The sequence below is a fragment of the Telopea speciosissima genome, chromosome 10 (genome assembly GCF_018873765.1).
Source record: "Telopea speciosissima isolate NSW1024214 ecotype Mountain lineage chromosome 10, Tspe_v1, whole genome shotgun sequence".
NCBI lineage: Eukaryota > Viridiplantae > Streptophyta > Magnoliopsida > Proteales > Proteaceae > Telopea > Telopea speciosissima.
In genome coordinates, this window is record NC_057925.1 from 20,124,482 (window position 1) to 20,196,570 (window position 72,089).

Sequence of the window (72,089 nt, forward strand, 5' to 3'; positions counted from 1 at the left end):
AGTTTTTTGTTTCCCAGCGCAGTTTTTTTCATTTCCTTTGCTGAGAAACCGTTTTTTACCCACTTGGTAAACCTGTTCTAGAAACATTTCCAGAAGACAATTGGAACACCATTGGTGCTTGATAAAATCTGTTTTTGGGAACATGTAATGTGACCAATTTTAATAATATTTGTCTTGAATAATGTACTTTAGATAAAAATGAAAGAAAAAATTGTTCTCGAGTCCTGGTGGAATCGAACCACCATCCCATGGGTGTAATCCCACCTGCTCTTCCGTTTGTGCTAAAGACTCACCTATTTTAATGACTGAAACAACAACCATTTTGGCAAATCCATTTCTTCATAGAAAATTGTGTTCAAGCTATTGTTTTTCCTTTTTCTTCATTCAAATCAGTACTAATTGTGGTGTTCAGATTGGCAAAAGGGTTCAAGCTATTGATTTCTCTTTTTCTAGTGTAGGTGTGTATTAAGTAATTACAAGGAAGTGGGTACCCTTGACTCCTATTTAGGTTTGTCTCTCACTTTCAACTATCAAAGGTTCACTTTATCTGACTCTTCTGTAGGTTTGTTTCTCACTAACATTGTGACCATGACTCTCCAGCTGCAGGCTATATTGGAGATTCCCTAACTGACTCAATTACTAAAGAAAATAATGAAAATAAAACCCCCAAGGGTGAATGCTGCCTCCTCCATTGCCCAGGTAAGGAGGCCAATAAAGAAAGAAAACTCTGTTTCAAGAATTTCCAATATTTTCTGTTTCTTATAGATTTCTAACTAAAAAATACAGCAAGAAGAAAATGAGGTCGGTGAGTGATAAAGTGATACTAATCAAACAAGTAATTTTCATACGAACCAAAAATCACTCACTACAACAATGGAAGCCCTAGGCAGGATTAAACCTTGTCCAAGTTGTAAACCTTGTGAGCTTAACTCCATTGTGTGAATATTGATAAGTACACCCAAGATTCCATATTCAAGTTCACCAATCAAATTATTCACTCCCCCCACCCCATGAGGCATGGTTAAAAAGGGCAGCAACAAAAGCAAAATTCATGACAGAATTAACAAAACCTTGTGATCACTGCATCAAGCATTTACAGAGAATTCATGCACCCCTAAACATAAAAATAAACATCATGTATATGAAGATGTCCACAAAACCATTATACAGAGAAGCAAGTGACAGAAACTGAACCAATTCCTAAAGAAGTATTCAAGAATGAATTGAAGCAAAAAACATAAAGAACTCCAAAAGGGATCAACTTTCAATCAAGTTGACATACTGAACTATGTCATATTAGGATATCATTCCTGTAACACAGAGCATTGGGCATACTACCCCTTGTTTTGCTACATCAGCCACCTCAATGTCACTTCTTGGGTTCCACTGAAATAATTTATGCATTTAGAAATAAGGTGTCTATGTAGTCTTACACATTTCTCCACAAAGAAAAGGTAAATTTTGAAGGTTTTGAGAAGATAAAGTAGCTCTAAAGTTATACCCAAGAAACCTTAGAAACAAAGACCCAACAAAATCTGTGAACTGTAGACAGAATTTCAATCATATCCTTGAAGTTAAGGAGGCTGATGGGTCCACTATTGATAACCCAAGCTTAATTAAAGAGGAGGCTGTGTCGTTCTTCAAGTGATCATTTGGTCATGGTCAGCAAGATGAGGTGCAATGTTCGGTGGATCTCCCTATCAGACCTTCCCTTTCTATAGATCAGCAGCAGAATTTGGTGGCTGAAATAATGGCTGATAAATCAAGGCTTTGGTCCTCTACTTCCAAGACAACAAAGCCTCAGGACTGGTGTTGCCTATTACTATTATAAAGCCACTACCTGCTAAGCTCAAGAAGATCAAAAGCACAGTAATACTGAATATCTTAATGATAGCAAAATGAACACTACTCAACCAAAAGAAAATCTAAATGCAGGGCATGCTTTTCAAGCAACATTAGTAGCATTAAGTCATGGAAAACCAAAGCTATTGACATGTAAACTATAACAGTGACCGTCAAACTCGTAGTTCAGCAATTGGAACACCACAGGTGCTTGATACATCCTATAGTAATGGCTGGGTTATTCTTTTACACACTGGGCTGGGTATCTGTGCTGGCAATGGCGCCGTGTAAGGACGATCCAGAACAAGATCAATGAGCTCAAGAAGCAGGTTAAGCCTATGGAGGCCAAAATTCAAGAGCTCTGTCAAGTGTAGTAACCAATCATATACAGCTTTTTAGGTTAGAGCTCAGCCCTCTTCTAATTTTTAAGTCTGGAGATGGAAAGATGGGCTTGGCTATTCAGAAGGGAGAAAGAGGGGAGAAATTCCTAACTGGTTAGTTAATTTAAAATTCTTTAGTGATACAGCCATGAACGATTAAACTGCATAACCACCGTGAAGAAATGATTACTTTTTCCTAAATTCAGGAGAGGAAGGAGTTGTTAATGGGGTTCTACGGGGATCGACACTTGAATGCAGGTTCTATACTTTTGGGGTTTGGGGTGTTTGAGTCAGTCGGTGGTTGCATCAATAACTGGTTTCGAAGCGGAAAGTTGTTTCCAGGACCTCATTTATTTTCAAAATCCTAGGGTTCAACCGATTCCTCTGCTGCTACTCTTTCGTTGCAACAAGATGCAACCATTCTCAGCTTGCTCATCGCCTCCCTCTCTGAGGAGGTCCTACCTCTGATTATTGGAAAGACGACAAGTAAAGACCTGTGGGATGCCCTATTTTCTTATTTTGGATTCACCAACAGTACGCATCTTCACTGGAAATGGGGGATTTTGTAAGATTTTCGAGCCAATAATGGCTTACACAGATCATTGAACCCTACAATGGGGTTTTGTAAGATTTTCAAGCTTCACACACACACACACACACACAGAGCACAAATCAGAGAGAGAGAGAGAGAGAGAGAGAGAGAGAGAGAGAGCGAGCGAGCGAAGGTACCTGGTGAGGCGTTGTCACTTTTTCTGCAGTAACCTTGAGGGTTTTCAGAGCTTTGAGAGGACGAAGAAGGCTTCAGATTTCAGCGGAGGTCACTTGAAATCCACCCAGATTTTGGAGAGTTGCAGAGAGATTTCAGCGGAGGTCGAGCTTGAGAAGAGGGTTTGAGAGAGAGAGCGTGGGTTTAAGGCCGAGGATGTGTTATATCGTTATGGATTTCAATTTTATCGGGAACAACTTTGTAAATTTGTGCTGAGAAACGACAGAACATGTTGAACATATTCTTTCAAGTCTTTTAAGGATCATAAATTTTGATTTATCCACCCAAGAACAATTTCTATGGAATACTGTTTATCAAGCACTTTTTAGATGTTTTTTTGTTTCTCAGAATGGAAAAACACCAGAAACTGTTTCTGGTAAGATTATCAAGCGGGCACTTCATTTTTTACCCTAAAATGATGAATCTTTAGATTTTGTAAATCTTTGAAAAGTAATTCACTTTTTCAACCAAACGGTTTTTTTAAATCAGATTCATGTATCTGGAAAATTACATCCCAAACAATTTCGATGGTGAATTCCACCAGAACTTTCTGATATCTCATCGCTTCAAATCCTTGACCTTGCTCATAACAACCTTTTAGGAACCATACCTCAATGCTTCAACAATTTCAGTGCTATGGCCATAGAACCAAATTCAGATGGACCTATGAGTATCTCTCAGCTCTCATATGGTGAATTTCTTGAACCTATCTCTTTGTTTCCACATGTAGAAGTACTTGAGCCTATCTTTTGGCTCTCAGATTCTATAGGTCAAGTAGAGGAAGTATGGGTGATTATCAAAGAAAATGAGCATGAGTATAGCAACACTCTAAGGCTGTGTTTGGTAACGGTCTGAACAAAGAACGTCCGTTCTTGACTAGAAACATTCTTTTGCGTTCTTGGTCTTGAACGGCGTTCTGAGACCAAAAATGACCGTTTGGTAACGGTCTCAAGAACACCGTTCAGAACAAAAATGGTGTTTGGTAAAGCATGTTCTTTCCTATTTGATATTAATTACAATAATGCCATTTCTTTGTCAATTATACAAAAAAAAAAGACTTGTAAAATCCTTTTCACTTACCAACCTTAGCATAAAATTAAAATTTCTCATTAACATAACCAAAGTAAGTATAAAAATATGTCAAATTTCAAAGATGCCATTAAAATTGGGTTCTTTTATGGATTAGTAGCATGACTGACTATGCTATGAACAGTTGAATAAAGAGGGCCTTGGTGGACTCGAACCACCATCCTCTTGGAACATGCTCATGTTCCAAGTGCTCTACCAATTTGAGCTAAAGACCCATCAAGTTGTCAATGAATTAACACAATAGATTAAACCAGATTATATTCTCCATTCTTTTTTTGAATTAATTTGCAATGAATGAATTTTAGTGGCCCAAGAAGCACCAAAAGAAATCACTCAACGAAGCTGTGGAAAGGGAAAGCGTTTTTACCCCCATCAAGTTGATGAGAGAACCACCAGATAAGGCGATGGCAAAGAACCCCCTCTCCTTCATTGATATCTCACATAATTCAACTATATAGTCTGCCAAATCAGTGGCAAGCTCCTCCACATCTTCATGAACTCTCAACTCCCTTCCCTCCTTGGGACCCCAGACATTGCCATTGTTCTTCAGGAGTCTATGAATCAAAAGCTGATCCTACAGTGTGGAAAACAAAAATGTTTACCTGACAAAAATCTAGTTAAGAAAATTTTATAGTCTGAAATCAAAGGCAAATAAGAATCAAAACCAGTCTTCGAACAAATGTAGCAGAAAAGTTGATGATTGTTAGATAGTTAAAGAAATGCTAGAAAGGCTAAAACTTCAAAACCACCACTGGATTTATTGAAATAGAGAAAGAGACAGCCATAGTCTTTCGACCCACAAAATGAAACCAAATTGAAAAGGCTTATTCCACAAACTCAAAATAAGATAAACCCCTAAGAAACACCAATATCTCTTCTAACTTTTCTCTTTTACCCTACCTTCCCTTCCATGTCCTTACTCCAAAGTGTTAGACATGCATGCAACTTGAGAGACATTGTCCACAAGAATGTGAGAGAGAGATAGAGAGAGAGATTGGCTTTTAGTATCAATTTGGTAATGGAGAAGGAACTAAAAATATAACTTGAACAGTATTCACTTTTTGTATCAATTTGGTAATGGAGAAGAAATTAAAATGTAAGTTGAACAATATTCAAATAAGTAAGTTGAATTTGGAGTATAAAGGGTGCCCACTAGTAGCAGAGTCTAATAGGTCTACTTCCCAGTTTTTTCTGGGTACAACCTTGTCATGAAGTGGTGCATACTCCTGCAAATAGCAATCAAAAACAGCAACAAATCATTCCCTGCCACTTCTTGCAACTTTTCTTCTTTACAGAATCCAATAATTTAACAACCAACTCTAACGTAAATTTATATATATATTGTTTGCCACACTATGAAATAATGATATTTACTTTTGAAAGAAGAGAAAGAATGTATATGCTGAGACTACAATCTGTCTTGTTGAATCCTCTGTAAAACCTTCCTCCACTCCTTTGAAAGTCAAGTAAGTTGTCATAATATTTTATCAACCTTCAACAAGCCCACTTGTCTCAAATTTTAGAGGAAGAGAGAATGAGAACCCAGTTGCCAAATTCAGTGCAAGAAACATAAGAGGAAAGTAACTTGGATTAAGGGCACCCCATCTTACTGGTTTCTCATGAATTCCTAGTTGAGACCATGGTATCATCTCCAACAGTTCTTCCATAGTACCATAACCACCTAAACAGGTTTAAAAATCAAGACATGAATATGGAACCAAGACATGAAAAGCAAACTAGCAAAGTGAAAACTAATACCCAAGAACATGACAATCACCATTAGGAATAGAAGTGTAGTACAAACCAATAACTTGAAAGAGGGTTAAAACCAACTTACTACGAATTAAGACTGTGCAAAGAAATCAGAAACAAAGCCCAAGAAAAATAGGTCAGGATTACAAATTAAATCTCAGGAAAAAAGATTGGAGCTTTTAGCAACTAATAAAACCACCTGATGGATAAGAGAAACACCAACTACCATGATACAATCCAAAAAAAGAAGAAAAAACCATTTCCCTATAGAACACAACAGAGTATCAAAATTGATCTATATCATAAAGAGAAGAAAAAACAGAGCAGTTGCCTGAACAAATACATAATCTAAAAAAGAAAACCCAATTAATTCGTTCATTCTATAGAATAACCTTATAGCAATTGAAAGCTCTGTGAAACCAATCAGATCAAGAAAATGAAAACGGAAGATCAACATAATATGAAGCAAAATCCTAATTATAAGCTTAAACAAAGAGCGAACGCGGGATGTAAATAGAGAGAAAACTGACCGTGAAAATTTTGAAGATGAGAACGGCCAAATCTGGCAACTGGAGTGAGATCAGATATTTCGCAGCTTTCACCCTCAACACCTCAATGGGCAACACCTCCCACGGATTCAAATATACCTTCCGAAGCCCTCTATTTATACATTGGAAACTCAGCCAAAAATCCCAATTAATCTAGTACAATCAATGACGCAGAATCGGTAGGGAGAGGGAGAGGGCAAGCGAAATAGATGCTGGGAGAAAGACCTCAACTAGGGTTTAAGTAGGTTCGCACACAGAGAGAAGGAGAGAGTGAGACAGAGAAAGGGAAAGAGCGAGAGAGAGATGCAGAGCGTGCGAGAGATAGCGAGGGAGAGAGAGAAACAGAGAGAGGGAAACAACGTTACCAGAGCATGCGAGAGATAGAGAGGGAGAGAGAGCGAGAGAGAGTGAGAGATCTCACCTAGGGTTGCAGAGCGAGCCCTTCGTCGTCTCCCAAATTCGTGGTAGCAGAGCGAGAGAGATGTGAGTTTCGTGATTTCTCTAAAAAAATCACAGGTTTGTGACTTTAGTCCGTCGCGCGTTCGTTCTTTGTTCTTTGCAGACCGTCTCAGAGACGGTCTACAAAGAACGTTCTTTTGGTGCTCAAGACCACCGGTTCGTTCTAAAAGAACGAAAAAATGAACCGCAAAACCAAACACTTTTTCATGTTTTTTTGTTCTTTTTAAACAAAAGAACTGAACAGAGCTGTTCTGAACGTTACCAAACGCACTCTAAAGCTTCTAATGCTCATAGACCTTTTAGACAATCATTTGTCAGGAGAGATTCCCGAAGAATTGACAAGTCTTCTTGGGTTGCAATCGTTGAACTTATCAAGAAATCATTTGATTCGAAGCATCCCTAAGAAGATTGGGGACATGAAATTACTAGAATCTCTGGATTTATCATTTAACACTCTCCGGTGGCATTCCTCAAAGTATGTCTGAGCTAACATTTTTGAGTATCTTGAACTTGTCATATAACAATTTATTAAGGTAGTATTCCATTAAGTACCCAGCTCCAAAGCTTTGATGCATCCAGTTTTTTGGGCAATCGAGGACTCTATGGACCTCCACTCACACCGAATTGCACAGAAGAATGTCAAAAGAGGAGATGAAGGCAATGTCTTTCAAATTGAAGGGTTTTATGTCAGCATGGCCTTGGGATTTGTGGTGGGCCTTTCAGGTCTTTGGGGTCCCTTATTGTACATAAAATCTTGGAGATTTTAAAAGTTGCTCAAACCCTGATTCAAAGTTTTAATAAATTTACAAAATAGTAATCAAATGAAGATGAATATAAAATACAAAATGGCATTTTTGGTGGAGACTATGGGAATGGTGGAGCAGTCCTCTCCTCCCCTCCCCTCCTTCCCATTAACCATATACCTAGGTTTTGGTCCCATTTTTACCATATGACCCTACCAATGGTAGGATTTTTATGTTTGTGTTTTCAATGCTTAAATCAAATTTGTCCCAAAACCGCAAAAGTTGAATTGTCAACCAAATGTAAACATTCAAGCTTAAACTACCATTCTCATATATATAATATGGGTGCAAGGGCTCTATGAACACTGGGTGTACCTTACAGCCCTCACATTATTTTTTTTTCTCTTCCCCAAAAGAAATAGGAAAAAAAAATCTTTTAAGGGGATGTAAGGTACCCTGGCGGGTCAGAGACACCTTTCCTATATGACCAACATGTCTAAAAATTTAAGGAAAACAAAAAGTTGTCAGGCTACGTGGTACTTATGCCCAGACACTGGAAGTGTGAAATGAGCACCCTACCTTTTGGGAATTGAAAACCCTATCCCTATTGGATGCTCCCGTGCTGGTACAAGAGTCACGCAGCGATCCTCCTCTCAAAATTTCAATTTCATAAAAAAAATATCTATAAAATTTGAATACCAATGGAGCTAACTATCATATATTTGATCTTTTTCTTTTTTCGGGTATAGCACAATGTTTATAAACCTCTCTACAAAGAACTAGAACGTTGCCTGGCAATTATGTGAAATAGGAATCCCCAATTTTGCTACTTTGATCTTTGGTCATAGATTCCAAAATGTCAATAATCACAACTATATTCTTACCATTCACTAAAAGTCAAATGAGTCAAAAAGAATAAAGGAAAATTACATGATTAGCTATTTTTGGGTTTTCATTTACAAAACTATCCACTGTATGTTTGAGTTAACAAAAATAGACAAAAACAAGTTAAGGTTTACAAAACTGGACAAAATAGTGTCTCTCCCTCCCTCACTTACTTTTTTAGACATTTTTACCCCTGCCATTGCCTTCTCGCCCAGGCATTCTGGGTAATCACAGGGAAGGGAAGGGAAGGGAGGGGCGGGTTTGGGTAGTAGAGAATGGCGGTGGCGGGGACAGGGGTGGGTTGCAGGGAACGGAGGATGCCTAGGCGAGAAGACAATGGCAGGGGTAAAAATGTCTAAAAAAGTAATTTTGGTAGGGAGAGGCACTATTTTTTCCAGTTAATTTTGTAAACCTTAACCTGTTTTTGTCTATATATTTGTGTTAACTCAAACATAGAGTGGACAGTTTTGTAAATGAAAACCCAAAAGTCATGTAATTTTCCCAAGAGTAAATATAAGTTTCACTATGCATGAATGCCTCATTTGCAATTCAACCTGAAAGTACAAGAAGTCATGGTACTCTGAAAAGCACACAAGTATTTACATACCTCCATTACAATAATTAATGGGAAAATTAGATCGATTAATTTGTAACCTACGTCTCGATTACTCTATCCTAGTAGGCCTAATGTCAAAGAAATGGAATCATCTAAAAAATATGGACAAAATTTTTCTCCACCCATAGAGGATGGTTCACCCACCATCCTAGGGTTCATAAACCCCTCCTAAGGTTTTAGTATGTTTCAAAATACTCTCCTGATATTCATTCCCGTCCTCTCCCACTCCTCAGTGAATGGGACCCATTCACTGTGGGTGGAGGGAAACTCGGTCCAAAAAATATAGTGGTGATTTCATATCTTCATGTCAATGGCCGAAAAGGATGCATGTGCCACTTTAAAACGATGGTTCCAATACATGTTATTGTGGCTAGAATCATCAAATCAAATCAAATGAGGAATGATTGTTGCGTTAACCATTTCTCTTTCCTTGAGCAATGTTGAATCCCCTTTATCCAAATCCTAGCCATCTAAGTGGTCTATCTCATCAAACTTAGTGAAACTTAGCTATTTCTATGGAGCAAGAATCATTACAATCCGGTCAATATAAAGGGAAGCTTTGAATTGCTTTGCATGAAGAGTCTGATATTCCCAGATTGACATTGAGAGGAGGGGTGACACTTTTTCAAACACTACCTTTGTATATTGATGTGTCCCTACATATAGGTATATATACGGGTGTTTCTCTACATATGGGTCAATATGCTGTATTTATATATTTTGACCTGGTCTTGGCCACGGCCTCGGCTTGGTGCACACGCATGCGTGTGTGAAAATGCACCCATGACTCATCCCGGACATCCCCAAGAAGGGATACTTTCCTTTTGAAGCCACATCCCTTTAAACTCTCATTGCTACTTATAAACTTGTCCTCACTTTTGTTTGCGAGCAATGTGAGACTAAAGCAATTCCCTTACAAATGCTCCATAGTTTATAACAACTCTATAAGTGCACCAAGAGAAGAGAAAACAAAACAAGAAGGAATATTTTGAAACTTTGAGGCTACAAAAACCATATAATCCAACAAAATATAAAAACCTTCTAATTTTAGGATTGCGCCTTATGTGATTAGAGAGTTACTTTATCTTGGAGGTATAAACATATGGTCTGCACGAAATGAGGCATTTTAAAACCTTAAGGACAATATCTTTAGATACTGTTATACCCAAATATAGCCATCCAATTAAACCATGCCACGTCATTGGAGCATTGCAACCTATCAACAACCGAAAATCCAACAAACCATTCCCATATCCTTCTAAATAAGGAATCTACTAAAAATGGCACAGCATGACACGTAAGCATGGATCAATCCTTTCTTATACCAATTCACTCCTACAAGGAAACTATTAGAGTAGCGCCCATGATTCCTATGAAGGAGGGATCACACTACCATAAATAAAAACTACCATATTGGGACTCTCTCCTCTATCGCCTCTACGGGCCACAACACTATATATACACAGGTATAACCACATACAATCCATCTTGCTCATTGTTAATTGTTGCTCAAAGAGTTCTGACTTAAGCATCGATCGGAGAGTCCCCTGCTGGTGCAAACTAGCTCTCTGATGTTTACTCTATTCCTCCGTGCAGGTCATAGTATAGGAAGATAGCTCATGGAGATTTCTTGACGTAACAGATACAACTCAACTCTATTACAAATCATTTGATACAACACAAATCAGGAGGACTTGGAGGATTTTTTCGGGTGTTGTGAAGTTCTATGCCAACTAGTACAAGAACAATTCAGTGACATCCAAACTACAACAAAAATGAGATAAGTCTTATGCATACTACCTCTCATACCATATTCCAACATATTCCCCTTGACATTAACAATATTCTTAATAGTTGTAATTGTGTAATTAAATTTCAGTCTAAGGATATTGTAAGGGTAGTTCATTATCTTCGCGTCGAGCCAGATTTGACAAGGTGAGGGTGATCACCTCAAAGAACTCAGATATTATCCTTTCTTTATTTGGTTTTTAATTTAATTTCTCTTTTTTTTTCTCATTAAAAAAGAAAAAAGAAAAAGGAAGAAGATGATCCATGCAAGCTAGGTGTTACGAAGGAAGAGAATGACCACAGATCCCCACGTGATCCTCCTAATGTGTGTTGCATTTTACTCTTTTGACCTTGAGATTGGGACAAAGACTTGCTTGTCAGGATTTAAAATGTTATACTAAATGGGGGTAGGGATGTAAACGGATCGGATTCGGCTCAGATAGTGCTATATCCACATTTGCATCCGATTAGCTTTCGGACGGATTGGGATAGTGCTAAATGGATACGAACACGGATACGGATCGAATATTTTATCCATTTACATGTAAATATAGCTTTTTGGATAGCTATAGTCTATCCGTATTCGTATCCGTTTAGCTTTCGGACGGATTCGGATAGTGCTAAACGGATATGTACACGAATTTGGAAACAGATTTTGGCAATTCATTTACATCCCTAAATGGGGGTGGATCTGCACGCCGCCCACATGTATTGGCATCTCCCACGCCAAGCCAATGGGCATATGGGAAGGAGTGCCTCACGATTCAATTATAGGAGAAACTCACATGGGCAAGGAGGAGAGAGAGTGTCAGAGAGTAGAGAGATTATGAGACAACAGATATTAGAGGTACAATCAGGTGGGTGTAGACCTGCATTTTTGCCACCCCCGGCGATGATGATAATAGGACACAAATGATTGTCAACTCCTCTCAAGAAACCTCCCAAGACCTAGAAAACCTTTTAAAACCCAAAAATACCCTTAACAAGGGAGATTGAGCTTACGGGACCCATTCTGGGCTTCCACGGTGCCTCTCGGGAAATGCGCTCTCAAACCTCTATTTCACAAGTTATAGTGTCCAGAGCTCCTTTTCACTAGTCTCAGGGTTCTCCCCATCTTCAATCTTGAAACCCGCGATCCTGTCACCATGTCCGTGGTCCGGATCATCCAGATCCACCTACCCAACCTATTCCTACTACCCTAAACCCATATTTAACTTCCATAAATCCCATGAGTCCCATGTGACGACGTTATTCTGTCCGAAGATCAAACATTTGGCTTCCAAAATCTCTACTTGAAGTCTGAGTAACAAAACCCCATTTACAGCTGTTACTCTACCCAAAATCGGAGTGACTTGAAGATTATCCCAACCGTTACTCTATCCGATCAAAAGAGGCAAGACAGTCATCCATCTCCACCTGAGTCGAGGAGATCACTCGCATCTCATATTTTGGGGTTTCCGTGTAAGTATACTCACTCATTTTTCCATTTCTTCAAAGCACAATGTAGACCTTCAAGGTAATTGTTTTGTTTCTTTTCTTAGTGTAAATAGTAATTTTCAATTGTTAAAATATCCCATTTCATATACTTGATGCATCATATAGCCTTACGTATTGATGTAGGACACATCATTATGGGAGAATATTCGAAACTGAACATATAGTAGAAAGACCGGTATAACCAGTCAAGGTGGCGAGCTAATACCTTCCCATCCTCGTAATCTAACCGTTTACTCAGACTCTCTAACCAGACCATATGGAATCATGTAGCCCTTTCTGTTCTTAAGGTATTGGGCTACCACTCATTGGGTCCTAGGCCCAAACCCTAGGTGGTGACTCCTATTTCTTTAATGTATGTGAAGCATGACCCCATCCCCCTCATTCTCAATAATGGAATATGAATAATGAACCCCAATATCCCACCACTTATAAAAAAGGTCGCAAAAAAGACCACCCCTCTCAGGAACGAAGAAAGGAACCCTATTTCATTTCCTCCCGAGGTGACCATAGGCCATGGTACCAATATTGGTAGCTCCACTGGGGATTGAACAGTCAAGCTTTCAATACTAGATGCTACCATTGAATGTAAGAATTTTCTCCCTTATACATTGCTTGTATGATAACATGTTTGGCTAACCCAATTGTTTGTATCATGATTGTACTAACTACATCATGCATTGTGTTCGAAGTGAAATCAAACAACGAAGGTATTTCCTATTGTGCCTCTACCCTCGGGGAGGTGAGGCACATTTTTTAAGTACTCTGAGAGCGAATGATAGCCATTATCTGGACCACTTTTATGCACACACACATGGGGCATAGGAACACTTAACTTCGTGGTTAGTCGTTGGACCTCATGTGTAGTCATGGGTAATTCACGGCGAAGCCACAGCCCTTGATATTTACTTCACGGGTTTAGAATCACTAACGAAGGTAGTCACTAGTATGCTGTGTCAGTACCCAAAAACGTCTCTAGATTGACAGCTCTCTAAGATCATGTGACTTATTCCCCCGGTATATCAAAGGAGCCACGTACCCACAACTCGCGCAAGTGATAAGTATATCGATTCTGTCAAGGGTGACCTTTTTTGTCCTATTAGCCTACCTATTGCATGCATCATGTAGGAAATTAAACCGCATATATATGATTATGATACATCACAAACTAACTCTGTAGAGGCTTAAAGAAAGATTCTCAATGGTATACTCTTCCTAATGTAATGTGTCTATTAAACGAAGAGCTTTGTTTGTCCCTTTGTGAAATGATGTGTCTATCGAATACAGTTTACCAACAAAAGTGAAGCTCAATTTATCCCTCAGAAAGGGTACAATGTCATGCCTAAATTCCTATACCACCAGAATCCGTGATCGGAGCATACAAATATGCTCCACACTCCCACCAGGATCACTAATGTAGTATTTAAGCTAACTCATCCACACCACACGTAATAATTCAAAGGACAAGATGAAATATAAATAACCATAATCTGAATAGCGAAAACTATATGATATCATAATTATATTAGCTATGGCAGTTTATCCAAAGTTATCAATTCATCACAACAAGATATCAATAGTTCTCGATCATTCCCATCAGGACTTATGTATTACATAATATTTAAATAATACAACTCTCATGATGGGAATCAAAATAATAAAGTAGTAAGGTATCAATGTAGCAAAATATAAAAGTATCAAAATGGGACCACCGGCCCAGTATCCAATAATGCTACTCTCCTTGGTAGCACATCTAGAATTAGGAGTCTGGTTCATGCTCCCCTTCCTTAGGGGTCCACCAGTAATCACCACTGCAGCCCTCAGAGGCCACGTACTCTGAGCCACCCGGCTCCACTATATCTGCATCAACATCTAAAAAAGGGTTTCCTAGAGGAATGAGCTCCATTGAGCCCAATGAGCAAATCGAATCATGCAAGCAGGTACAACATGCATGGATGACAACCCAGATGGCCTATCCGGCGATGTCAAACCCGAGTTGTGCAGGGAGCCTGCTGGTCCCGGTCCTTGATCGGACTCGCTAGTCCCAGTACCTAAATCGGAATCGCTAGTTTACCCAACAAACCCCCAAGTTAATCCCACTGCCATGGTTCCAGTCTTTCATCAGAATCGTTGTTCCCAGTCCCTTTATTGGAAACGCTGGTGTCCCCATGGGGTATTATGTATAACATAAACCCCTTTTGGCAAGGGTCGTAGCACTGGGTACGGTACCAACCTAACCAGTAACATCTAATGCAAAATAGGGAATGTACACGCGTAAGCCAGAGGTCGAGTCCATAGTCTCACCACTGGGCTCGCTATCCTCTCGTTCCTCCTCTAGCTTACACATACACATTCAAGTGTATTTTAATTATCGATCCTAAGTCCGGTACACACTACGACACTTGGATCCCATCATTCTTACACATCTCACAACTGTCATCCATTGGCATTTTTCCTACACATATACATATTCGTTCTCAACACGCAATTATATTCTAATTCATAATCTCATTCTCAACACACAACCATATTCTCATTCATAATCTCATTTTCAACACACAACCATGTTCTCATTCATAATCTCATTCTCAACAGTAGTTCGAATGTAAAAATACATCCTAGCATCTACACTCAACATGAAAGAAATTCTACCAAATTATCTCCAACTAAATAGGCATTATTATCCATACTATCTTGACAATTAAACAAACATGTACAAGCATATCATTCACATAACAAGATGTAAAATTTTCTTAAATTAAGGTTGAGTATCCGATTTCCTCACCTTGAGTTCTAGGTTGATTATGCGATAAGTAATCTGATGTCCTAAAAGTTGATACAACCCCTGTGTCTGGGTGCCCTAGATACACTCCAAAAACACATAAGTGATCGATACATAGGCCCCCAAAAAGGAAGGGAAGCATCAAAGGTTCATAGGCACAAAAACAGAACAGTGACACATGGGGCTTACACAAACTAACGAATGTGCCCCAATTTGCAGTGTGCCTGTGTCTTCCCGAGGACATAGGCACATGTTTTCCACCCTGACCAGCGGATGTGTCCCTAATCTGCAGGTGCACGTGTGCATCTGCCTGTGTCTTCCCAAGGGCACAGGCACATGGAAGCCTGCCAGATCGACAGATGCACTTCTGGGTTGTATCTGCCGGTTTGCCTAATGGCATCAGTTGGTCGAGTTCCATATCCCATTTTGGTTTTGGATTCCTTGGTTCTTAGCTCAAAGGGTCATACCTAATGGCTTCTTATGGTCTCCTAGCCATGAGGAACACCTCTACTTAGGGTTTAATGGGTCCCAATCACTTGATTGTATGAACTCTAGGGTTTTTTATGGATTCTTTAACACATCAAGGGGAGATGAGTATGTGGAGATGAACATAGAGGCATAAGGACTCATTCAAGTCCACAAATGAGGCTTATTACCTCACCACAAGAGAACCATTTGTGAATCTTCAAGGAAGACCTTTAATCTCTTGTTCTAAATGTAGGGTTTCACCATAAATGGGTTTGGTTGTGATTGAAAAGGGGATGAAGATTTCATGAGTTCACTTAGCCTTACATTAATGGCATCAATGCATCCCATTAATGGCTCCCTCTATTACGTTGGTGAGCTCGATTAATGGTCAAGCATTCTAAGTCCAAAACATAAATAAGCAAGGAGGGAGAAAGAGAGGTAGGGGAATGAGAGTGCTCACCAAGATGGGATGAGCTCAGGCAAGTCCCTCCTCCTCCTCCTCCTCCTTCTTCTTTTCTTCTTCCCCTTCCTTCATTCTCTTCCCTTCTCCTTTCCTCTTCTCAAATCGATTTAGGGTCTTTGGAATGAGAAGTGAATAGTGATTAGCTTTATTCCCTATTTACCTTACCCATTTGCCTACTAGGGTGTGTTTGGGTAAGAATAGACCCTTAGGTCCAATTGGATTGGGCTTGTTTGGTTAGGCATTACCCTAGGTCTTTAACTTAAGTCATTGGACCTTTTAACGCACTTAAGCCCATAGCCCAAATACTAGCTCTAAAGAGGAAGGTTTTAAGGTCCTAAGCCCAACTTAATGTTTATATGCTATTAATCATTTAGTGTGATCATTACAAATTTACAATGCATGGTTGAGTTGGCAATCATGGTTAGTGGCTTACCCCCAGTCGTCGTAAAGAGGTAGAGGGTTGGCCTTGTCGGTCCGCCTGCAGAGGGAATGCCCAGAATACTCCTTTGTCGATAAACTTCCCCTTGTCTCTATCAATGAATCTATCCTCGACGACTTCCCCTAAGATACGGTCGATGACCTTGTGAGATGGCTTGAGTATCATTGCCCACAATTCCCTAGAGAAAGCTGCCGCCAATTCTACACAAGTTCAAACCAGACCGGTCAGACTGGGCTTTAAATTGGGTTTTGGGCACGGGATTAACATACACTGTCTAGTATAGCATATAAAAAAAAAGAACTTGGATTGTCCTGCGAGAAATGACACTTTACATCAGAGTAGGGTTGACCACTGAGCAATTCTTGGTTAAGTTATTATGTCAGTCTTCGTATTATGACTCAAGTTTAACACACAAGAATCATTGAACGACGAAGGATTCAAGATATGATTACATCAACTATTTTGGGAATAATGATCTCTTGAATTAGGACATTTCCTAACTAATTATGTGTGCTGATGATTCCATGTTACAGAACAGCGGAATCATACCATCAATGATCTGAGTAAGATGGAATCGAAAAGTTACCGACGAATCGTTATATGAACTAACCTTGTTTGTATGTAGAAGAAAAAAAAGAAGGTAGTGTATATAATAGATCCCTTTTGAGTCTTGAAATGAATTTTCTTGCTTATGCAAGACACAATTCCACATAAAAAAGACTTCATGTTAGCTGCGTGGACTCGTCGTGGCAACTGATTTGCTCGGATTAGTCCCTTTCGATCTCCATCTTTTCCGCATATCAGGGGTTCCAAAATTTCTCCTTCTCCACTCTACCAATCAAGCCCGAGTCCCGTAAGGTTATCCTCTGACATAGATACCATGGATCCATCAGATATCGATCCACCAGAAGAAGTGTGGGGCCAGTGGATGGACCCGTTACAACATGAGATGATTGCAATGAAGCAGTTGGTGATGCAGATGTTACAAGTAGTACAAGGTCAGTCTTGAGTGGACATAGCACCTACTCTTGGAGAACTTAGGGCAGCCCCAACAACATCAAGGACGCCACCTAGAATTGTGATGGAATTAAGAAAAGGAAGATCTTGCAGTCAATGCACCTCAATTTTTATTACATATGTACCCTTCCAGTGGATTGGTATCGGATTAGGATCGATCTTGGCCGATGATCTAATCCGGGTGCATTCATTGATCCGAGACCGATACCTCAAACCATGCATAGGATTAGTATCAAATCTTGCTTTAAATAGGCTAATTGGAAAATAAAAGAATCCCACACAAGAGATTACAATATCATTTGACACAGACGTCTCATACAAGACTCACCCAAACCTATATAAATAAAGGCCAAGATAAATAGAGAACCCAAATTCTCCCATAAATAAATCTGAACAAAAGCGAAGAAACTTCTAGTGAGGTTTTTTTCCCTCTTGTTCTGCTGCTGCTTCTTCACGTTCTCCCGGCACCAATGGACGCTAAGATCGGGAAGTTCTTTGATTCTGTTGGTTCCTTCTTCAGTGGCGGAGACCAAATCCCTTGGTGTGATCGGGACATCATCGCTGTAAGTTTTGGCTTATTGGATTGGATTTGTTTTCTTGTTAGGTTTATTTCTGTTTTTAAATCTTCTTGATTTTCTTGTGCTCGAGGTTGAGTTAGATCTTCACATCTGACTAGGGTTTTTGTAATGTTATGTCTTTGCCTTCTTTTTATTTATTCCCTTCTGTGTATTTATCGCGGGGATGAGAAATGTACTGATTGCATTGATGTTGATTATCCTTTTGCTTCTAGGGCCGTTTACATCCACACTAACACCTACACGGAGTCTTATAACTATGCTTTGGGAGTTAGGATGAATTCATTGGTCGTCTGGATTTTGGACCATTACACTTCTTACATGTTGGATTGGATTAGTTTTCTGCTGAATAACTAAACGACAGATAGGGCAAATTATCTACACTTCAGTGGTTGGATGTAATTAATATCTGAACGATGGTGAATTTGTTTACCTTGTAATGTCTTGTATCAATGAAAGAAGGAAAACTGCATCTTTCTTGTAATTATGATATGTATGAGCTAAAGCATCATTTGATTGAGTTTGATTAATTTTATGGACTGAGGATTGTCTTCATTTATGTGACCTATTTTGGATCCAACTAAATGTGTTTATAGGAAAATGCTATAATCGATCTTCTGATTCATTACAAATAAGAAAAGATGGGCCATTGATGTTTTCACTAAGATGGATGGACTTTGGGTGAGAATGGTAATTTCCTTTTGCTGCTTCCAGTGCAAGGAAAATGGGATGTCAGAAATGGAAAATGAATCCTAGATGTTTGTCTGGTCCACCATTGTGGGAGACAATCATTAATGAGAGGAGTGGAATGACCCATGATATAACTTCTCTTTTCCTAGTTGCTCTTCAATGAGCTTTGGTCTAGGTATTGATAAATTTTTATTCCAGAGATTATTAGCTCAGTTTCATTAGTAGTATGTCTCTGGATCCATATTGAATGAGAATGGTAGAAATGTTAATTTGTTGGTACTTAGTACAACATACCCGTTTCATAATGTCGACACTTCTTGATTGGAGTTGCCATACTGGCATCTCTACGGCCATTTAACCCAGTGCACGAGGCTCCCGCTACTGTAGGGTCTGGGAAGGGGCATATGTAAGCAGCCTTACCCCTACTTCGCAGAGAGGTTGTTTCCTGATTCGAACCCGTGACTACTAGGTTGCAATAGAGCAACCTTACTGTTGCACCGAGGCCTGCCCTCTCTCTACGGCCATTCAACATCTAAGTGAATTAGTAGATCAAAGCAAGCATTCATCACCATCCAAATAGCCTTGCTATAAAAATTAATTTAGGATGTGTAATCTGTGATTGCCAATTGAATAATGCATTTGGTTCCAGGGGTTCTTTGTTTGCCAATTTTTTTTTCTTTAAAGCCATTTATTATATCAACCTATTCTTTACTTTGCTCTCATGGATATATTTTTTTTGGTCCCTACTAAAATTGAAGCTTTTGGATTTGAAAGTGGCTCATCAACTCTTCAACATGCCTCAAAGAGTGGCAACAAATTTAGTTTCTCCAATGTTGTCCTATATGCAAGGCAGAAGCTAAATCCATAAATCACCTCTTCGTTCATTGTAGATTTTCCAGGGTGAACTTGGTGCCACACTTCCTGGAACTTCTTGGTTCATTTTGAGTTTTCTGTTAAGGACATGTTGGACCTCTAATGATGCAATCAATATGCCTCCCCTTAAACAGGGGGCAAACGTGTTTGAATAGGCAAATTATTTTCAGATCTATCATCTATGGTAGATATATAGGAAGAAAGAATCCACAAATCTTTTATAGCGAAAGCTTGGACTCTTAACAGGACATGGTGATGCAGATTCATCATCAAATAGGGCTTGTTTCATTGGGAATAAGTGTAGGGTTGGGATATATATATGTTTGGCCTTTGTTCCCAAGGGTTTTCTATGTATTAGACCACTTTAGTGGGCCTGAAATGGGGGTATATAGGTTGCATACGGGATTAGCCCAATACTTGATTTTTATTTTGTGTTTTTAATTGAACCGGTTTAAATTGGTTGCATCCAATTGGTTCAATTGGTCTAATTTAAGTGAAGTGATCCTATTGGCTAAGAGGTTCTTATATCCTATTGGCTACTAGGGAATCTTCTTTATTTTAAGTAGTTTAAGTTGTTTTAAGTCATTAGGACTCTATTTTGAGTCTATTTGAGTTTCTTAGTCAGTTTAGTTGCCTAATAGGTTAGGGATAAGGTTAGGCCATTCCTTTTTAGTGTCTAAGTCTATTTTTGAGTCTTTTATATAAGTTTGTAAGGGAGGCCAGCATTGGCCACGGATTTGATTAATGAAAAAGCTTTTGTTTGCTGCCATAGCTGCTGCTCTGCTCTGTTGAGTGAACCTTGTGAGTAATATCAAGGCTACCTTGTGGGTAATATCAAGGTGAAGGGATTGGTGGACTCCGATCGACTCCTTGCATCTTGTAGATCGGGAGGTCCTTCTTCTAGTTCTTCAAAGCTGCTACCATTGAAGATTTAATCTTTCAAGTAAGTAGTTTATTAATTCAGCATTTAACCTTCTTCTTCTAATCCTCTAACCTAAGCTCCATCTACTCCTATTATCACCTTTTCCATTAATCCATAGATCCATTAGAACCCTAAAACCCTAAATCCAATTCTGTCCTAAATTGCAGAATTTTGTAACTCATCCAAACCCTAACTTCTTTATACCAAAATAACCCCCTAGACTTGCCCATTAATACCCTATAAACCTCTTTCCTAAAATCCACCCTTAAACCCTAGATCTCACAAACAGTCCATTTTCATAAGGCCTCTAACCCGAAACCCTAGATTTCCAACTTCATCCAAATCAATCCAAACCTACACCAATAGACTCCTAAAAACCTGCCCATCATTACCAAATAAAACCCTAGCTCAACACCCTAACCCTAACCCTAATTCTGCCCTAATTAGCCTAAGTTGCCCCAAACCAGCAGCCTTGTTAAGTGATCCTAGTACCTTGGCTCCTAGTGGGACTTGTCCTACCTAGGACTACATTACATGGTACCCACAAGGGGGTAGCTCAGTTGGCAAGGACCAACACCTCATAATTAAGAGGTCATGAGTTTAACTCTCCTTGGGGCCTACCTATCCAAAAAAAAAAAAAAAAACAAGGACATGGTTGATAGAATTCCCATTAAAGTGGCTAATTGGGTTCCTACATTACTTGCACTCTTGAGGTGGGTGTAACACCTTTGCAAACACGTCTTGACATTGATGGTGACCCCAACACTACATCGAATTGGGTGTCTAGGTTATACCTGATAAGAGAGAGAGAGTCTTATAAATGTAGGACATTCGTGCACTAGTCTCCTTTTCTTTTCATTTTTTGGATGTGCCATTTTCCTCCTCCCCTTTCAAATATAACATCAATTTGCCCACAAATCGAGCTTGTTCATTTTCCTTTAACCAAGAAATGCTTCTAAAACCTTTTTTTTTTGCAATTTGTATGTTCTCACCCAAGTTCTCATAGAAAAACTTATAGTAATATTCAATGGTGAACATGTCAAGGGATGACTCATGACCCGTGACTCGGTCCTAGATACACTAGAGTGCCTAGGTTCATTATGCACATGTTGATTATGTTAGGATTTATTTTCAGATTTGTAATGATCTATGGTTATAAATAAAGCGGTGGCCTCTGTCTATTCAATAAGCCAAATCATTCTATTGTTTTTGTTACTCAACTTGGTATCAGAGTGCCCAATCCTTTTAGGGAATTTGTTTTACCACTGCCACCGCCACCGCCACCGCAGTCGCAGTCGCCGCCGCTACTGTTGCACCATCACCACCGCCGCCGAGGCTTTGACCTCTTGGTTCAACATGGTTGACTGAACATGTGTTTAACATGTTGGATCATGTAACCATTGTTGACCTCTAACCACCCAACCATTATGACTCCGTATTTGTCCAGGGCTATCGCCGCCACCCTGCTTCTCACAGCTGCCGCCCCAACTGCTCTTTTTGCTTCCACCTAGGGCTCCCTAAGCCTTGTCGCCATCTATCGCCAGCCTCCGCCTGGCCTTGCCGCCTTCTGCTCAAAGCACCTCACCACCTTGAGCAGTTCCTCCGACATCTCTGCCGAGTTGTGTAGGCTTCGTTGCTGCCTCGCCTGGCCTCACAGGAAACTTGTACAGCACCGCTGGCTCCCTGCCGCCTCGCCTGGGCTCGACAGCCCTTCTTCCACCTCTGCTTGGATTTGCCCAGGCTTACCGGTCTCTTCAGGCCCTTCTGCCGACTTGCCCAAGTGCCGCCAGCCCTTTGTTGCCTTGTGCCGATTTTCATAGCTTTCTTTTTTTGATCCGGCTTGCTAGCAGTAGCTAGATCATCTTATGTGTGACCTTTTTTGAGGTATTTCCCATCCAACTTACTGTGCTTATTTTTCTTGGCGCTATGACAGAAGATTCTGTTATTTCCATTGGTACTAGGAGTGGCTCCATAACTTTCCTTGGCACACCACACCATTCTCTTTTGCCAGGACCCACCAAGTTTATTAGACTTAGTTATCTCGCGTGGTCACGCACTTGTCGTCTTACCATTCATGGTAATCATTTCTCGGGGTACATAACTGGTGACACTCCTATGCCTACAGAGGCTGCTGCCAAGGAAAATTGGTTAGCAAATGATGCCTTGATTATGTCTTTCTTGGTAAATTCTATGGAACCAGCCATCAGTCAGGGCTTTGTTCTGTTAAATTCTGCGAAAGAACTATGGAAGTCGTTAAACGCACTTATGGATAGACCAATAATTATGCTCAGATCTATGAAATTCGTCGCCAGGTTCGAGACACCACACAGAAAGAATTGTCTGTGCCTGCATATTATTCTGCCCTCACTACATTTTGGCAGCAACTGGACTTCTATTACCCGTTGCCATGACGAGCCCTACTGATGCAGCCACGTTTGCTAAAGAACATGAAGCGGAATGGGTGTATGATTTCCTTATCGGTCTCAACCAAGAATATGATCTGAGTCGGCTTCAAATCTTGAGCAGAAGCAAATTTCCTACTCTTCTTGAGGCTTATAATATGATTCAGCGTGAGGATCGTCACCGTTTTGTTATGATGCCTCCTGCTGTACCCACTCGATCTGCCCTAGTCACTACTCCACAGCCCTCTGTGGATATTGCTGGTACAATTAGCAATTCTGGTGCTACTCATGACCCTGTGAAATGTGACTATTGTGGCCGTCCTCATCACACTCTGGAGACTTGTTGGAAACTCCATGGCCGTCCTAAAGGGGGTTGGGAAAGGAGGAAAATCTGGTTCAACTCTTTCCCAGGCTCACTTGACCGAGGCTACTGAGGCTTCTGCTGGCGCCTCCTTTATGTCTGCCAAACAGCTTGTGACCCAACTCCAACGTATGATGGTTCAGCTTGGTCCTGCATCTTCTACTACAACACCCTCTACCCCGTTTGCCTCTCAATTAGCCCAATCAGGTGTTTTTCTTGTTTCATCTGAGTCTAGCCCATCTTGGCTTCTTGATTCTAGGGCATCGGACCACATGACCAGCACTTAGGATCTTTTTCATACCTATTTTTCTTGTTCTGGTAAGGACAAGGTCTGGGTTGCTGATAGCTCCCTTTCCTCTATTTCTGGTAAAGGCACAATTACTTGTACTCCTATCATTTCTTTGTCCTTTGTCCTCCAACAACAACAACAGTAGTCTCGGCCTTATCCCAACTTAATGGGGTTGGCTACATGGATCCAAACAAATAAAGTAGGTAAAACTAAGGATAACAAAATAAGGGAATGAAGAGAGAGAAAAAGAGGGAAGGGAAATGAGATGAGAAGTGAAAATTGGGAAATGACAAATGAATGGTGTAAAAACAAAAGAAAGTGAAAGATAAAAGTAAGAGGAAAGAGGCACAGCCGTGCAAGACAGGAGTATTTCAGCTAAATAGGGTCTGCTACATGGATCCTTGCCCTCCAATAGGCTCTATCCGAGGTTATACCTGGTATAAGACTTAGATTATGCATGTCCTTCCTCACAACTTCTCCTATGGTCAATTTAGGCCTGCCCCTTGCTCGTTTAACTGGAACGTCCATAGGCCTCCGTTGAACATGGCCATACCACCTCAAACGACTCTCTTGGAGCTTGTCATTGATTGGAGCAACTCCCAAGTCAGCTCTAATACGATCATTCCTTACTTTATCCTTGTTTTGCCACACATCCATCTTAGCATTCTCATCTTTGTCACACATAGCTTCGCAATATGAAACTTCTTAACTGTCCAACATTCTGCCCCGTACATCATAGCTGGTTGTACGGCAGTCTTATAGAGCTTTCCTTTAAGCTTTAAAGGAATACGTCGGTCACATAGTACTCTAGATGCATCTCTCCACTTCATCCATCCTACTTTAATTCTATGTGAAACATCATCTTCTATGTCCCCTATGATTGACCCCAAATATCTAAAATAGTCACTTTGCGGTATCTCTCTTTCCTCAATTTGCACCATGTCAGTATCCATCATATTGTGACTAAAATTACACATCATATACTCTATCTTCGTTCTACTAATCTTAAAACCTTTGGTTTCCAAGGTTGATCTCCAAACCTCTAATTTAGCGTTAATCCCTGCTTTTGTCTCATCCACCAAAACGATATCATCAGCAAAGAGCATGCACCATGGGACCTCATCTTGAATGCTCTTGGTTAGGTCGTCCATGATAAGGGCTTAAGGCTGATCCTTGGTGTAGCCCAATCGTATTTGGGAATTCCTTGCCCTGACCTCCCACAGTTCTCACACTAGTCACCACATCCTCGTACATATCCTTTATTACATCCACATATTTACGCGAAACCCCTCTCTTCACTAGAACATGCTGGATTAAATCTCTAGGGACTCAGTCATAGGATTTTTCCAAGTCAATAAAGACCATATGGAGATCCTTCTTGCTATTTTTATATCTTTCCAGAGCCTCCTTAATAAGTAGATAGCTTCTGTCGTGGATCTACCTGCCATAAAGCTAAATTGGTTCACCGAGATATGGGTCTTCCTTCTGAAACGGGCTTCAATAACCTTCTCCCAAAGTTTCATAGTGCGACTCATAAGCTTTATGCTTTTACAATTATTGCGGCTTTGGATATCACCTTTATTTTTGTAGATCGGGACTTCGATGCTTCTCCTCCACTCATTTAGCATCTTTGTAGTGTTCATAATCCTATTAAACAAATTGGTTAACCAATACACCTCACAACCTCCAAGGGTTTTTAATACTTCTATTGGAATCTCATCAGGGCCTGGAGTCTTGCTTGCTTTCATCTTTCTTAAAGCATCTTTAGCATCCGCCGTACTAACCTTTTTTACAAATATATGACATGTGGTGTCTGGATGAAAGATGTAATCGTCTGGTTCATTTCTAGTCGACCTATCTCCTTTTGGTAGGTCACAAATATCCTCATCCAATCTCGTCTCGATGTCCTCATCTCTTACCAACACTCTTCCATCTTCACTTTTGATGCACCTCACCTGGTCAAGATCTCTACTCTTCCTGTCTCTCATCTTAGCTATCTTATAAATAGTTTTATCTTTTGTTCTCCATGTCCCTAATTTATGTGCCACTTTGCTTTCCATTTCTTGTCTCACTACTGAGCTGAATTGCAATGTTCACTTCTATTCTACTCACTGTGATTTTCAGGATCTAATGACGGGGGCAATGATTGGATATGGTAAAGTACGGGATGGTCTCTACTACTTGGATCAAGGCTTTCTGCCCTCCTCTCCGCCGGTCTCTGTTGATACACTTACCCGAGCAGAGAGTGCTCTTACTTAGCTTCAGCAGTGGCATTGTCGTCTTGGACATCCCTCTTATCATGTTTTATGTCATTTATTTCCCTCCTTAGTTAAATATTGTTCTTTGGATGATTGACATTGTGATGTCTGTGAGTTTGCCAAACATTCCAAGTCTTCTTATTTTCCTAGTGACAATAGAAGTTTCATTCCCTTTTCTGTCATACATTTGGACTTATGGGGTCCTTATAAGGTTGTTTCTGGGGGTGGATTTAAATGATTTATTACCTTTATTGATAATTGTACTTGCTTGACCTGGGTTTATCTTCTTCGGATTAAATCCGAGGCTTTTTCTTGTTTTCAATCCTTTCAGAATATGGTTTGCAATGTGTTTAATGCCAAAGTCCAAGTCTTACGTAGTGACAATGGCACTGAATACATTGATGGATCCTTCCTACAATACCTTGTTTTTCATGGCATTATTTCTCAAACTTCTTGTGTTTGAACCCCTCAACAGAATGACATCCTAGAGCCGAACAATCGCCACCTTCTCGATGTTACTAGGGCACTGATATTTACAAATCATGTCCCTAAATTGTATTGGGGAGATGCGGTTCTTACTGCTGCCTTTCTTATAAATCGGGTTCCTTCTAGTGTATTCCACTTTAAAACTTTGGTTAGCCAGCTTCCAGATCCTTCCCTTACTTCTCACCTTCCCCCCAAGGTATTCAGTTGTGTTTGTTTTTTGTACAACTCTTCCCCTTCTCATTCCAAGTTGGAACCTTTGGCAATTCGGTAAATCTTCATAGGGTACTCTACCTCCCAAAAGGGGTACCGATGCTATCATCCTCCTACTCGAAAGCTGTTTGGTACCATGGATGTCACTTTTCATGAGATCGAACCCTATTATCAGTCATGTCTTCAGGGGGAGCATCAACTGGAGAAAGAGATTCCTTCTACTACCCGTCTTGTGATTGATACTGTTCGTCTTCAGGGGGAGAGGCCTATTCCAAGTAGCAAGGAAAACATCACTTATACTTGAAAGAAAGAAAAGCAGCTACCTTGCCTAGCCCTATTTTACCATCTCCATCTACGCCTTCTAAGCTAGATCCGCCACAAGATGATAGTCCCTCTCCAGGTAACATTTCCTCTCCTTCTGGTGCTGACCTTCCCATTGTTGTTAGGAAAGGTGTCAGATAATGTCATAGTTGTCACAGCGTCTAGGCAATCCAAGGCGTTGGAGAGGGTAAAATATCAAGGCGACCAAAGCGGCCAAGGCACCTGGACGCCTAGGCATCACCTTGGCAACTATGGATCATGTACCTTGCAGCCTATTTCTAATTTTGTGTCCTACAAGTCATTATCACCTTCCTATTGTAGCTTTGTTTCCTCGTTATCCTCTGTATCTATTCTACAAGTCTAGAACGAAGCTATCTTAGGCCCGAAATGGAAAGATGCTATGCTATGGTAGAAGAAATGCATGCCTTGAAGAAGAATGATACTTGGGAGCTGGTTCCTTGTCCTGACGAGAAAAAACTAGTAGGATGCAAATGGGTTTTTACCATCAAACAAAAGGTAGATGGTACTATTGAAAGGTACAAGGTCAAATTGATGGCCAAGGGATTTACATAGACTTACAATATTGATTACCAAGATACCTTTGCTCTTGTTGCCAAAATGAACTCCGTTGAAGCAATATTATCTTGTGCTACAAACCTTGGATGGAACCTTCAGAAACTGGATGTCAAGAATGCCTTTCTAAATGGGGGATTAAGAAGTAGTCTACATGGACATCCCACCTGGTTTCAGTTCAGACTCCATAGCTGGTAAAGTATGTAGACTCCAAAAATCTCTTTATGGCCTCAAGCAGTCCCCTTGGGTTTGGTTTGGCCGTTTCCAAAAGGATATACTGAACATACCTTGTTTGTCAAACATAAGGAAAAGAAAATCACTGCCCTATTGTTTATGTAGATGATATAGTCATAACGGGCAATGATGATGCAGAGATCTCCTTATTGAAAACTCATTTGGCAACAAAATTTGAAATTAATGATCGTGGACAACTCAAATACTTCTTAGGGATTGAAATTGTCTGCTCTACAAAAGGCATTTTCATCTCTTAAAGGAAGTATGTCCTATACCTTCTCAAAGAAACAAGTATGCTAGGACACAAGCCTGCTGATTCTCCTATTGAGGTAAATCATCATCTTAGTTGTACAGGAGGTGACCCGGTCGATAAGGAAAGATATCAACATCTTGTAGGAAGACTGACATACCTATCTCACACTAGACTAGATATTGCCTATGCTGTGGGAATTGTTAACCAACTTCTTCATGACCTAAAGGCTCTTCATCTTGAAGTTGTACACCAGATTCTTCAGTATTTAAAGTCCTCTCTTGGAAAAGTTCTTCTATTCTCTAATAACAGCTGCTTGAAGTTAGAATCATTCACTAATGCTGACTGGGTATGATCCATAGATGATCGACGTTCCATCTTTGAATACTTTACCTTCTTAGGAGGAAATTTGGCCACATGGCGAAGCAAGAAACTGTCAGTTGTATCCAGGTCAAGTGCAGAAGCTGAATACCGAGCCATGGCACAAGGAGTTTGTGAACTACTTTGGTTAAAGATCCTTCTGAAAGATCTGGGTGTTACAGTAGATCCAGGACATATTTAGCATCACCCATAATCGAGTTCAACATGATCAAACTAAACATATCGAGCTGGATTGCTATTTCATTAAGGAAAAGCTTTAAGAAGGCCTGATATGCATACCTTTTGTCACTACTGAAAATCAATAGGTTGATATTTTCACTAAGGGTTTGACTTCTAAGTCATTTCATCCTGTTGTATTCAAGTTGGGCATGCGACATATCTATGCACCAACTTGAGGGGGAGTGTTAACGGATGACCCGTGACCCGGACCTAGGTACACTAGAGTGTCTAGGTTCATTATGCAGATGTTGCACATGTTGCACATGTTGATTATGTTAGGATTTATTTCCAGATTTTTAATGATCTTTGATCATAAATAAAGCGGTTGCCTCTGTCCATTCTATAAGCCAAATCATCCTCTTCTTCTTGTTACTCAACTGAACATCCATCTATTCTATGATTCCTAACTGTTCCACATGGACTTGAAGGACTGATGGCATGATTGTATGGCTCCATTGGAAGGATTGTCCATTCCTCCACTTCCAAAAGATTCCGTTTGGAAAGAGATGTTGATGCCTTGTTTCTATTCGTAATATCCTCGTTTAGTTATTATGTTTTCGTTTTCAACTACTAACTGATATGACAAAGCTTCCACTCCATCTATCCATCCTCTCATAACCTCATCCATTTCTGATTGGGGAATATCTATTGTTCATGAAATATTATGTTGCCTCATTAAACTTTTCTATCTTGATCCTCCTTTGTATCCCACCAACCACCACTGACACTATATTATAAAAGCATTGTTTGTTTGTTTTGGACTTGGTGGTGCCAATGCCTTACATGAATCAATGAATCAAATGGTTGAGTTGTGAGGCTCAGCTTTGCACTAGGTAGAATAGCCACCTCTCTTAAGTTTGATTGTAATGATTGTGTTACCGATTTCCTAAGGACAAGTCAATTGGTATCTTGCCTGTATTATGTAGTTTAGTAAATGCGTTATGTAGTATGTTGAGTCCATAGTCAAAACCTTGCATCTATGTCATTTTTCTGAAGGACATTTGGGTTATCTGGTATGTGTTATCAAAATAGAATTCAATTAATGCTAAAGTGAATCAATGTGATTCCCTAAGCCCTTTATTTATAATACTAAAACATAAGTACATGGACAAATATGCCCCTACATAGTATAAACAAAGGAAAAGAAAGAATAACATAAGAGAATAAAACAAAAGGAGGAAAGGACCAGATAGGGGTATTCTGGCTATATATCTAACACTCCCCCTCAAGTTGGTGCAAAAATGTCACACATGCCCAACTTGGCTAGAAAAGGATGAAACACTTTGCCACTCAGCCCCTGCGTGAACACATCAACCAGCTGATCAGTAGACTTCACATAGGGAACACAGATTAGTCCAGCTTCAAGTTTCTCCTTGATGAAATGTCTGTTCACCTCCACATGTTTAGTACGGTCATGTTGGACAGGATTATGAGCGATGCTTATGGTAGCCTTATTGTCACAATATAACATCATTGGAAGTTGGACAGCAACCCCAATATCTTGCACCAGCCCCTTAAGCCACAACAATTCACATATACCATGAACCATCGCACGGAATTCAGCCTCAGCACTGGACCTTGCCACCACATTCTGTTTTTTACTACGCCAGGCGACAAGGTTCCCACCTACAAAAGAGCAATATCCAGAGATGGATTTCCTATCACTTGAACCAGCCCAATCTGCATCAGTGTATGCCTCAACCTTTAGATGACCATTGGGAGATAAAAGTATCCCTTGTCCCGAAGCAGACTTCAAGTATCGTAAGATGCGAAGAACTACCTCCATATGAGAAGAATAAGGGTCATGCATAAACTGGTTGACCATACTAACTGCAATGGCAATGTCGGATCGAGTGTGAGACAGGTAGATAAGTTTGCCCACCAACTGCTGATAACGACCTTTGTCAACTGGTGTGCTTTCTTTCTCCTTGAGTCTTGTCGTAGCTTCTATGGGAGTGTCCGAAGGATGACACCCTAGCAGCCCTATTTCAGACAGTAGATCCAGGACATACTTTCTTTGATACAGAAATATGCCCTTTGAAGAGCGAGCAACCTCTATCCCTAGAAAATATTTCAGGGTCCCCAGATCCTTAATTTCAAACTCACGGCCGAGGAACAACTTCAACCTGTTAATTTCATCACCATCATTGTCGGTCACTATAATATCATCAACATAGACTATGAGGAGAGTAACCCTATCACCCATACGTTTGATGAACAAGGTATGATCAGCATTGCTTTGCTGGTAGCCCACTGAAAGTATAGCCTTGTGAAATCTACCGAACCAAGCTCTAGGTGAATTCTTCAAGCCATAGAGTGCACGCTTTAGTTGACACACCTTACCCTTGGTAGCAGGACTGGAAAAACCTGGAGGAATGTCCATATATACTTCTTCTTTTAGTTCACCATGGAGGAAGGCATTCTTCACATCCAATTGCTGAAGATCCCATCCAAGGTTTAATGCACAGGATAGCAATACCCTTACAGTATTGAGTTTTGCTATCGGTGCGAAAGTCTCTTGGTAGTCAATGCCATATGTCTGAGTGAAGCCTTTAGCAACTAGACGTGCCTTGTACCGATCCACTGTACCATCTACCTTTTGCTTGACCACAAACAGCCATTTACAACCCATTGGTTTTTTCCCTGGAGGAAGAGCTACAAGATTCCACGTATTGTTTTTGTTCAATGCTCTCATTTCTTCCAACATTGTTGCCTTTCACTTCCCATCTGTAGATGCTTCCTGCCAATTTTTAGGAATGGAAACAGAAGAAAGGGAGGAAACAAAGGTACAAAAAGAAGGAGAAAGAGAACTATAAGAAACAAAACGGGAAATGGGATGTAAAGTGCAGGTCCTGGTACCTTTGCGATGTGCAATGGGTAGATCAGAAGAGGAAGGCTCACCAGGAGGAGGATTTGGATCCTGAGGCGGCAATTGGATGGGTATCGGTGCTGCAGTGGATTGATTCTGCCCTCTGTTAGAACATCTCCGGTTATAAGTGAGAATGGTGGAATTGTCAATGGTCCTCTGAAAGTTACGAATGGTCTTCTGTACTGGAGTCAGCTCCCCCTGAATAGGAATAGTACCACCACCTATTTCCATGATCTCCCCTGTATTGGAACCCCCTCAGGTGAAGGGACAGTAGCCTTGGGAGGCTGGACAACAGCCTCGGGGGACTGGACAGCAGCCACGAGAGGCTAGATAGCAGCCTTGGGGGGCTGGACAGCAGCCTCGGGAGGCTGGACAACAGCCACGGGAGGCTGGACAGCAGCTGGGGAGGGCTGGTCAGTAGCTGTAGGTGATGAAGGAAGGGGAAACCCAAGAGTATGAACCACATCTTCGCTAGAACTCTCCCCCTGAAGAGGTGGGGAAGAATAATAGGAAAGGGTTTCATGAAAAACCACATCCATACTGACCATAGTACGACGAGTAGGAGGGTGGTAACATTTGTAACCTTTCTGGGTTGGTGAATAACCCAAAAAAATACACCTTAACCCACGGGGTTCAAGCTTGCCAGGGGACCTAGTATCCCTAGCATAACAGACACAGCCAAAGACCTTGGGAGGTACCACAAAGGAGGAATCACCAAGTAAAATGTCAGATGGGCAACGGGAATCCAGAACCCGTGAAGGTAACCTATTAATAAGGTAAGTGGCAGTGAGAACAGCATCACCCCAATATTGGGAGGGAACATGTCGAGCAAACATTAATGCTCTTGCCACTTCCAACAAGTGGCGATTCTTCCTTTCAGCCACACTATTTTGGGTTGGGGTATCAACACAACTAGTCTGATGTATAATCCCATGATCAACAAGGTATTGTTGAAATTGGGATTCCTTATATTTAGAACCATTATCACTCCGTAAAACCTTAAGAGTGGCCTGGAATTGGGTCTGGATCATTTTATGAAAATGTTGAAAACAAGAAAAAACTTGATTTTTAGTTTGAATAAGATAAACCCAAGTATTTCGAGAATGACAATCTATAAATGAGACAAACCAACGATGGCCAGAAATAGAGGTCTTACGACTAGGGCCCCAAACATCCGAATGCACCAAATGAAAACAAGAAGAACTCCTTTTATTAGATAAAGAATAAGTTGTACGTGTTTGTTTGGCCAGAACACAAGCCTCACAAAAAAAGCTATCCTTATTACATTTGGTGACCAAAGATGGAAATAAATGGGCTAAAATTCCTAATGGAGGGTGACCTAATCTAGAGTGCCATTGGTAAAGTTCAGAAGAGACCAAGGAGTTCTGATGTAGTGGAGAAGGAACCGGTGGAGAGAGACGACCATCATCAAGCAGATACAGACCACCGTGTACTTTACCCAATCCAATCGTCTTCCCAGATGCCAGATCCTGAAAAACACAATGGGAAGGAAAAAAGGTTACCTTGCAGTTAAGATCACGAGTAATACTACTAATGGATAGTAGGTTAGTAGTAAAATTAAGTATATGTAAAACAAAAGACAAAGGAAGGGTGGAAGTGCAGTTGATGATTCTTTTTCTAGATATGGAAGAAAGGGAACCATCAGCCACTTTGACCTTATCTTTCCCAGAAGTGGGAGAATAGCGATGAAATAAGCTAGATGAACCAGTTATGTGATCTGTAGCCCCGGAATCAATGATCTAGGGATGGGATGACAGAAGCACAATGACCTACAAATGGGATACCTGACCAGGCAAAATGTGAACCTGATGGAGCAGAGGAATTGGCAGTAGCAGCGGAAGTAGTAGAGGCAGCAGCAGTGGAAGACCTTAGCACACGTAGGAAGGCCTGTAGATCGTCCTGGGATAGACCAATGTCTGTAGTCAGGGCTGTAGGAACAGTTTCAGATTGATTTGCCTTGCCTTTCGGTTTCTTCTTGGCAGCCCGCTTGGCTTCAAAGTCAGCTGGTTTCCCATGAAGCTTCCAACACTTATCCTTGGTGTGATAAGGCTTGTGACAATGGTCACAGGTAACAGGGCCAGGAGTAGAACCACCAACAGCTAAAGTACCAACAGGTGCGGCAAGGGCCTGGGCAGTAGTTTGGAGAGCCGACCTGTCAGAAAGAGGAGGATGTAACATAGCAGTCCGGCGGTTTTCTTCTGAAGAGACCAGGGCATAAGATTGTTCAAGTGTGGGAAAAGGAGAATGGCCCAACACCTGAACACGAACCTGGTCATATTCAACATTCAATCCGGCCAGGAAGTCCTAAACCCTGATTTTGTCAACATGTTTTTTATATGCAGCCACGTTGGCAGGTGTTTCAGGGTGATAATCCGAAAAATGGTTCAATTGCTGCCAAAGGCTGCGGAGAGTGGCATAATACTTAGACACAGTCAATTCCCCTTGAGTAGTATGAAGGACCTTTTTGTGAAGCTCATAAACCTGAGCATCATTACCAAGCTGTCCATATGTCTCCCTACAGGCAGACAAAATCTGAGAAGCCGTATCAAGGAGGAGAAATCCCTGTGCAAGGTCTGAAGTCATAGAGCCAACCAAATAGGACATAAGAATACCATTGTTGGCAAGCCATCTAGTCTGGGCAGCACCTGGAGCAGTTGGCATAGGGATAGAGCCATCAATGTGGCCAATGAGGCCCCTTCCAGCAATAGCAAAAGAGGCAGATTGAGACCACAGTAGGTAGTTGCTGCCATCTAACTTGATAGGGTTAGGATGAAGATCACGATAATCAGATTTATCATGGCTACCCTGATCAGAGGTGGCAGTTGAAACATCAGTGGAGTCACCCATAGTGTTGAGAAGGTCTGTGATGTAGAGAGGCCCAAAAAAAACTAAACCAAGGGCTGAGAACAGATCCGAGTGCCCTGCTGTGATGAGAAATACACCCCCAAAAAATGCAGCAGCAATAGAGGAGACCCCCCAAGATCGATTGTGTTAGAGTTTTAGAAAAAACCCAAAAAAAGAGAAATCGATGAAGGGAGGGGAGACCAAAAAAATTTGCTGCAGAAGATGCCTGTCTGAATTAGGGATGTAAATGGATATTCGTAAATTTGTATTCGATCCGCGTTCGTATTCGTTTAGGAGAATTCAAATCCGTCCGAAATTAATCGGATACGAATATGATAATCCCCCTATCCGACAGATTATTATCCGATTCGTTTAGCAGTCCAATGGTAATAAAATATCTGAAATATAACTCTGTGTTTGTCTATCCTTTTAAGTTACCTTATTGGATTTTGTTAGCTTATTTTTCTAAATTTATAAGTTAAGATAATGTGATTCTTTTTCTAGATTTGCTATTGGTTTATATATATTGTTTTATCCAATGTGATACATGGAATTACATATCTATTAAAAAATCAAAAGTAAAAAATGTAAGAGAATAAAAGACTTAAGAAGAGTAGACGAAAGGGTAGTTACTGAACTCTCAAGTCTCAACCCTAACCCTCATCATAAAAACGGTAAATATGTCAACAGATAGTCAAAAAATCGTATTCGATCGGTATTCATATCCATTTAGGAGAACCTGTATTCAAAAAGTCACTATCCGAAAATTATCCGAATCCGTCCGAATATAATCGGATACGAATATGATAATGCCACTATCCGACTGAATTCGATCCGTTTACATCCCTAGTCTGAATCTGTCCAAGGGCCTGCAGTGAATGGCTCAGAAGAAAAAAAAATCAAAGTGAAACAGCAGCCGCAATCAGCCCTAGTCCCAATATCGATAATGCACAGGGTTTTGTTGGAGAAAAACCACGAAAGGAAGATCGAATGGGAGAAGGGGTCTTCAGCACCTGTAGGAAGTTTGATAGCAGCAGTCCAGTGTCGCAGAAGGTCTCCAATATAGGGAGAAACAGTCCCAATAAATCACAGGGCCTGATCTTCAAAAAAAATCTGGAAACTCCAATTTCCGCAGGAAAGAACCAGCAGCAGCCATCGAACAGGAATAATAGGTCAGGAAAAAAGAAAAAAAGAGGTGGGAAGAGGGCAGCAACTAGATCATCTGATCACCTCTGTAGTGCTGCCCTTAGAGAAGGAGAAGAAGCAAGGAGACGGGGGAGAAAGAAGATCGAGAGAGAAGGGAAAGAGAGGATAACACGATGGGAGGGTGGGTTTTTTTGGAAACAGATCAGAGATATCATGGCTCTGATGCCATGTTATCAAAATAGAATTCGATTAATGCTTAAGTGAATCAATGTGATTCCCTAAGCCCTTTATTTATAATACTAAAACATAAGTACATGGACAAATATGCCCCTACATAGTATAAACAAAGGAAAAGAAAGAATAACATAAGAGAAACATAAGAGAATAAAACAAAAGGGGGAAAGGACCAGAATACCCTGGCTATATATCTAACGGTATGCTCCGCTGATTATCATCCTCGCCATACCTCCAAGTTCAACGCTACAATTTATTTAGGAAGTCTAGGAAGTCAAGGAGATTCACGTAGAAATCCTTTTTACATAATATGTAGATCATAGCCTTTGGTTATGTGGACATAAAAAAATCTTAAAGAGTCTTCATTTACCTAGAAAAAGCTTATGACAGAGTCCCTAGAGAGTTAATCTGGCAAGTAGTTAGAGAAGAGAAGTGTTTCAAGTAAATATGTTGATATAATTAAAGATATGTAATAGAGTTATCAAGGCGGCAAGGTGACCAAGGCGTTGGAGAGGGTCCAAAAGCAACGTGGCAAGGTGCCCAAGGAGCCTGGATGCCTTGGCGACACCTTGATAACTTACTAGTGTAAGAATTGTGTGTGTGTGGGGGGGGGGGGTCAAGATAGTGAATTCCTAATTAGAATTGGGTTACATCAAGGATTAACTTTAAGCCCTTACTTGTTTGTGCTTATCATGGATGATTTAACCACAAACATCTAAGGTGAGATTCCTTGGTGTATGCTTTTTGCTGATGATATTGTTTTGGTGGATGAGACAGAAGAAGGAATTAACGCCAAGTTGTAGTTATGGAGATCAACCTTTGAATCAAAAGGTTAAGATAAATAGAATGATGACGGAGTATATGGTGTGTAACTTAAATTATAGTAGGGCGGATAATGAGGTGGTGAAAATTGTTGAGAGGGAGATTCTTCAAAGTGATTATTTTAGGTATTTAGGCTTAACCATAAATAAAGAAGGTAATCTAGAGGATGATGTTTTACAAAGAATTAAAATAGGATGGATGAAGTGGAGAGGTGTGTTTGGAGTATTATGTGATTGACCTGTTCCTTTGAAACTTAAAGGAAATTTTTATAGACAGTCATACGAATGACTATGATGTGTGGTGTGGAATGTTGGGCAGTTAAGAAGCATCATATAGATAAACTCAATGTAGCGGAGATGAGGATGTTGAGATGGATGTGTGGCAAGACTAGGAAGGATAAAGTAAGGAATGATCATATTAGAGCTGGTTTGGGAGTAGCGCCAATAGATGATAAGCTATGAAAAAGTCGCTTGAGGTGGTATGGCCATGTTGAACGGAGGCATTTGGATGCTCCAGTATGGAGGAGTGATTTGATTCAGATTGAAGGAACTAAAAGAGAGTTGGATTTTAGGTTAGAGATGTAAGTTAGAGAAGGAGGAGAGGTTGAAGAAGAAGGAGACGAGAAGGAGAGCAAGAAGAGAATAGAGGGAGATATTTCGGTTGTGAATCTTGTGTGTTGGAGAGACTTCTCCACACTCTATATTACTTGAATAGAACTGAAGGAGTTATTACATCCACCTCCCTAGGGGGGTGCAAGGTAAAAAAGGACAAACAAGATAAAATACATAACAAGGCAACTAGTCCAAAGTCTAGTTCCCAAAGTACCCTTAGTACATATCTACTAACAACTCTAACACTCCCCCTCAAGCTGGAGAATATATATCATGCATTCCCAGCTTGCTTAGAAGAGAACTAAACTGAGGAGAGGCAAGGGCCTTGGTGAGAATGTCTGCCAACTAATCACCAGTCTTCACAGAAGGAGTACAAATGCAGCCAGAGTCTATCTTCTCTTTGATGAAGTGTCTATCAACCTCAATATGCTTAGTTCTGTCATGCTGAACAGGGTTGTAGGCAATACTGATGGCAGCTTTGTTGTCACAATAGAGTCTCATAGGGCCTTCAGTGTCAAATCCCAGTTCCTGAACAAGTCTTTTCAACCATATGAGTTCACACAGTCCATGAGCCATAGCTCTAAATTCTGCCTCTCCACTTGATTTGGCTACAACGTGCTGTTTTTTGCTCCTCCATGTAACCAAATTACCTCCCACAAAGGTACAATAGCCGGAGGTAGATCTCCTGTCTGTAATAGAGCCAGCCCAATCTGCATCAGTGAAACCTTCCACTCTCAAATGATTGTGTCTGGCATACAACAGTCCTTTCCCTGGGGAAGACTTCAAATACCTAAGAATGTGATACACGGCATCCAAGTGGCCACTTTTGGGAGCATGCATAAATTGGCTCACCACTCCCACTGCATATGAGATATCTGGGTGGGGCGTGTTATAGCGAGATAGATAAGCTTCCCAACAAGCCTTTGGTACTTTCCCGCATCAACCAGAGAAGGACCACAATCTTCCCCTAGTTTGTGATTTTGCTCAATAGGAGAATTTGTTGGTTTGCAACCCAACATCTCTGTCTCTGTCAGAACAAACTTCCGTTGACATATGTTGATTCCTTTCTTAGTCCTTGATGCTTCAATTTCTAGGAAGTACTTCAAGGGGCCCAGGTCTTTGATCTCAAACTGTTGTGCCAAGTAGCATCTCAGTGTACCAATCTCAGCTATATCATCTCCTGTGACCACAATATCATCCACATAGACAGTGAGAGCAGTGATGGTACCATTGCCCCACTTGGTAAAGAGTGTGTGATCAGCTTGGCTTTGGGAATATTCAGTCTTCAGAATAGCCTGTCGGAAGCGTTCAAACCATGCCTTTGGTGACTGTTTGAGACCATATAGTGCCTTCTTAAGGAGACACACTTTCCCTTCAGCTGAAAGCATTTTGAAGCCTGGTGGGGGTTGCATGTACACTTCCTCTTCCAAGTCACCATGGAGATAGGCATTCTTCACATCTAACTGATAAAATGGCCAATCTTTATTGGCAGCCAGTGATAAGAGAACTCTTATAGAGCTATGCTTAGCCACAGGAGCGAATGTCTCCTGATAGTCAATCCCATAGACTTGACTGTACCCCTGGGCAACCAACCTTGCCTTGTATCTCTCCACAGTACCATCAGATTTGTACTTGATTGTATAGACCCATCTGCATCCAACTGGGACACGTCCCTTGGGAAGATCCACCAACTGCCAATTATCATTCTTCTCAAGAGCCATCATCTCCTCAGACATAGCTTGTCTCCGCTTTGGGTCAAGCATAACATCATTGACATTCCTGGGAATAGAAGCTGTAGAGAGAGCTGTAATAAAGGCAATACTTATAGGAGAAAGAACATCATAGGAAACAAACTGGGCTATAGGATTAGTACAAGCTCTTTTCCCCTTTCTAACAACAATAGGAAGGTCTAAATCACATGGAAGAGAAGGGATGTCACCTGACTGAGAAGGATGGATCTCAAGATGTGGATCTGGATCCAAAGAGGACTCTTGGTAGGTCTTCTTTCCTTCATTTTGCAAGCCTTCACCTCTCTTGTAGGTAATGTGGGAATCCTTCTCCTTATCAGTACCACTATCAACAACTAAATCTGTATTCACATTCACATCCACAACCCTGTGCTTTCCAATGTCAAGTGTAAAGGGAGAGATGGGTAGAGGATGAAGGAAATCAGCAGCCTGTTCACATGGAGGAGAAGGGATGTCACTTGACTGAGAAGGATCGACCTCAGGATGCGGATCTGGATCCAAAGAGGACTCTTGGTAGGTCTTCTTTCCTTCATTATGCAAGCCTTCACCTCTTTTGTAGGTAATGTGGTAATCCTTCTCCTTATCAGTACCACTATCAACAACTAAATCTGTATTCACATTCACACCTACAGCCCTGTGCTTTCCAATGTCAAGTGTAAAGGGAGAGATGGGTAGAGGATGAAGGAAAGCAGCCTGTTCACTTCCACAATTCTCCCCCTGAAGAGGATGCTGAGAAGGGGCAAAGAAAGGAACAGATTCAAGGAAGGTGACATCCTTGGAAATAAGACACTGACGAGAAGAAGGATGATAACACTTGTAACCCTTGGTAGTAGAAGAGTACCCAAGGAAGAGACACTTGAGGGCTTTGGGATCAAGTTTAGTACGTGCAGATTTGTTTACATGCACATAACAAACACACCCAAAGACTTTAGGAGGAAGAGAGAAAGCAGAAGCCTTGGGAGATAAGATGTCCAAGGGAAATTTGAAAGCAAGAAGTTTGGTAGGCATGCGATTGATGAGAAAGGAGGCAGTGAGGAGAGCAGCAGACCAAAAGGTCTTGGGGACATGCATGCCAAACAAGAGACTACGGGTGACCTCCAATAAATGGCGATTCTTCCTCTCAGCAACCCCATTTTGTTGGGGGGTGTCAACACACGCTAGCTGATGGAGAATGCCATTATCAGTAAAGAAGGTTTGGAGGCCACCAAACATGTATTCCCCCCTTTATCAGATCGAACAATTTTGATCCGAGTGTCAAACTGAGTAAGAATCATCTGATAAAAGGTTTTAAATGCATCACAAACATCACTTTTATGCTTCATAAGAACAGTCTAAGTAGCACAAGAAAAATCATCAACAAAGGACACAAAGTAACAATAGCCAAATAAAGAGGTAGTAGGGGAAGGTCCCCAAACATCAGTGTGCACAATATGAAAAGGAGCAGTAGTTCTATTACCATGATATGGATAAGAGGAACAACAATGTTTGGCAAACATACATGGTTCACATTGAAAAACATGAGAAGAAGCAACAGAAGAAAATAAGTGAGGCAATTGTTTCCTCATTACAACAAAAGATGGATGGCCAAGACGATGATGCCATAACATAACAGACTCAACAGAACTACTATCATTATGTCCACACACATAGGACTGAGCTGTGGGCAAAAGAGGCTAAAAAAGGTAAAGGCCTTGCTCCTCACGTCCACTACCAATAATCCTCTTCGTCACCAAATCCTGAAAAAGACAATGAGAAGGAAAAAAGGTGATAACAGTTTAAAGATTTTGTCAAATGACTCACAGAGAGAAGATTAAGGGTAAGGTTAGGAACATGAAGGACAGATGTAAGAGAAATAGATGAGGTAACAGGGATACTGCCCTTACCAGAGATGGAGGAAAGGGAGCCATCGGCCACCCGAACCTTATCCTTACCGGAGCAAATGGTATAGGAATCATAATAATGGGACGTACCAGTCATGTGGTCGGTGGTACCAGAGTCAATGACCTAAGACTGGGCTGTAGTAGAAGCTGAGGTGGAAACCTGCAAAGCGGAGGATGAAGAAGAGCTAGCCACTGTGGGTGTAGGAGATGTGCTCAGCTGTGACATGACCTTGCGGAACACTGCCTCAGCCAAAGTAGAGTCATCCTCTGTAGCATCTGTTTCCGTCATAACAGAGTGGGCACCTCGAGCTCCCCCCGACGACCACCACGAGCCCCACTGCGTGTACCAGGAGGACGGCCATGAAGAGTCCAACATCTATCCTTGGTGTGCCCAGATCTCCCACAATGATCACATTTAAATCTGTCTCTGCCACCTCCACTAGCACCACCTGTCTCCACTGCTCTGTCCTCCCAATAAGTAGGCCCCTGGCCTCTACCATCACCACGGGTGTCCCGGAAAGAGGAAGAATTGAGAGCTGATCTCTCAAGGGATGATGCTGGAGTAGGTGTCATAGCAACACGCCGAGTCTCCTCACTTTGTAAATAGCTGCAAACCTCATCAAGAGATGGAAGAGGAGACCTGCCCAAAATCTGGAGCCTGATGGGTTCATACTCAGGGTTCAGCCGACTAAGAAGAGTGAAGACACACTCCTTTTCAAGAGCACGATACACCTTTGCCTCATCTGCTGGGTTGGTCAATTGGAGATCCCTGTAATGATCATACTCCTCCAAAAGACCAATATAGGCATTGTAGTACTCAGAAATAGTCTTGTCACCCTGCTTCATTGCATTAATTTTTTGGTGAAGTTGATAAACTTTGGCGGAGTCACCCACCCTGTCAAATGTCTGGGCGACACTATCCCAAATAGCCTTGGTAGTTTCCTTTATCATAAATCTTCTCCCAATCTCGGGCTTCATGGAGAAGATGAGCCATGTCATGACTGTGGAATTTTCGGTCTCCCATTTCTCATAAGTAGGGGAACCAAGAGCTGGAGCAGTAATGGTGCCTGTAATATACCCAAGCTTCCCTTTGCTCCTAAGGGAAAGCTTCACTGAGTGAGACCAATCCAAATAATTGGTGTTGTCTAATTTCACAATGGAGATCTGTGGGTGTGAGTTCTCAAGGACAAACTATGAGGCTACCGGAGTAGGTTGTGATTCCGCCTTGCCAAGTCCAGAGGCATCAGATTCAGCCATATTGTGGGGATAAAAGAGGCACTTAACCAAGCACAAGTAACTCCAAACAAAGTGGGGAGTACACACTCAACCCAAATAAAGATTCCAATCTCAAGAAATAAATTCCAGCTGAAAAAAGAACTGGTAAAATCTGGACAGAACTTCACCCAACACCTTCCAAGGAGAAACACCCACTCAAACAAGTTCTAAGACCTTAAACAAGGTATCCATAAACACTTCTCAACCAAGGGAGGAGTCCATGGTACTCCAAATGCAAGAAAAAGAGGAAGCAGCAGTCACAGTTTATACCTGGGCAGAAAAAGGAACCCCACGAAAATGAGCTATGCTCTAGCAAGAGAACCCTTCAGCAAGGAGACACACATGGGGCATAAAAAGCATCCTTGTACGATCCTAATGAGCTATTCCAAGCTCCAAACCCATGCCGAGAGAAGAAAACACAGGAGCTGCAACTTTGAGATGGCGGAAAACCTAGGTGAAGCTTGGTTGACTTCAAACACTTCAATGGGGCTTCAATACAGCTCAAGGATCATCTTCAAACACTTAAACAGGTTGCAAAGAACCTATTTCATCTATCTACAGCAAGGTGTTCACATAGATGCCTCTTCCTTGAAGTTCCTTGTGTCTTAGGATTTCAAGGAGAGGAAAAGAATAGAGACAGAGGACTGATACGATTCTCAAACCTAGGGCTCTGATACCAAGTTGGATTTTAGGTTAGAGATGTAAGTGAGAGAAGGAGGAGAGGTTGAAGAAGAAGGAGATGAGAAGGAGAGCAAGAAGAGAATAGAGGGAGATATTTCGGTTGTGAATCTTGTGTGTTGGAGAGACTTCTCCACACTCTATATTACTTGAATAGAACTAAAGGAGTTATTACATCCACCTCCCTAGGGAGGTACAAGGTAAAAAAGGACAAACAAGATAAAATACATAACAAGGCAACTAGTCCAAAGTCTAGTTCCCAAACTACCCCTGTTACATATCTACTAACAACTCTAACAAAGAGCCAGTGGCAGACTTAAAATGACCCTAGGAGAAGTGGTGAGGAAAGACATGCATACCTTAGACCGTATATCAAGTATGACCTCGAATAGAGCTGATTGGAGGGCAAAGATCCATGTAGCCGACCCCATTTAGTTGGGATAAGGCTGAGTTGTTGTATGTAGAGCATACCCTTAAGCTGAATTATGTCATATCACATCAGAACGTAATAGTTTCATGTATTTCATTCAGAACAGCTACAGGGACGATTCATGTTATAGTCAGTTGTTCCAGCCTCCAAAACCCTTCTTCTTAAGTTGGGTTATCTATCAGTTCATACTTAGCATTATACATTCAAAGTCAGCTTTATTAAATGAATGGTAAAAAATAAAAATGGTATAAAATGGATGCTTAATTTGTTGAGAACCACAAAAAAAAAAAGGAACATGTTTCCAACTGTTAGTTTTTGCCCTCTGAATATGCCTCCTTTCCTTTTCCATCTCTTTCACAATAACTCGAGGTCGTAGAAAATGTCTAGACATGGTGTACTATTTTGTCGGCTTGTATCATATGCTTTTGACATGTGTGCAGGGTTGTGAAAGAGAAATTGCAGAATCTGATAGTGTCTCAGAAGAGCGTATGAATGAGAGCATCATGAGGTTATCATGGGCTCTTGTTCACTCAAGACAATCAGAAGATGTGCAACGTGGAATAGCCATGCTTGAAGGTGGAAGAATTTCTCAATCCACTTGTATATCTTTTTGGTTATGTTCATGAGGTTCTCCCTTGGGTTATCGTTTTGTTTGCACCTATGCTATCCAGCTTCTTACATTACAAAGTTAGAAATTATACCCACTCTCCCTCCCACCCTCTCAGTCAGCATTCAGCAACACTGTCGCCTATAACTTGACTGATTAACTTTTTGTTGCAGCTTCTTTGGCTGGTACGAGTAGTCCTCTGCAGAAGAGAGAGAAACTTTATCTTCTTGCTGTTGGATATTACAGAAGTGGTGACTATTCAAGGAGCAGGCAGTTTGTGGAACAATGTCTCGAGGTTTGATCTTTGTTTCTCACACTAATCTCATGATTAACTTTAAATAAACTCAGTCAGCACTCAGGATTGGCAGTTTCTCTATGAACCGCAATATCTTTGGTCTGGTTTTGGTGACATAGACCCTCAAAATGGTGATTTCCATTGTAATTCCCAGAAGACAATTAGGTCAACTGATGGATGAGTTGCCCCTACGACATTTACCAGAACAAAATAAACTTGAACTACCCCAATCCCCCCCCCCCCCCCATCTCTTTGCTGTATTTATTTGTTAAGTGGGTGGGGGGCTGATGCAGATCTGAAGACCTACATCTGTAGGAAGAAGGCCAACAATAGAGGCCAGTCCGTGGCCTAATATGTTGCTGTCGTGTTTTTATTTATTGCTTTTCATAGTTTTATTTTGAGTTCTTTTGTTATGTTTAATTGTCAGTTGAATCATGGTCCAATGTTGGTCAAATTGTAGGGTCAATTTAATTGATTTAATTTTAAGTCTTTTAGTTAGCAACTAAGTTACTTGGGTCCACACCACTTACAGGCAGGGAAAGAGTTAGTAAGTGGTAATGTTATGCAAGTGAGCTTGCTAGGGGGGGATTTCCCACTCCAACTCCAACTCAAAGTTTGTTTTGATCTTCATAAATAAAGTTGTGCGTGAGGGGGGGGGGGGGGTTCATTACCTTACATTTCTGAAAATTCAAGTTTGCTGCAGCAACTTGTCTTCTACTGTGAAGATTTCCTTATGTTTGATCAAGGTGAAGGGATTGGTGTCTGATCCAATCGACGCCTTGCGGTGTGGAGCCTGGGTGGATCCTCTCTTGCTACTGCTGGTTCTATTGGTTGTTATCATCTAATCTCAGATTACCGCCATTAACAAATAAGTTTGTTCTTAAGTTTTTTTGCAACTAAAGCCCTAGATTCTAGTCTTCCATATACAAGGGTTTTTTTAGATTAAGCAAACCAGCCACCCGATCATATTGAAATTCTCACCACATGTTTACAAACCCTAGGATAGAACTGGATTCAAATTTGGGTCTGTTCTGATGGCTGGATCTTGTTCTAATTCTGTTTTTTTTCCATTATACCCCTACCTCCATTAAAGCTATTGCTTAGACCTTCATCAACCCAAATCCGATTGTGATTTCATAACTTAATTAGGCTGCTGATATTAGGTTAAACTACATCTAAAATCTGTATTCTAATCCCACTTCCAAAACCCTAATCTCTGTACCCAAAATTATCATTGTACCCTTGATTCTATTGCTACTAGGACTTGGCCTTAACTCCCCATCTAATTACTCGACCGAAACTTCCAGCAATCATTCCCTTCAATACCCTTTACATTCAATCCTACCTTCAGCCCCATTCACCCGTTTGATTTTGTGTTATTTGAAATCACCCTAAATTTGAAACTAATCCTTTGAATACAGATCTTGTTTTGGCTACTTTGATTTGATATTCAAATCACTACTACATTGAGGGGACAAGAGTAGAGCTTCTCAAAGGTCCAAAAGACCAGAATGGTGAAAAATCATCTAATCATTGGTTCTTGTTATGCAGTGCCTATCCATATATAGACGTTGATTTTCCCAATAATAAGACGGGCAGGTTATTGGCCCGACCATTTCCTAGTCCTGTAAGCCCCATAACCAAGTTACTCCCTTGCTTAAAACCCTAAATCACAACCTCATGTTAGTTTACAAAGGGGCTACTATTGAGTTATTATTTTCATAGGTTTTACTTCAGTGAGATTTTCTTGTGACCCAACACTGTCTGCATTCTTTAAGAGACTGTTTTCCCCGTGATTTTATTAAATATTCAGCACCCATTATGGCATCCTTTGGTATTTTCCCTATTATTGTAAATGGAAATGTTCCAATTCTGAAACTTATCTCATTCCATTTTCATTGATGTTATATAATCTTATGTGAAGGAATTTCACAACCCACTTTCCAAAGATAGCTGATTGTTGTTGACAAATTGAGATTGCCAGTAGTTCCATATATTTATTTTCTTTCAAGAAGAATCTTTGCAGATCTTTCCTCCACACGAGCTTTTGATTTTTATTTATATTTTTTGGTTCTGACCTTTTCTGGGTCTATTCTATAGTTTGCAATCTGGATCTTTATCTCATCCAGTTCCCTGCCCGGCCCAGTTCCCCATTTCCTCTAACAGGGGGGGGGGCTGTAATGACCACCCTATCCCTGCCCAAACACTCTGCCCGGGTGGGGTCCACCACCCCCTATTAGATGAACTGGGGAACTGGGCCGGGCAGGGAACTGGAGGAGATAATTTTCCTTGCAATCTACATTTGCATCCTTTGGCACTTGTAATCTGCATCTTTAGTGATCCATTCCCATTCCCTGTAATATAGAGGAACAACTCTTAGATTCATACTAGTTGTATCATGTACATATATGTCCAGCTTTCTTCCTATAACTCCTTGTATTATCATTAAGTTTGGATCAACCTTGAGATGTAGCTATCATTGTTATGGAATTATTTTTATCATTTATTTGAATAACTTCTAGTGACCAAGTTCCATTGTATCAGTGACAAGTAAACCCACTGTGCAGTTGTCCTTTTCTACTTCCTTAATTACCATGTTGGCATGAGTGTAGCTGTCCTGTTTCTGTTTTTGGTGGTTTTCCATGTCAAAGACAAGGGTGGACTATTAGTAGTCAACTTGTTTGTGCAGCCACAAACACATGAAACAGTGCCACAAAGTAAAACGTCTTAAGCTTGTTTCTGTTGTTCTTTCAAAAAAAAAACAAAATCCTTAAATGCTTTTCAGGCCTCGGTGGATTTGTTAATGGGGCAGCTGCCCAGAAACTGGCACAGGACTTCTTGTTTTGTGCAACACCTGGTCATTAGTGACCATGTCATCATGAAACATATAGTGTGTGTGTGTGTGTGTTTTGATGATAGATAACTAGAATTCTATTGCTAAGAAAGAAAATACAAACAGTTTGGAACTTTGGTTTATTGTTCTTTTAAACGTTTTTCATCTGTGAGGAATATATTCCGAGTGCTAAGTTATTTTTATTGGACTTGTAGATTGCACCAGACTGGAGGCAGGCATTGACACTGAAAAAAACGGTTGAAGATCGAATTGCTAAAGGTAATGAAAAATACATGCTGTTATCTTTTAAATTTGTTGATCTCTTAATAGGGCAAGTTGAAGGAATGACCAACATTTTGGTGGAACTGCAGATGGTGTGATTGGCATAGGCATTGCTGCAACTGCTGTTGGACTCTTAGTAGGTGGGATTGCTGCTGCGATGGCTCGTAAGAAGTGATGGAACTCCTTAACCCAACTATGTGCATAACTACTTAACTACCATGATGGCTTTCTCTCTGTTGGATTGATATGTTCAAGATTTGAGGTCCTTGTGTGATGCACTTGAATCAATTTTGGAGTTTTAGATGGTACACTAGTCTAAATAAAGTATGTAAAAAAAATTAGACAGTTAAGGGGTTCATGATTCAAGTGGAAACGGCAATGGCAACTGGATTGGCCTCCACCGATTCTAATTCCGATCCAGCCAGAATCTTTTGGGAATCAACCAGAATCATCTGAACCCAAGAAAATAGCCCGGAATCGGCTGGCTGGTTCAAGGCTGGAATCCGAATCGGCCGATCCACTCCCAATTCCTCTAACTGTTAAGCTAGATTGACGCCTTGTTTACTTTTGCGAATCAAATTGTTTGTAGCATCTCCTATAGTTTTTCAAGTTGCATAAATCTTTGCGGACAACCTCAACGTGAGGTGGTTAACTGTCATCAATATACGATGCACGTTTGGTACAGAAGATGCTCTGCATGCACTGTGTTCTTGTAGCACTTGCGCATGCAAGGTCCTGCAAAAGATTTCTCAGGGCTCTATTTTGCCCGATTATTTTTCAGGAATTGCAGCGAGAACGAAAAGAAATTGGAGGAAGTAAATAAAAAAAAAAAAACATTTATTTTTTACTGAAAATTCAGTGAAGGTTGGTGAGAGGTTCAACTCCCATGATAATAGGGGTGTAAAGAGGATTAAACACTTATTGTAGCTGTTTGTTTAGATTCTGTAGTACGGTCTGTAAAATATTCTATGGGAATTTAAGCATCAAAATATTTGGAGATTTCAGTTCCTAGAGTCACTGGCATTGGGTGTAGAGGTAAACTTCTCAATTGCTTGACTATTTTAGTTTATTGGGCAGAAAAAGGGAAATGAATTTCAGCAGTTTGGATTCTCAAAATCCAGGGAAGCCTTACTCTGTTTTAGCCAGTGAATTGATTTTTTTGTTTGGTTTTTTGGTGGAAGGAGGAGGGTGGGGGTGTGGGGGCGAGATTCTTTTGACAAGTACTTTACTCATTTGTTTTTATTTTTTTTTTGATAAGTATTTTCACTCATTTGTTTATTTATCCCTTCAATCTATTTGGAAAATGGTTTCAAAACTTGGATCAGATTGGTCGGATCGGCTGATTTAAATTCAAAATTGGCCCAAGTCCAATCCCAAGGTCAAGGAACTTTGAGTTTGGTCCAAATCAGAAGTGGATAGCTGAGGCTGTAGGAGTCTCTGACCTTGGCCAACAACCAAGCACTGCTGCCCCCTTAAAGAAGCGAAAAGGATCAGTTCAGCGTGGGTGAAATTGGCTAGTCATCTCCTGTTCTTCTATTTACAAAATAGGGTGCTTGTGGAACCTTAGCCATTGCAATAAGCGAGATTGTGAATTGATTTGTCGAAAAAACCCTTGGAAAATCAAGCTCCAAACAACTAATAAAACTGCCTTTCTGTTTTTTTTTTTTTGGTAGGAAGAACATCTATTGATAGAAATGGGATACATGTCTGTCATCAGTGATTAGAAGTAGGCCAAACGGTCCTACCTGCCATGGACTGTGCCCTCCTAGCCAAGGTATCTGCCAAAGCATTGGTTATCCTTGGAATAAAACGAAAAGTGACTTCATCAAAATATGAACATAGGAACAGGATATCCTCCACAATTGGCCTAACCGATAAGACCGATTGTTTGGAGGCATTTTGCAAATAGGATACCACCTCCTGGTTGTCACCTTCAACTTGCAGCTTGTAGAATCCTTCTGATAATGTTTCCAGCAAACTTTCTGTAATAGCAGATGCCTTGTCGATGAGTGTGTCCTTGATATTAAAAGGATCTGATAACGCAAACTGAGAGTGGCCCAAATGGTCACGAATGACAAAACCCAATCCTCCCTTACCCCTATCATGGCGAAACGACGCGTCACAATTTAGTTTATAGTATCCAAGAGGAGGGGAAGACAGGTTAAAGCCGATTGGGCCACTGCAGGCCAAGAGTGAATTGGCTGTGGTGACAAAGCCAACAGGTACTCATTGCATGACTTGTGTGCCTTTTCGATCACCTCTATTGGCGTCCAGTTCTTTCCCCCAAAGAGGAGATCGTTTTGCGAAACCCAAAGGAATCAACATATGAAGGAACAGAGGGTAATCGTGTCCCTAGCCACCTTCTTCCCTTCATCTTTAAAAATTTCCCAACCTGAAATGCAGCAATGCATAATAGTAATCTCCTTCGAAGGAACTGTATAAGACAACCTGCTACCAAACCAAACAGAACGTGCGAATGGGCATTGGAAAAATATGTGATCAATAGATTCTGCTGCCCCACCACATCGTTGGCATTGAGTATCCACCTGCACTTATTGTTGGTGCAAAGCAGCAGCTGTTGCAAGACCTTCAGAACACGCCCTCCACAATAGGGTTTTAATCTTGGGTAGTGTATTGGAATTCCATATCGATCTCCAAACTTGCTTTGGAACTTCTTCCCATCGATGAGATCTTGCTGAAGACAGATTCACTCTCTCCTTTGCAATCCATTGGTCACAGAGTATATGATATGCACTCTTGACCGAGAAGATTCCTTGCTTAGAAGCCCCCCAAACCTGATGATCAATACCTGCAAATAAACTCAACTGGATTTTATAGATCGATGCATTGTCACTTGGATGGATAAAACGCTCAATGATGCCCCTCCTCCAACAACGAGTTTGGTGGTCTATAAGATCAGAAACCAAAGTGGGTGGATTATCTTCTATTGACTGGTATTGCAGTCTAAAGCCTGGCAGATTGGGAACCCAATCATCAGACCAAATCTTAATCCGTTCACCTGTACCAACACGCCATAGCAATACCAATTTCAAGACCTTATGTCCCTCCGTAATGCTTCTCCATCCCCATGACGGATTCGCACCCAACTTTGCCTCCATGAAATCATGCTGAGGGAAGTAGATTGCTTTAACGAACCGGGCCCAAGGAGAATCCGGTTCACTCCAAAGTCGCCATGCCACCCTTGACAATAATGCTTTGTTGTGTATCGTTGGGTCCCTAAAACCCAACCCACCATTTTCCTTAGATTGGCATAGTCAAAGCCAAGAGATCCAATGGATCTTCTTCTTATATGAGCCATCACCCCAATAGAAATCAGTGGCCAGTTTCCACAGCTTGTTATGGTGTGAATTAGGTAATTTGAAATGAGAACCAGCATAGTTTGCCAGAGAAAAACCAACCGACTTCATCATCACCTCCTTTCCTAAAAATGATAATAACCATTGTTTTCATCTACTGAAACGCTGATAAGTCTTTTCAGCTACATCACAAAACAGATCGGCCTTGGATATCCCAAAGAAAGTCAGCAGTCCCAAGTATTTTCTAGATCATTTGCAATAATTCTGGGAAACCACCGTTGCATCTTCATATGGACATTGGGGCTAAAACAAAGACTTGATTTGTTGAGGTTGATTGCTTGTCCGCTGGCCTTGCAGTAGATGTCCAAGCATTGCTTCAACTAGTATACCTCATCGACCTTTATCTCCGAGAAAAACAAGCAATCATCTGCAAAGAGCAAGTGGGTAATTGGGTTTGCCTGATTCTTCACCCGAATCCCTTTAATACGATTTGCTTGTTCTGAATGTGATACAACACCACTCAAAGCTTGTGAGCAAAGTATAAATAAAGCAGGAGAGAGTGGATCACCTTGCCATATACCCCTCGTAGGGGTTACCCTTCCTCTTATTGCACCATTAATCACAAGCTTGTATGTCACAGAGTGTAAGCAAGCCATTATCATTCTAACCCAATGTGTAGAGAAACCAAATTGCAACAACAACTTGTCAATGAAGTCCCACTCCACCCTGTCGTATGCCTTCCTCATATCCAGTTTTAAAGCCAAAAATTTCTGCTTCCCTTTCTTCCTCTGCTGGATATAGTTGAAAAGTTCATGAGCTATGAACACATTATCGGAGATGGAACGATCAGGGATGAAAGCTGGTTGTGCTAGAGAGATGAGCGGCTCCAAAACCTCCTTTAATCTATTGGCCATAATTTTGGTAATGACCTTAATCGCCACTGCACACAGACTGATAGGTCTATACTGATCTACACTTTTAGGATTAGAACATTTAGGCACTAAACATAGGAGAGTTCATTACAATTTACTGGAAGGTTAGCAGACGTAAAGAAGTTACTAACAAAATTAAATAAATCCCCATGAGTAAAACCCCAATACTTTTGAAAGAATGCAGGAGGCAAACCATTTGGGCCCGGTGCTTTCAAAGGTGCCATGGCATAGACCGCTCCCCAAACTTCTTCAATTGTTGGCACAACACATAATCTTTCATTCATAGCTGTGGTAATCTTCGGCTGAATAGTGTTTAGTACCTGCGTGAGAGCTCTAGGGTCAATCCCCTCCAATTGGAAAATTTGATCATAATAAGCTTGCGTTTTCTCATAGATCTGGTTCTCCAAATTTGTCCACCCACCAGCTGCCTTCTTCAGGTGAAGAATTCTGTTATGAGTTCTTTGTTGGATTGCTGCAATGTGAAAAAAAATGGGTGTTTCAGTCACCCTGTTGGAGCCATGTAATTTTTGCCTTCTGGGACTACATCTCCTCTTCTCGAGCCAGTTCTTCATTTAACAAATCAGCAAGAATACCTTCTTGTTGAGATTCTACAGTTTCCAGGCCACCATGAATTTTTTGTAACTCCTGCTCTAGTGCCTCGATCTTAGTCTGCACATTGCCAAAGACCTCTCTATTCCATTGTTGGGAGACGGGTTTACAGTTCTTCATCTTTCGGTAAAGAAGTGGGTTGTCATCTTGAGTACGAGAAATGGACCAAGCTGATTATGCTGTTGGCTTACAGCTTGGCTGCCTAAACCACATGGATTCAAAGCGAAAAGGGCGGCGACCAGTGAACTTGCCACCATTTGTATCAATTATCAAAGGATTGTGGTCAAAGTGTAAAGAGGCACGGACAAAACAACTGTATTAGGGAAAGTATTTATCCACTTTGAGGTAGATAGGGCTCTATCCAGCTTTACACGAACATTAGCTGAGCCATGCCGTTTGTTATTCCAAGTAAATTGTGGTCCATGCGTCTCAAGGTCTAATAATGCACATTTATCCACCATGTCTCTGAATTGAGCAATGTCTCTGTAAGGAGATTGAATCCCTCCTTGTTTTTCATGCTGCGATAGGTGGGAATTAAAATCCCCATAACAGATCCACAATGAATTGCGGCCTGCACCAAGCTGAACAATATTTTCCCAAACCTGTTGTCTCCTCTCTTTGATTGGATCACCATAAATGGAAGTCATAAAAAAAAAAATTCCATTTGATAGACTAACCTTTGCATCAATAAAATGTCGATTTGAAGAATATCAAGTTGGATATGATTGCGCCAGAACAATGCAAGGCCACCTGATGCACCTTGGGCTGTAACAGAGAACGAGTGATCCATACATAATCGTTTATGAACACGTTCAATTCTATCAGTCTGGCATTTAGTTTCCATCACAAAAATAATTTCAGGCTTCTCCCTACGTGAGAGGTGCAATAGAGATTGAATTGTCAGATTCCCCCTAAACCCCGACAATTCTAGCTAAGTATTTTCAAGAGTGATATATATATTGTACAAGGTAACCCATTAGGGTTAGAATTCTATGGAAGATACGCATGTGATAATAAAGGAAGGTGATATATTCCACATACGATAATGATAGAAGGTTTCTATTATCGCATGTGGTGGATATTAGGTGGAGATATATGCACATATGGAAACTGAAGATTCCCAATATAGCGCGTTACTAGAATGGTAACGGCTATATTGGTCAATACTGTGGATCAATGCCAACCTATGCATACCAATATTCCCAAGTCGTGGTCGTTTTAGGGTTAAAATTCTATGGAAGATACACATGTGATAATAAAGGAAAGTGATATATTCCACATATGATAACGATAGAAGGTTTCTATTATCGCATGTGGTGGATATTGGGTGGAGATATATGCACATATGGAAACTGGAGATTCCCAATATAGCGCATTACTGGAATGGTAATGGTATGATCCTCCAGTTGTGGTCGTTTTAGCTTCTCCTTAGGTGGGGCAAGATCCAAGTTATGGTTATGGGATTGGGAAGATTGAGTTAAGGAGGGTGCAGTGATTCCCACATGGTTCAGGGTCGTTGCTGGACAAGGTGATGACTGCACCAGTGGCAAGGACAACAGTTGTGAGATAATGGTTGATGGGTTGATAACGTGGGTAGGAGGTGGAGGGAGAGTGGTAAGTTGAGATGGTTGTGAGAGTTGGAGAGGTTGAGTGGGAATGGGAGACATGCTATTAGTGGGTAATTGTTGGTTGGAGAGAGAAATACCCGACAGATGGGGTAATAGGGTGACGAGGAGATTAGAGATCTCCTGGTTTTGCAAGAGTGGTGGAATATCTAGGTGGGTTAGAGTAGGATGAGGTGTCGTGGTTGTAGGGTAGTTAGGGTTAGGTATTGGAATGGGTTGGGATTGTGTTGGTGGAGTTTAAGGGTTACATGTGTAGAGGTAGCGGAAAATAAAGTTGGATGGGGGTGGGAATGTGAAAGAGTGGGGTAACCTGGAATATTGCCATGTTGGACTCTTTCACCTCCGGTGGTGTCACGGTGGCCGGCCGAGAATTTACTGGTGAAGCTGGCGCTTCTGTCCATTGTGCTGGTGTCATAGGCTGGAGGTTTCGTGAAGGCATTTGATCCACCTGTCGTTGATCTTGTAATATTCCCCTCAGACTAGCAGGGTAGCTAGTGGTTTGAAACTCCAAACACATTGAAGTACTAGCACACCCATGATGCTCACAGTGCTAAACTTCAGCATTAAATAAAACCGCCTTTTATCAACTTAGAGATTCCCTCTCAACATAATGTGGATTTTGCTCCTCTTCCACCATCTCGAAAGGAAATGGCACCAAAGAAAGACGAGAAGGTACAGGCAGAGAGCTCTACCAAACATGTGACAGCTTTGATGGTAACCTTTTTAGTTTCGAGAACTGGGGTGTTGATCTAAGATATGGTTCTTTCTCTTGTGCATGAGAAGATTTATTATTATTTTTTACTGGTTTTTACGCATGATCTACTTTGTGTGGATCAGCTCGAAGAAATTTTCTAATTTGAATTGGGATGTGATGAGTCCTATAAATAGCCTCCAATCAAAAGTTGACACACGTCTGGTTCAGCGCCGAGTGGAAGAGCCCGGTTGTAAGAAGGAACCACACCCTAGTCCTCCTAGGGCCAGTCCGAGTAGGACCTTCAAACCGACCTCTCCAGGGTCATCAACTCAGTCGACCTCGCCAGGGTCACCCACTTGGCCAACCAGTCAGGGTCATCCACTCGGCCGACCACTCGGGGTCATCCACTCGGCCGACCACTCGGGGTCATCCACTCGACCGACCTCTCAGGGTCAACCACTCGGTCGACCACTCAGGGTCATCCACTTGGCCGACCAATCAGGGTCATTCACTCGGTCGACCACTTAGAGTCATCCACTTGGCCAACTACTTCCTCTACTTACTGTTCTGTCGGACTGACTTTGGCATCGAAGAGTTCCCCCTTGGAGTCTGCTCCGGGTCTCTTCAGTGTCCTTCTACCTTTTGCAGATCTCTACGTTATCGAGCAGGATTCCAGCGACAACAGTTACATACTTTGTCATTTAATTTTCATTACGTTGACTTTTTTTTCTAATTTTTAAATAAAAAAATAAATTAGAATTTTGCATGCAATAAGCCCCTCATTCTAAAAAAAAAAATTAAAAAAAAATTGAGTGTTAAATTGGAAAGAAATTGAGTTTCATAGTACTTAACCTTAGTACTCACATCACATGAGCACCCTATCCTAATTTTCTTCCCATATGAAGGATAATTGGATTGCAGCCCTACTTTTTTCGTTTTTTCTAACATATACATATTTCTATAACATTTAAGATAAGGGTCTCTCTTCCATCTAAGCATCATTATCATTATGGGATGCCATTTGAATTATTTTCTATTTGTTCCCATGAAGCACATGGGTTGTATGACTAAAGTATGATAACCATATATAATGCTTCAATAGAAAATTAATTTGGATTAATATAGGCAAAAACTTGATGTATAAATATTTTTTATATTTAGAAAAATCTTAGTTATAATCAAATTTGGTGAAAAGAAGTTGCAACCTTACTCTTTCTCCATTTAGTGTAATACAATTTTTTTTTCAATGATGATAAAATCTTGTCATTTCACATGTGTATTAAGAAAACCTACAAAAAGTTTCACATCTCTTGAGAATTAACATAATGGTAAGTCATTTTATTAGAAATGTGGCAATCAAAAGAAAGTTATAACTTCTCAATTCACCATTAATTACAAAAAAGATACATTTTTTTTTTTAATCTTTAGTCTTGTTTTATTATTGATAATTATAATTAAATTCATATATGATTCTAATTCTGACACAACAAAAGAACATCCTCCCTTATTTATTTATTTATTTGTTTGTTTATTTATTTAAGAATGAATCATACCATTAATTAGTAAATATGGGTAAAATTAAAAAAAAAAAGTATGGATAAGTATCGGGATTTAATGAATCTAGACTTTAATAATACTTAAAAAAAACTTGATGTAGAAAACTTGCACATTAATGACAGTGCATGTTTAATACGACTCCTTTCAAAAAAATAAAAAAAAATAGAAGTAAATCATGGACATGTATTAACTATCTGAGTGGCATATGCATTATTTAACAAATAAAATAATAATACACGGAATACAAATTTGTCCAAAGGAAAATCTTCAAATTGAAATAAAATGACGTGAAAGTTTTTATTCATGGTCGTGCAAGTTCACGAATGGCTTCATGAGCGTTGGATGAATATAAATGTCCGGTCAAAATGACCAAACCCCCCCCTTATTTAACGCATTATCGTATGATAGAGAAAAATAGCATTGTGTGAAAATTTTTTCTTAAATATAATATAACAACGAGGGATCACTACTAATACTCCACATGATAAACAAATGTAGAGGATAGGTGTACTGGTTGACAATGGTCCTCCATATGACAAACAAGTGTAGAGGATACGTGTACTGGTTGGTCCTCCACATGAGTCCATTGTATTTAATGGTTGACCTTACAGATGGTGCATGGTCTTTTTGTTATACCCGTGACCCAAGTTGTACTTTTGATACTTGTGTGTGTGTGTTATAGTGTAGCTTGGACAACTCTTTGGAGTTCCGGGGGAAGACTTGGACTAGTTCTTGACCATTATCTTAACTTCTATGTGCATTAATTATACTATTTCATGCCATCCCTTCGTGTACAAAAAAACCCTATGAAAACCCCTCTCAACCCCTACCTAAATATTCTTAAAGTAGGTGAGATCATCAGAGTCAATTCGATTCGAGTTTGCTGCCAGTGCATAATAGCCAGCTTCGAACCCGATGTCGAGGACCTTCCCTTATGACTTGGTCAAAGGTTTCTTCATGAAAAATGTATCCCTTTAAGTCTAGTTTACTACGTAATTTGAATCGTGTCATTTCTTTATGTATTGACCAAGCTATGGCCAAAACAGTGGGCAGAGGTCAGACCCTATGGATCATGCCTGGGAAATTGGACGATGCACACAGTCCGCCACTACATCATCCGCTCAGTGTAAAAAGGATGTTACTTTGGTTTAGTTCTAACTTGCCTTGACTAGGGCTTAGCCCTTAGTTATTTTAGACCAATTAGGAACCATATGGCCTAACTTTACCCTTGGACTATAACCATAAGACTAATTTGGGTATTACCATGTTTTAGGACATTTCTTGGACTCCAAGACAACACCCAACCAAACAAGACCTAGATCTCTTATCTAAACAAGATAGGAATCTATTCCCTCTTCATTTTTCTCTTGTTCTCAACCCTAGAGAGAAGAGAAAACCTGGAGAGCAAGAGAGGAGCGAAGGAGGAAGAAGAAGGAGAGGGGAAGGAAGACCCCCAACCTCTATTGGATCTGTCCATAAGCTCACAAGGCTCTATATACTAGTTGTGCACTTACTTGGGACCTTGGAGTTCATGGGGACTATGGTTGGGAGCTCAAGTTCAGGTTGGAAGCTTGTTCCCTCATCATTCTAGCTTGTTCTTGGGTAAAGCCTCTAACTTATGTACATTTCTAAGCTAATTCCTACTTTGATTTGATTAAAATCTACCTAATCCCCCACCAAACCATGGGGCTTTTTATTATAACTAATTTATACATCTGATTGGATGCTTGGAGCATTAAATGATGCTTTAGAATGCCCCATTCCCTTAACTTTTGCTTCAATGGCATGAAACCCCTTGATGGACCTCCATTTTTGGAACCTTAGCTTTTGGAAACCAGTCCTTTCTTATGGATCTTGATTGGACCAAACCTTGGTGCTTAGTAATTTTCCTTGGGGCCATTAACACTTTCCCATGGACCCTTACTGACTGCATTGCCATTAGCCAAAGTTTGGAAACAAACTAAGCCATTTCCTGCATTCTTGGGCTTAGGCGGATGACACAGCACACGGCTGATGTCATGAGCCGCCTAGGATACAGAGCATCGTCTGCCTAGTGCAATTCATTGCTGTCTTGGAGTTCCAACTCTGGGACTTCAACCAGACACCTTCTCACCTATTCTACACCTATGTATTGGCTTGTTAGGCTAACATAAGCTTATGAAAGAAGCATATATTATATGGGAGCTAAGATCATCTATGCTCCAACTTCTATGAGTGGATTGAACATTTGGACTATTTTATGGCATGTTTCTCATTAGGCATCAATTTAAGTTATGCATGTTGATGTGTGTGAGTACTATGCATGATGAGTTATTTTACACCTCCTACTATTATGAATTGGTATGAAATGCAATAATTGTATCGTGTATGAATGATGCTATATATGGGAATGGAATGTGGTTAATGTATAGAATTATAATTGTGAAAACTTTTATGATGTATAATCGATGGATTGGCTTCAGGTGGTGACCGATCGACCATTACATCAGTATCACACTCGCCATAACTTTATTTGTGTGGGTGTAAGCTAGAGGGGCGGGAGGGTAATCTGTCTCCGGATAAGGCACTATGAACTCGACCTCTAGGCTACACCCGCACTTGTGTGTAAATATATATATATATATGCATCTCAATAGTTGTTTGCTTGTTAAGATATAATATACTTAGTACTTCAACTATTACCGACAGAGGTTTAGGTGTCAGGCAAGTCCAAGGGTCTCGATCATATTTTGGGGTAGCCCACCGTGAAGTTCAGGCGCAGATCATGTATCGAGCTGGACACCAGGATGGGATTTGCATCTGGGGCTTACGGACAACCCGTGAACCAGATGAGGGGGTCCGATCTCGCAAGTTTTCATTGTAGCGTGGGTTTGTCATTGTCGGAATGATATCCAGTTTATGGCACCGTTGTCGATAATGCTACCTGTGTTATTGTAGTACTTAACCCGACTTAGAATCTCATTGTTAGGGTTAAATGAAATGCATTCATGCATCATATGTGATGAGCATACATTAGTATGCATTGAACATGTACTCTCTATTGTATGATTGTGCATGGTTTAATCGCTCATTGGGCTCATGGAAGTTCATCCCTCGGGAATCTTTATTTTTCTTTAGATATGGATACTGGAATTGCGGATCCAACTGAGATTAATCCAAAGTACCATTGTGATGAGGACTATGAGACTTGGGTTGACCAGCCAGAGATGGAGCACGGACCTGACTACCTTTGTGCTGAGTGTGCTCATGATGCTCAGTAGTTCAGGCTTGAGGCCCAGTAATTGGAACATTATTTTACTTTATGTTGATAGATTCTGAGGATGAATGTAACCAATAACTTTCGATATTATTCTTATCATTCTGTATACTTGATATTTAGTATTTGGTATATGATGACAATTTAACTGATTGGGATAAAATGCCACTTATATAATTACGTTATCATTTAGAGCTCCTAATTATTTGAATTTATTATCTTTACTTATATCCGTTGTAACTCTGATTTTTTTCTTATTCTTTGAATAAGTAACTGGGTAGTGTACATGACACAACAAAGTGTCGATCCTGTAGATTGGTGTAGAATACAGGGGTATTCCCATCATAATACCCTAATCAAGGGATGGAGGTGTGACAGCATGGTATCATAGCGTTTTTGCCCTGCATGTACACTACCAGATTTGATCTATCGCGATTCATTCTGTGTTAGGATTCGAAAGAATAAAAGAATAAAAACCTTTAATGAACACAAACAAGGAGACTAAAGTAGAGACTTGTTGATAATTGAAAATCTAAAAGTTACATTAGGTAGAGATTTTTTTTGACATAATATGGACATCCAAGGCCGACATACTTAAATAACATTAAAAAAAAATAAAGAGAAAATACAAGTGTTTCTTCCCACTCTCTACTACGTAACATTAGAAACTAACTCTAAATAACAAAAGAGCATAATAAATTAAGAAACTGAAATAGATCCTAAGGCTAATAATGCTGCTTCTCCTTCCCCTTATCCTGTTCACGAGCCCTTCTTGCAGCTTTGCGAGTTGCCTGGGGTTGTGTACCCTGTAATCCTAGATGGGACTCAATATCCTCTAGCCTACCATCAATATCTTCCAGATTTTCAGCAAGCATTGAGCACATGGATTAGAGACTCTCATTGATCTGTACTTGCAATGCTCTATTATTTCCTCTATTGCCCTCCATGCTGGCAAGACGATGAGTCAGGTAACCTTAACCGGCGGGATAAACCTGAGAACACCTCATGGACGGGTGCAAGTGGATGCTCATGAATAGGTGCAGTGGATCTTCATGAACCTGTGAACTAGATGCCCCAGACCACAAGCAGCAATAGCAGCACCTCTCTATCTATGACCCCGTGCTGGTGTACGTGTCAATGCTCGAGTAGCCCTAGCTCCCCTAGCGGCGAGTGGGGCCACTACAACACCACCACCACCACCTCCTCCATGATCATCACCCTCATCTGAGCCATCGTGGCTCTCATCATCATCATCACCCTCCAAAGCCCTTCTTGCCACTTTTGCCTTGTCCAATGACAACTCCATACTTCCCTCTCTCCCTGTCACCCCCATCTTCTTTAGTGTGGTCGTGTTGACCGGAATTACCGGTTTGCCTAACCATTTGACATTCACAGGGACATTGAAGTAACACAGTAGCTTTGTGATAAGCTTGACATAGGGCAAATTCCCATCGAGAGGGTATTCTCCATGGTGTCTTATAATCCGAACGATGACGTTCAGAAGATATAAGGGGCACCCTATATAGAGGCAGTAAGCACAGTAGCTTTGCATGTTTGAAACCTATCAAGAAATTAAAAAAAAAACAAGAGTTTGGAATTTTAATAATTTGAACTATAGTATAATGTAATCAAATGAAGTGGATTAAAGACTTACATGGTGCTTGTGACCACTCGAGGGTAGGTAAACTAGTTGCGCCAGACGCACAAAAATGCAGATAGATGGGTAATAGTCCTTAATGAGGAGTCAGAAAGTCACATCCTTTGGGGGTGAGAACTTTATCATATCTGTATACTCCTCTTTAGAGAGGAAGGCTGGGTACTCACACCTTAGAGGTCCATACTTACGTGAGCCCACCAGGGATACGTCCAATATGTCCCCTAGCTTGGCTGTGGTGAAGGCGATATCCCCCCATTGACCCTCGTAGTGAGTCGATGTCCCATAGCACCAATGTCATCCAAGTCGAGGTTTGCATAAAAATACCAGACTAGCAAAGGGTAGAAGTCCTCCTCGGGCTCAAGGATGTTTGACCATTTGAGGTGGGCAAACCTCTCCGCTAGCTACCCGAAAGGACTGAAAGTCCTTTATTACAACCCGTCTCTTGGGGATGACGGATACACATTGTAGGTCGCCCCACAAACCCGCATACGCAGCTGAGTGGAATAAGTGTGCATCAAATTCCTTGGGTTGAGGTTAGTTCACCACACCTCTTCTTGTAGTCATTGTTAATCTACACAAGCAAAAGGGGAGCTCATGAGTAAGTGAACCATGATTTGGACCATAATGTTCATTAAAGCAAGAATACAAACACGTGTACATTTTTTTATATATAGCCAAATTAACAAGTTAAATGGAACAAAAACTAACAATTTGAGATTGAAAACTCCCCAAACAAATCCCAATACATTGGTTGAGGCTATTAGGCATGCAAAATAATCTAGCATGAACCAGAAGGCCCCAATTCCATTCATATTGCAAGAAACCTCATGTTTGGGGCAAAACATAAAGATTACCAAACAAGAAAAAAACCTGGGATTTGGGCACAATAAGCTATAAATCAAAATCTAAACCAATATATATGTACATTGTTGTGAATTTAATGTTTAGACATGTAATCAATTAGTGAATCATGTAGTTTTGCTCTAGATAATGGGAAATTTTTTAATTTTGGGCAAAATCCTGCCTAAAACCCAAAATAAGATTACAGAAATTAAATCAAACCATGAAACCATTACCAATAACAACCCAAGTGTATCATACTTGCTGTATTCATAGATTAATCAAACAAAGACACTTGTGGAATGACAAATATTGCAAGAAATCCCAAGGGAAATGCTCAAATCCTAACCTAGAATCAGTTGGGGAAGAAGAGGGTTTGAGATTGGAGTTTGGGAAGAAGAACTTACCTTGGATGGGGCTTGGGAAGGAATCTTATGATTGGGAGCCTTGAAGATGGAGTTTGAAGTGGTGGAGCTCCTCTCTTGGTCGTCCCAGCTTAGCCTTAGGGAATGGAAGAAAAGAAGTGGAGGAAGTGAGGTCGCGGCTTGTGTTTTTAAAAACTGGTTTCTGCCCAGGCGGATGATGCCATCGCTTGCCAGAATCTTCACATTGGCTGCCCTTGCATCGTTTGCCAAAAAATTTGGGACACTTTCTGTCTGCAGTGTCCGCTAGTCGGGCGGACGATGTGCACAGGCAGCCACTACATCATTCGCCAGGTGTAATTTTGGCCTATTTTGATGACTTTATCACCCCGTTTGGCGTGCACCTATGCTACTTGCTTTGTATCTTTTAGGGCATGACCTTACTCATCTAGATGCACACTGTTTGACATTACGTTGATTATTTAATTGTGTAATTTGTGGGGCTAACTCTTATGGCTTTTCCTTCTTGAAACCCATAGTAACCTTACCAGGAGTACTGAGAATAGCCCCGTGTACCCTTAAGTGAGCCTATGACCCAATACGTCTCACCTGTTCTAAAACTTGTTGGTATCCCTTTCGGGAATGCCAAGTTTGATTTATGGTTTTGTTGTTTGAATTTTGGTTTGTATGGACTAGTTTGGACTAGTCCTTGGACTGTAACATGTTGCAATCCCAAATTTTGTACCTTAATTTCGAGGGATTAGTTGGTGATAAGTAACAGTTTAGGACAATTTTTGAATCTCGGTGTGGCCATACACCTGCTTGTCACTTGATAGTTGGAGACGAGTCACAGGTCTAAAATTTTAATTAAGTAAAGCTTTTTCAGGTGTTGTTGTGGTTAAGCTCAACCGAGAATAGAGTAACTGAGCTGAAGGATTTGATAAAACTTTGCACAACGATAGGTATGAATGGAGTAATGGGTCATCGAATGTCTCCTCCGTATTTGAGAGTGAACTACATAGATTCCATCAATATTCTAATTCATTATAAAGTTGAGTCTAGTAGTGGAAAATCGGATGTGTAAGTTACTATAGAAGTGCCTCGTAGACTAAATATGATGTGAATTTATGTTGTGCGGCCCTAGACTAAGGTTGATTGTATTAGAGGAGATATACTGGGTTTGGACCGTTATTATGCGAGCCACGTGTATAAAGGGATCAAGATTGTCTAGCCCAAACTGAATAATTAAGCCAATTTTGGTATAAAAACCTCCACCTATTCAAGCTTTGCAGCACTAAATTTTGAGAAAAAAATTTCTTATAAGGTGTGGGGAATGTTACGCCCGCACCCAAAACTCTGGGCTAATTTGAACCTTCATAGAGGGTGTTACCCCGAAGACTGTTGACACCAGTGATTTGTGAGATGTTACAGTCAAGAGGACAATGGGAAGTAATGATAACTCCTCATGCAAGTGCCAAGGTGTGAAGAAGACGATTGGGAAAATCCGACCTTTCGAGTGTGTTTTATGGTATGTAACTCCACCTGAGTTACATGTGAAGTGTACTGGAGAAATTCTCAGGTCATTTGGAGTTGAAATAAGTAATTGGGTATCGTACCTTTGATACTTGAGGACCCTCCTTGGAAATGCCGTGGACGGATCAACCTATCGTCCATCCTCCTAAAGAAATAAAATGGAAGGAGACCGGAGAGCAGCGTATATTAGGACCTAAGATGATCCAAGATACTTGTAAGGAGGTAGATTTTTTTTAGATCGATTTGAGGTGGCTCAGTGGGGGTAGAAGAGCTATGCCAATGTTAGATGGAAGTACCTAGAGTTTGTTATTGGAGACCATGTATGTTCCTTGGGTATCACCCACCAACGAGTGATGAGGTTTGGAAAGAAAGAAAAGTTAAGCCCAAGATTCTTTGGGCCATATGAGGTTTTGGCACGCAGTGAGTAGGTAGCATGTAGTTTAACACTGCCCCATCATTGGCTGGTGTCAGTGATATCTTCCACGTATCGATGTTGTAAAAGTACCTCCCGGATTTGATTTGTATCTTAACTCAAGAGCAGTCCAAACTTGCTTCCGACTTAACTCAAGGGAAGCAACCAGCCAAGATCTTAAATCAAAAGAAACCCCACCTTCGCAATCACCCCTTTACCTAGGTGAAGGTGCATTAGAATAGTCTTTCCGACAAAGAAGCATCTCGAGAGTTTGAGGTCTAATTATGGGCGACGTTCCTACAATTCTTCAATCCATCTAATAAGCCAATTTTGAGGACGAAATTCTTATAAGGTGTGGGGAATGTTATACTCTGTACTTTTGATACTTGTGTGTGTGTTGTAGTGTAGCTTGGACAGCCCTTCGAAGTTTCGAGGAAAGACTTGGACTGGTTCTTGACCATTGTCTTAGCTTCAATGTGCATTAATTATACTATTGCATGCCCTCCCTTTGTGTACAAATAACCCCCTATTAAAACCCCTCTCAACCCCAACCTAAATATTCTTGAACTAGGTGAGATCATCAGAGTCAATTCGATTTGGGTTTGTTGTCATTGCATAACAGCCAGCTTCGAACCCAATTTCAAGAACCTTCCTTTATGACTTGGTCAAAGGTTTCTTCGTGCAAAATATAGTCCTTTAAGTTTAGTTTACAACTTATTTTGAATCCTGTCATTTTGTTATGTATTGACCAAGCTATAGCCAAAACAGTGGCCAGAGGTCAAACCTTGTGGATCATGCCTAAGAAATTGGCAGATGATGCACACAATCTGTCACTACATCATCCACCTAGTGTAAAAAGGATGTTATTTTGGTTTAGTTCTATCTTGCCTTAGCCCAAGGCTTAGGCCTTAGTTATTTTAGACTAATTAGAACCCATATGGCCTAACTTAACCCTTGGACCATAACCATAAGACCCATTTGGGTATTACTATGTTTTAGGACATTTCTTAGACTCCAAGACAAAACCCAACCAAACAAGACCTAGAGCTCTTGTCTGAACAAGATAGGAATGTCCCCTCTTCATTTTCCTCTTTTTTCCAACCCTAGAGAAAAGTAAAAACATGGAAAGCAAGAGAGGAGTGAAGGACAAAGAAGAAGGAGAGGGGAAGGAAGACCCCCCAACCTCCATTGGAGCTGTCCATAAGCTCACAAAGCTCCACCTACCAGTTGTGCACTTGTTGGGACCTTGGAGTTCGTAGGGACTGTGGTTGGGAGCTCAAGTTCAGGTTGGAAGCTTGTTCCCTCATCATTCTAGCTTGTTCTTGGGTAAACCCTCTAACCTATGTACATTTTGAAGCTAATTTCTACTTTGATTTGATTAGAATCTACCCAATCTCCCACCAAACCATGGGGCTTTTAGTTATAACTAGTTTATACATCTAATTGGATGCTTGGAGCATTCAATGATGCTTTGGAATGCTCCAATCCCTTGCCTTTGGCTTGAATACCATGAAACCCCTTGATGGACCTCCATTTTTGGAACCTTAGCTTTTGGAAACCAATCCTTGCTTATGGATCTTGATTGGACCAAACCTTGGTGCTTAGTAACTTCCCTTGGGGCCATCAACACTTCCCCATGGACCCTTATTGGCCTCATAGCCATTGGCCAAAGTCTGAAAACAAACTAGGCCATTTCCTACATTCTTAGGTCTAGGCGAACGATACAACACACGGTTGATGTCATGAGCCGCCTAGGATATAGAGCATCATCCACCTAGTGTAATTTATTGTTGTCTTGGAGTTCAAACTCCAAGACTTCAACCAGACACCTTCTCACCTATTATAAACCTATGTATTGGCTTATTAGGCTAACGTACGCGTACGAAAGGAGCGTGCATTAATATACAGGAGTTAAGATCATCTATGCTATGACTTCTGTGAGTGGATTGAACATGTGGATTATTTTATGGCGTGTTTTTCATTAGGCATCAACCTAAGTTATGCATGTGTGTGTGAGTTCTATGCATGATGAGTTATTTTACAACTCCTATTATTATGAATTGTTACGAAGTGCGATGAATTGCATCGTGTATGAATGATGCTATATATGGGAATGGAATATGGTTAGTGTATAGAATTACAATTATGAAAACTTTTATAATATATAATCGATGGATTGGATTCGAGTGGTGATAGGTCGGCCATTACATCGGTATCACACCTGCCATAACTTGTGTGGGTGTAAGCTAGAGGGGTGAGAGGGTAGTCTGCCTTCGGATAAGGCACTATGAGCTTGACCTCTAGGCTACACCCTCACCCGTGTGTAAATATATATATATACATCTCAATAGTTGTTTGCTAGTTAGGATGTAATATACCCAGTACTACGACCCTTACCAACTGGGGTTTAGGTGTCGGAAAAATCCATGGGTTTCGATCGTATTTTGGGGTAATCCACCGTGAAGTTCAGGCGTTGGACCATGTATCGGGCTGGACACCAAGACGGGGTTTGCATAGGGGGCTTGCGGACAACCTAGTGAGGGAGTCCGGTCTCGCAGGTTTCCATTGTAGCGTGGGTTTGTCATGGTCAGAATGCCATCCAGTTTATGGCACCGTTGCCGACGATGCTCTCTGTGTTATTGTAGTACTTGACTCGACTTAGAATCTCATTGTTAGGGAAAAATGAACAAATGCATTCATGCATCATATGTGATGAACATACTTTAGCATGTATTGAACATGTACTCTTTATTATACGATTATGTATGGTTTAATCGCTTACTGGGCTTGTGGAAGCTCATCCCTCGGGAATCTTTGTTTTTCTTTAGATTTGGATACTAGGATGGAGGATCCAGCTGAGATTGATCCAGCGTACCATTGTGCTGAGGACTACGAGGCTTGGGGTGCCCAGCCAAAGAAGGAGCAGGAACCTGACTACCTTTGTGATGAGTGTGTTCATGATGCTCAGTAGTTCGAGCTTGAGGCCCAGTGATTGGAACATTACTTTACTTTATGTTGTTGGATTCTGAGGATGAATGTAACCAATAACTTTCGATATTATTTTTATCATTGTTTATACTTGATATTTAGTATTTGGTATATGATGACAACTTGACTGATTGGAATAAAATGTCACTTATATAATTATGATATCATTTAGAGCTCGTAATTACTTGAATTTATTATCTTTACTTATATCCACTATAACTCTAATTTTTTTCTTATTCTTTGAATAGGTAATCGGGTAGTGTACATGATACAGCAAAGTGTAGATCTTGTAGATTGGTATAGAATACATGGTTATTCCCATCACAATATCCTAATCAAGGGATGGGGGTGTGACACTTTTTCTCGTCATGGTGGTGGCCGTGGAGTGGTAATAAGGAGTATAACACTAGACGTTTCTTGGTTGCACAGAGTATTGCTGGTTTTGGCCTTTTTCCTTCAGGTATGGAAGCTGAAACTTTACGTGATAGTCATCTTCTTGTGCACTGTTTGGCAAGGGATGGGGGTGTGACACTTTTTCTCGTCATGGTGGTGGCCGTGGAGTGGTAATAAGGAGTATAGCACTAGACGTTTCTTGGTTGCGTAGAGTATTGCTGGTTTTGGCCTTTTTTCTTCAGGTATGGAAGCTGAAACTTTACGTGATAGTCATCTTCTTGTGCACTGTTTGAGATTTCAATACTTGGTGATTTTCTCTGATTGCCATGCTTTAGTGGCAGCTTTATACTCATCTTCTGGTACAGTTGATGGGGCTACATGAGATCTAGTAATAGATATAAAGTCTCTTGTTTGTCAGCTTTCTTCTGTTCTGTTTCGTTATATTCCTTGCAAGCTTAATTTTGAAGCTCATTATTTTTCTGTGAGAGCTTCAAATATGTTTCTTTCTAATGTTTGGTGGTTAGTCCCCCCTCCCCTTCTCCTTCTTTTTCCTTTGGACTTCCAATTTTTCTCTGGAATTTTTTCTAAGGGCGTTTTGAATAAATCATGGTAGTGTTTTGTTCAAAAAGCTAAAAAAAAAAATGGTGGACCTTAGAGGATAGGTGACTAATGTATAACGCCCTCCACTTGAGTTTGTTTACCTAGGGGTTGTCAAAATGTAAATCGAACGTAGAAATCAAACTGAATTGACCAGACTAGTCGAATTGAACCAAACCAAGGCTTAGTGGATTTACTTCGGATTAAAGTATTGTGAAACCAATGAAAATCTGACCGCATAAAACCAAAAATCAGATCAAAACCAAACCATACCGATAAGACACTGATACGAAATTATGAAATATGTTTTCTTCCCATAATTATGTATATATGTACATGAGTAACCGAGTTTAATATCAAACCCATAAGAGAAAACCGAATAAAAATCAAATCTAAAACAAAAACAAATCTTCTCTTATTGATTTGAGTTCAGATTCCTCCATTCTCATGAAATCTGTGAAATCGGACTAAAACCAAACCATTTCACACTCTTACATTTATTTATTTTAGATAGGTATACAGGTTTGCAATGGTCCTCAGTCCATTTAATGGTTAACCCTAAAAAATGGGTGACAAGGTGTACAACTTGGCTATCGTCCTTATCCTTATTAAAATCCCAACCAACTGTTATAGTTGTACCAGAGAAGACATCTTCTATGTCCTAAGATTCTTAAACAGTATTCTTCTTCCATTGTATGTTGATGTTTCAGGAACTTTGTTCCTTTGTTAATAAATTCTTGTTATTAAAAAAAAAAAAAAAAGATTCCTAAACATTATGGATGTGATGTATGGATTTTTTATTTTTTTTTGGTCTGTCTTACACAAGGGCCCATAGGCCAACTACAAGCTAAGGCTAAGACAAGCCCACAATTTGGTCTATCTTACACAAAGGCCTACAGGCCAACTACAAGCTAAGGGGTAAGGCTAAGACAAGCCCACAATCTACAACTAGGGGGGGCGGGGAGGGGAGAAAGGGGTGCCTTTTTGGCACAATATGCAATCTAGGAGAGTAGATCCCTTGACCTCCTGGGAGCATGCACTCAACTTGCAATGCCTCCAACCAACCAAGTTAGCGGCTGTTTGCGATGTGATCACGGATCAGTCCTTTTTTTATTATTTAAGAAGTCCCCAATTAATTCAGATAAAATAGAAGTTCATGTCAACTATTCTGTTTTGCACGTGCTTGATTTGCCTTAAAATTATCACTAATATATGAAGTAAAAAAAAAAAAAACTTTTTAACTACTATTGAAATAAAAAAAATTTGTTTAGTTGTCTAGAAAACATGATCTAAGTCAATTATGAGTATTTGTAATTTAAGGTTGTGTTTGATATGTATTCAATTCTTAAAATAGATTCTAAGTCTAGAATGCATTATGAAGCGAGAAAATAGAGAAGAATCAGGTTTCAGAATACATTCTATAACATAATCTTTTTCCAAAATACACACCAAACACAATCTTAACCCTTGGTTTCAATCTACTCATATGAACCCTTTCAGATGAGTGAAAATTTGAGGAATTGTTTATCAAGATCGATCACATGATAAGCATGGGATTGGCTAAATAATATTTAAGTGACCTACAACCATAATCAAATTATGGGTATCTTTTTAGCTTTCTAACCATATAAAAATGTTCCAAACAACAATGTGATTTGATATAGATGCAAAGGTTGATTTACTTTAATTTGTTTTATATTAAGGTGGTCCTACGGACTGGAAAAGGTTGATTTCACACTGCATATGATGCCTTGGCTATACAATGAGAATGAAAAACAAATTAAGTCAATGATTAAGTATTTGCATATGCTTAATTTTTCATAAAATAAGATTATGACATGAAGCCCATTTAAAGATTAGCAGTTAAGCTACCAAGTGTAAAATAATGTTTCTTATATCAATTTTTTTTTTTTTTTTTTTTTTTTGGGTAAGAATTTCTTATATCATTTTGATCCAATGATAGAGATAGTGCATGGGAGTAATGGTTTAATTTAACAAAAATCAAAACCTAATCATAAAATATGGAAAGGAGATCAACTCTCTTATGTGAAACTTTACTGGTGTTAGTAGATAAAGATGGTTCCAAACCAAAATCTAAAACCCACTTAGACTTTCTTTCTTTCCATGTATTTCCCTTGATAGTGTCTTATCAAGAAAGATTATGGATGGAGTGCACCTTTATTTACATGTTGGATGAAACAATTGTCAATAATTGAATCTACTTCATTTGCCTCCCCTTCTTTTCCTCTGTTCTCCAATTAGTTTGATTTTCAGCCAAGGTCTGAACCAAGGAAGAAGGAGAAAAAAAATGGCCACAATCAGAATACCAGATAAAATTCCTAGTCCAGACAAAGATTGTGAGAATCTCGAAGAAGCTTTCGGAGGTTTCTTTTTTCTCTTTTCCTTCCATAAACTGTCTTTCTTTTCTTCATCTTCTGGGTTCCCATCATGTTTATGTCAAAGGTGACAATGTACTGTTTGTTGAATTCACCATGAATCATGAATGCAGTATGGAGAACAGATACGAAGGAGATCATTAGGATTTTGGGCTGCAGAAATGCCAGCCAGAGAAAGAAGATCAGAGAGATATATCAGCAACTTCACCATAAGCCCCTCATTGATTCCCTCAATTCCAAGCTCCCTCATGACTACTTGGTTTTTTCTGATTTTAAGGTTTGTTCTTCTCCAAATCTCACAATCAACTTTTCAGTTCTGAAAACACAAAACACAAACACACACACACACAGAATCATATGTAACCAATCAACAAGATATGGTATGAATCAAACCTCCTGTCTGGCTGATTTGCTTGAGAATTTAAGAGTACTGGTGGAATCCCTCTTGATCTTATAAACCAGGCTTGCACATCTTAGTAGTCTGTGCCTGAATTTAACACTGATCTTGTGACAAAACCAGAATGCAGTGATTATGTGGATGATGGATCCTTCCGAAAGGGATGCAAAATTGGCTAATAAAAGCTTGAGGAAGAAGGAGAAAGGTGTTGATCATCTCCAAGTGATTATAGAGATTGCCTGTGCATCAACTCCAGAACATTTGATGGCTGTGAGGCAAGCATACTGTTCCCTCTTTAATTGCTCCCTTGAAGAAGACATCACATCCAATGTGTCCTTCTTACCTCTCAGAAAGGTAATAAACCACACTCATCACAAACCCAGTTGACTGGAGGCACAGCATTATAAAGTGTCTAACTGAGTTAGTTCATGTGCGTCTTGCAGCTTCTTTTGTGCTTAGTGAGTTCCTATAGGTATGACAGAGAATTGGTGGATTCAAATCTTGAAAATTCAGAGTCTGCTGTGCTTCATGATGCTATTGAAAAGGAGTTCTATCATGAAGGAGTGATATTGATGCTCAGTACCAGGAATAAGTATCAACTCAAAGCAACATTTGAGTGTTACAAACAAAATTATGGGAATTCCATTTACCAGGTGAGCCATTCAGGATCAAAAGTAAAGCTCCATCTATATTTTCTCAGGCCTTCTAAACATTTTGACTGACAGTTTTATAAATCCATTCATTAATTAATAGGACATAGACAGCAGTGGCAGTGGAAATTTTAAATACATCTTCAGATTGGCAATATTGTGCATAGATACCCCTGAGAAACACTTTGCAGAGGTAATTAAACATAGGAAAATTAATTTCCTTAACCTTCCATGAAAATTATGGATTTTCTCTAGACATTTTCCTTTTCTCTGTTTCCAATTATTGTTAGGTTGTGAAAAAATCAGTTGTTCGAGTGGGAACAGATGAGAATTCGTTGACTAGAGCCATTGTAACTCGAGCTGAAATAGATATGATGAAGATCAGAGCAGAGTACTACAACACATACAAACATAGCCTTGACAATGCAGTCATTGGTGATACATCAGGAGATTACAAGGATTTTTTAGTTACTTTGCTTGGAGGAAAAATTTGAACCACATGCACTAGATCATTTGTGTGTCTCTTGTGGGATAAAATGTATTGTGAGCTCACTTGCTGTTTCTAAAATTTGATACTAGCTAGCTAGAACCATGATTATATTATATCAATTTCTTGTACAAAAGTTTCAATCATCAAAGTTCAAAAACAGAATTTGTACAAAATGCTAACCGGTCGTGTGGTTCTTTAGTCCAAACATTGAAGCATGCAAAAAGACCGTTCACT

The 72,089-nt window shown here is 40.4% G+C and overlaps 2 protein-coding genes across 2 annotated transcripts; both read left to right on the plus strand.

Moving 5' to 3' along the window:
- The first annotated feature begins 17,918 nt into the window (after positions 1 to 17,918).
- On the plus strand, positions 17,919 to 47,496 carry LOC122641518 (mitochondrial fission 1 protein A-like). The gene is made up of 5 exons (XM_043834778.1): positions 17,919 to 18,094; positions 43,574 to 43,709; positions 43,914 to 44,035; positions 47,084 to 47,147; positions 47,240 to 47,496. Exons 1-5 carry the CDS (start codon positions 18,002 to 18,004, stop codon positions 47,323 to 47,325), a joined length of 501 nt encoding a protein of 166 aa, XP_043690713.1. The 5' UTR covers positions 17,919 to 18,001; the 3' UTR covers positions 47,326 to 47,496.
- Positions 47,497 to 70,162: 22,666 nt separating this feature from the next.
- Positions 70,163 to 72,026, plus strand: LOC122642906 (annexin D3-like). The gene is made up of 6 exons (XM_043836522.1): positions 70,163 to 70,306; positions 70,432 to 70,595; positions 70,839 to 71,069; positions 71,159 to 71,368; positions 71,469 to 71,558; positions 71,656 to 72,026. Exons 1-6 carry the CDS (start codon positions 70,231 to 70,233, stop codon positions 71,857 to 71,859), a joined length of 975 nt encoding a protein of 324 aa, XP_043692457.1. The 5' UTR covers positions 70,163 to 70,230; the 3' UTR covers positions 71,860 to 72,026.
- Positions 72,027 to 72,089: the final 63 nt, after the last annotated feature.

What these genes read in the sequence shown, in the direction of transcription:
- LOC122642906 (XM_043836522.1), top strand. Translation starts at nt 70,231, where the DNA reads ATGGCCACAATCAGAATACCAGATAAAATTCCTAGTCCAGACAAAGAT. An exon ending in TCTCGAAGAAGCTTTCGGAG is followed by an intron (nt 70,307 to 70,431) that starts GTTTCTTTTTTC and finishes TCATGAATGCAG; the next exon opens with TATGGAGAACAGATACGAAG. An exon ending in ATGGGAATTCCATTTACCAG is followed by an intron (nt 71,369 to 71,468) that starts GTGAGCCATTCA and finishes ATTAATTAATAG; the next exon opens with GACATAGACAGCAGTGGCAG.
- LOC122641518 (XM_043834778.1), top strand. Translation starts at nt 18,002, where the DNA reads ATGGACGCTAAGATCGGGAAGTTCTTTGATTCTGTTGGTTCCTTCTTC. An exon ending in TTGTGGAACAATGTCTCGAG is followed by an intron (nt 44,036 to 47,083) that starts GTTTGATCTTTG and finishes TTGGACTTGTAG; the next exon opens with ATTGCACCAGACTGGAGGCA. An exon ending in TGAAGATCGAATTGCTAAAG is followed by an intron (nt 47,148 to 47,239) that starts GTAATGAAAAAT and finishes GTGGAACTGCAG; the next exon opens with ATGGTGTGATTGGCATAGGC.